Source organism: Bactrocera oleae, chromosome 5, assembly GCF_042242935.1.
Source record: "Bactrocera oleae isolate idBacOlea1 chromosome 5, idBacOlea1, whole genome shotgun sequence".
Classification (NCBI taxonomy): Eukaryota; Metazoa; Arthropoda; class Insecta; order Diptera; family Tephritidae; genus Bactrocera; species Bactrocera oleae.
This window is the reverse complement of record NC_091539.1, coordinates 44,537,476-44,589,858: the sequence shown is the minus strand read 5'-3', so window position 1 is coordinate 44,589,858 and position 52,383 is coordinate 44,537,476. Positions and strand designations below refer to the sequence as shown.

The 52,383-nt window shown below is 33.0% G+C and overlaps 1 protein-coding gene across 1 annotated transcript; it reads left to right on the top strand.

Annotated features, from left to right (window-relative positions):
• The first annotated feature begins 16,756 nt into the window (after positions 1-16,756).
• On the top strand, positions 16,757-42,739 carry LOC106619319 (uncharacterized). The gene is made up of 5 exons (XM_036366106.2): positions 16,757-16,861; positions 40,262-40,517; positions 41,950-42,060; positions 42,130-42,282; positions 42,349-42,739. Exons 2-5 carry the CDS (start codon positions 40,287-40,289, stop codon positions 42,463-42,465), a joined length of 612 nt encoding a protein of 203 aa, XP_036221999.2. The 5' UTR covers positions 16,757-16,861; positions 40,262-40,286; the 3' UTR covers positions 42,466-42,739.
• Positions 42,740-52,383: the final 9,644 nt, after the last annotated feature.

Sequence of the window (52,383 nt, the reverse complement as noted above, 5' to 3'; positions counted from 1 at the left end):
TAAATTTACAGTTTTGTAAATTGATATGTTTTCTGTGAATAATATGGGCGTTTTTAAATAATTCGCTGACAAAAACTAAGCTGAAATACTAATAAGACTAAATTTTGTCTTGTGAGAGAAGTAGTGTTCCCAAGAGAGTGCTTTAGCAAAATGCATTGCCACAAAAGTGTTTTACATAATGCAACAAAGATATAAACTACAATCTCTTGTATAGACATTCATATAAATATATGAGTATATGGTATACTAAGTTCTTTTTTGCGTTTCATCACAAGAGTTGAAGCATAGCTTTAAGTTAAGCGTTTGCCTTCTTTGCTGCCATTCTTAGCAAATCCTCCAGCTTCTTAATAAATTTGTAGTGATAAAATAACGAGTATATTGCGAAAATTCCATATGAAAGTGCACTTCTTTGTTAAAGTTGTACTTCTAGTGCTAGCTGCTGTTGTTGTTGTAGATGCTGCCGCCTAACATGCTTTGTAACAAAATGCCATAAAATTCTACGCTCATTTGCTTTCGTTAGGCCTTGGAGCAACTTGTAACACTATACGTTGATGATATGTCAGCGAAGGAACGCTGCAAAGCATAAACTCCAATACAGCCCACAACAACAAAAACACTCTGTGTGTTAAGACATATTTATATTATATTATAGGAGTATGTTTGTGTGTGCGCACGTAAGCGTTTTACGAGCAGCTTCCTTAAGTGGGCCGCCAGCAGGTTGCTTGCACTTGTATTATTTTGTCTTGAAGTCTCTAAACATTCAGCTACAAATGTCTGAGGAAGGGCGACCTCTGTTGTGGCTACGTTGGGAGTCAGTGTTGAGCGGTGGCAAATTGCATGACGCCACTGACATAACGAGTATCAAAGTGCGAGTCGTTATTAGGCGTGTAGCAGCATTATTGGCTCTGTGGGTAGGATAGGGTTTAGGGTTAGTAAAACGGAAGAACTCATAAAATAAAGCAACAAATTTCATTGTTTATTGCCTTGCTTCTTGCTGTTATTGTTTTCTTTTTTCTTTGCTGCGGGTTAGTCTTTTTATTTTGCCAGTCAAATGGGGGATTTCCGCAGTCGCCGCCACCTTCAGAGTAACCGTAACAGAGTTAGTGCCGTTTAGCATAATTTATAAGTGCAGAAAACAGTTTCATGTATACGTAAATATATATAAATATATATTACAATACAAATTTACTCACACATATAATCTAATAAATATGCGAATATGTATGTAAATTGCTTGCGCTTTATTTAGACTTATTGGATATTTTCGTTATTTGGTGGAATGCTCTGGCTGGAACGTTGGGAATTTTTCTAGTTCATCGCATTTTTAGCTGCCCGTTTAAACTTTCCTTTCTTTGGTTATTGTTCCATTATACTTGCGTGAAAGATAGTTTCACTTTCGATGAACTCATCCTATTATTTTTTATGGTTGCATACTTATGCATATTATATATAGGTACTATGTGTACATATTTATACTTAGAAGTATAGATATACGAGTATCTAGTATCTATGAGTGCAAAATTATTTATTTTTTATACTCCTTAAATTTATTCTTTATTTCAAGTGTATATATATTTTCAATTTAAGGATATTTACAACAAAATGTTGCGAGTATACTCTTTACAAAAAAATTTAAAAACAAGTTCTGGTTGATCTTCAACTTAATAAACGTGGCCTAAGTTGCTTTATCTTAAGTTTCTACTATTTCTCTTTTGATATTCGAGAATTATATTATTGTATTTTACTATTCATACACTTGACGCTGTTGTATCTATGTTAGCAAATACTTACAGTATATGAATTGTTAATGACACATGTGCTACAAAAATGCATTATTTTGTTGGAAAACTTCCTCGGTGGATGAGCAAGTCGCTTTTGATTTCAACAAAGAATTGCACTTTAGCCTTAAGAGGCATTCTAGTCTAGAAGCCCGAATTTCGAGCGTTTCCTGGCGATAGATAATAAACAAACAATTGATATTTTTACCAGCCATTTTTTATCATTTGTTTGCTCATATTTCAAAAAAACGCAAAATTAACTAAATATACGCAAAAACTGCACCGAAGCTATAATACTCTTCACAAATAAAAAAGACATGTCGCATAATCAGATTTTCATAAATGATTCCTCGACACGTTCGATTTATATCGTTCAAGTGTCAGCCATTTTGATTAACTTCATTCCTTTTTAACGTTTTCGTCCGTAGCAGCCGCGTTTGATCCCATTTGGTTCTTTTCATAACTAATTCATGCTTTCGTTTGAAACAATTTTTCATATATTTCATTGAACTCGTCTTTCAGAGTGCCAAATCTGGACCGTCCGGTTATTAATTCGATAAAAGGCATAAAGGATTTTGCTATTAACGCTTCTGTTGAGGATTAAGGCGTGTAAAAGGTTTCTTACTGTTTTTGTTATCTTAGATTTCATAATATAATTGGCAAATGGATTTTTCCATACCACACCACACCAATCGATTTCTAAACTAACTTTATCATTTCATTTTTTTTATTTGAACTTAGCATAATTTTGTGTACGCACTACTTCGTATAATTCTTTGGTACGAAATTTTTGCAAGATATTAAAAGTATTTAGTGCGGAACTAAGAGACGCCACACGCTAACTTACACTACTTGCGTTATTCCTTTGACATATGACATGACGAAATAAAAATTTCGGAAGTATGATATGCGTGTCGACGTACTTATGGAACTGAAGTGTGTCCCCTGAAACATACCCTTACCATATGTACACATGGATATACGGATATATTTATAACATATTATCTATGCGTGAGAATGTATTGTGTACTAATATTTACAAGCGCGTGTGAATCTGTACATACATATGTATCAACATATGTATCGCTCTCAAGCACGCCAGTCTTGGTAGTTAATTTTTTTTATTAATTCGGGAGAAAAAATATAAAAAACTAGTTGCAAGCAAAGTCTACTAAGCGTGAAATTAAATTTTACTTATATTAACTTCCAATATTTCTAGTTTATTGTTGTAGCGTTAGTACTTGTGCGTGCGCTTGTATGTGTTCCAGATGTTCGGTTAGGCGGTAATGGCGGGGTGTTACGAGTACAATGGTAGATAATATCAAGCATTCTTTTGTGTAGGCACGCAATAGTTTCTTTATGGCTTTAGTTTCGTTCTTTCCTTTTCAATTTTATCGCATTTCTTCCATTATTCTATCTATTTGCAAGTAGGTTTAGCCACAATGATGTGGGCGGGATTTATGATATAAGTTGATGTGCTACAATTTTTTGTACCTCACACATTTTTATGATTAGCTACTCAAATAACTTTGCTAATAAATAGAAATTTTTATATTCAGCACGTGCACATATGTATGTGCATATAAACGAAATTTTCTATAGATTTACTTCTACGAGTTTTTGAAACCTAGCCGATGGACTCACTTATGGCTTTTAAATTGAGTACTTTTTTTTTGATTTTCGTGTTTTCTTTAACATTTTTTGAATGAAAGTATATTATATATTATCTTGAATTTATATTTTTAAGCTATATATAAAATTGAAAGGGTACAAGTACCGTTATTCCTTAAATTTAACTATGAATCCTTCCTATAACATATAATATGGTAGATTTATCTACCTATCTATCATACATACATCACTTAATACACTTAAATTCAAAATAACTTCGGGTTGACATGATATTACTGCAGATTTACTAATATTCAATATAAAAGAAAGTTCATTTTTTCTTTTAATTTTTGTATAAGTGTAAGGAAAATATTATATACACATTGAATATAGCATTACTGACTAAGCTTTGGGAATTAAAACCTCCAGTTTGGATGATAAGATTTCATCTTTTAGTTAAAAGAGTTGACAAACCAATTTTTTACAAGCAGCCTATATAGAAATGATGTGAAAACAAGAAAAAAGTTGCATCGAAGCTGTAATACCCTTCACAAATACAAAAGATTCCCTACAAGCACTTGATTCCGATCGCTCAGTTTGTTGTGAAGAAATGGATGTGTGCACAATTTCAGATCGATATCTCAAGAACTTAGCGTGTATACAGAAAGATGGACATTGCTAAATCCACTCAGTCCATTCAAGCATATAATTCATGTGTTAATTTTTTTTTTGGTTTTGTAGTATAGGGAAGCATCGAAAGCCGAAGTGCGGAACTTTAATCCGCTAAACCTAACCTACTCCCAACCCAAATCTCTCCCACGGAACCACTGGACAACGTATTACTTCATGGGAGAGAAGAAGACATTTAAGTCTGCTCTACGGTACGGACTGACTGACTCCTAATTTGTTGTAAATGTCTCAATCTTGTCATTATCAGAGTTGAAGCTTCGCTTTCCATTTTATAGAGGACTCACACATAAGTGCTGTCAAATTTTCCACCGAGAAACTACCGCCAAGCGTGGTTTTCAGATTTCTTTTCATACTTGAGAACCGAGGGCAATGGTAAAAACATGTTCAGAATCTTCTATACACTCCGTACACGTCGGACAATACGGACTATAGTCATGACGAAATTTGTAAAGGTAGCTTCTAAAGCACCCATGTCCACTTAGTATTTGGGTCAGGTGGAAATCCAGGTCCCCATGCTGTCTATCTATCCACAGTCTGATGTCTGGTATCATATAATTCATATGTATATATTTTATAAGGTTTCCGGCGTTTTTAAACTTAATATAAATAACGACGCTTAAAAGGTTTCTGTGCAATTGCAGATCAATCGAAATCTATTAAACCCAAAATATATTTAAAAGTCGCTGTTAGATCCGGGGAAACGGTAATGCGTAACAATTCGAAGCACAAAGTTTTCGCATACCCAATATTTAATGAACGTTATGTGTTTTGATAATTTATGATTTCAGGTATTCTAATCAACTTCATTTTAAGCTTATCCAAGATAAGTAGTTATCAGAGTTTTATCATGAAACAATTTTATCTCATAGGCCTCTTACTTCCAACTTTTCTTTTGAATATAAGGCCTGTTATAACTTCTGGAAATTTTACTCCTATATATGTATGCTTATATTTATTTAATGTAAAAACAACAGATAATTTGTGAATTAAAATCTTTAAAGTATATAACATTTGCATCTTCTGCTTTTTACATAACGAAATTCTTTATCATATCAAATCAGAATCGGAATATATATATGTATATAATTTTTAAATGTATTTTATACCGTAATATCATGAGAACGCATAAATTACTATACTGAAATTCAAAAAGTAAAAACTCATATTAAATAAAATATTCCAAATTTCATAAGCATTGGCACATGTCGGTTCGAGAATACAGCGACTACTGAGTATGGATTCGCCGTTGCAAAGTTTAAATCTCGCATCCTTGTTTGGTCGGTACTACTCAATTTGTTAACGATTCTGCGCTGTGAGTATTGTGTGGTGAAATTTTCAAATCGAGAGGAGCGAATATTGGAAGCGATTATTTGTGCAACAGGTGGTTAACTGGAAAAGAACGAACTCACTGCCAGATACTGCTTAGCACGCACAAACGAAAATTCCACTTTGCTTTGCCTCGAGCTTTGTTTACTTTACGAATTGCATTGCTTTACACCTAGTCCTGGATGTACTAATACATACCTATTACACATGTGTATGTATGTATATATGCACTGCTGATTTACATTATGACTCAGTTTTTATACAAACATATAACTGTAAATGTATATTTATAGTATTCAAAACGGCGCGGGAAATATATTAGTTAACCACAAGAAGTTCCTTTCTGAATTCCAACTAGTCACGAAAACATTAGATTTATATAAAACTAGTAAAGTAAAATATAACTAGTAAATATAATGACTTATTTTATTTAACCAATGATTTTTAGTTTGGCACCATAATTTCGAACGTCTTCTATTTTTTGTGAAACTGGAATGAGACTGGTTACTTTTTTACCGAAATCTAACGATAGTCATATCACAAAAATTCTTATTTGTTTGTGTAGAGAAAGAAAGTTGGCTGACTTCTTGTTCTTGTGGGTCATAACATACTAGTTGTAAAGTAGCTTTTGACTAGTTGCTTTGGCTACAAGGTTGTAAAGTGTTGGCTAGTTGAAAATTGCATATTTTATGGGTGGTTATACAAAACTCATATCTAAAAACTTTCATTTGGAAAAAGTTGCAATGACCAGGAACACATCATATTTCCGGTATATTTTTTATACAAATTAAGTATGCAACAAATATCTGTTAGACTGGGTATGTTGGTAAGTTCGAGTGTTTTAGTTTTGATAAAACTGTTGCCACCCCACAACAATAGAGCAGCGGAAGTGGACAGATAAACAGGAAAAAGGTTACATATGTAATCATTTCGGTCCCATTGTGGCGGAAGTTTCTCAACTGAAAGTTAATTTGGTATCGATTTTTTCAGTAAACAGACTGCAGTTCTTAAATTAACAGTTTGTTATTAAATCACAATATTACACTTTTTAGTGATAGCGAGATTATTTGATCGATGTATAATCTATTAAACAATATGAAATGTAGAAAACGCCGGCTGCAAGTTCTACTATCTTTATCGGTAACAGAGCAAATGCTGCAACTAGTGGCTTGATTGAAAATATGTTTAGAAAGGTGAAGTGAATAAAATGTCTTTCATTGAGAGTTAAGAGGTTACAGGCACTCAGAGGCACGAAAAAATGAGAATTTTCCCAAATTTTTTTGCTATTTAAATACGTTATTTTACAACAGTGGTAATATGAAATTTTTATACAATGTTTTGACTTGAAGTCACGAAAATTTCAAAACAAAAATATTTTAATTTCTAAAGTTATAGCTGTCTGGGTTGACCCAGTTCCAAAAAAAGGTCCTTGCGGTGACAATCATAAGTCCTTGGCGATTCATCTAAAATCAATCGGATGAAAAAAATTAGTTTTATAAATAGATAATCCTGGGCCTGATCGAAACTTTTTTCGAAATTTTTGAAAAAAAAAACTTTTGATCAGGCCCGAGTTTATTGCGTATTCTAAAAGCTGTATAATTTTCATTAAAATCTACTGAGCGATTTTCGAGTTACAGTTGTCACCAGTTCGAAAAATATAACTTTGAGAAAAACGCATTTAAAGTATCTTGCAGCTGCCGATAGCTACCTGCTCGAGCGTTTTGAAGTGCGCGAGCGCTCTTTGTTATTTGTCCAATAACTCAAAAAGTAATTATGGGGTCAACTTGAAATTTTCAGAAAATATTTTCAAGATATTACACTTAACGAAAATGCAAAAACAAAAAACTTGATTTTTTGAAAATTCTGACTACAATATTTAAGAAAGCTAGGAAGTGACATAAAATGTATTTAGTTTATAAAGCAAGTAGATACCAATATAAAACGATAAATTAACTGCGATATGTGTGCAAAATAGAGATATTACTGTTATATCATTATAATTGGAATAAATCAAGATTGCGATAATTGTTTAATTGTATGTATGACGCATATATCAAACAAGAAAAATCCTGGCATTGAACTTCTTCTAGCCACTAAAGTTATTTACCGCTGGATTCAGCGGATCTCACATATATTATATTTTGCGGAATGATTCTGGATTGTGTCTGACTCGTACAAAGATTGAAACCAAATGGCCACCGATCCCGATTTTCACAAGAAAATTTTGTTCTGCGATGAAGCTCACTTTTGGTTGTATTGGTACGTTAATAAACAAAATTACCGGTTCTGGAGTGATGACAATCCACAAGCCATTGTTGAGAAGCCGGTTCATCCTTAAAAGGTTTCTGTTTGGTGTGCTTTATGCACAGAGAGAATCATTGGTCCTTATTTCTTCAAAAACGAATTTAAAGATGTTGACGTGGACGACCTTTGGTTCCAAAAATATGGTGCTACATGCCATACCATTCATTTATTGAAGGACATTTTTGGTGAGCGCATTATCTAGCGTCGTTGGCGTGTGGCGTGACCTTCAAGATTGTGCGATTTACTTGCCCGAAATAATTTTTTTAACATAACGGCAAACCCGTATCTTTATAATAAAGTTAAATATTTGGCAATGTCATGTAATTATATTCGTTTTACTTCTTCTTGAAAACCACATGTTCAAAAAACACTCTTTATATATACATGCATCTATCTTTATTGGTTTTATTTTTTAAAAATCCAAAAATAAATTGAATGCAACTTTCTAAGTATAAGAGGGTTTTACAAAAGATTTTCACATAATGATCATGCTTACTAATAGGAAAGCCATATAAAAATTAAACAAATTATTATTAATTGTGTTTTTTTCAAAGCATATCAATCAATGCTCTTTTTTGCATACACACGCATATTTTTTGCAAGCTTAATAAAACTTAGGTTAGCCTAATTGTCTTCAAATTTTTAATTAACTAATTCAAGTCAGTCATTATATACTTAAAACTTTATTACCTTAAAGTTTAACAATTTAAAATTGTAGAACTTTCTTTTTACCGAACGTAATCGTCAAATTACAATACATGTGGCTTAGTGTTGGGAAAGTTCCGTAATTTCGTACTACCTCCCGAAAAAAAAAATTACACAGAAACAGACATCCTCAAGTAACCTATGAGTGCATACTGGTGGTCTTACATTTTCTAATAGTTTTACTATTTTTTTATTTTGCTATGTACATGCAGCAGTTTATGTTTTGTTCTGTAGTTACAAGCTGAATAACTAACAAAAGTTGTTGGGTGAGAAAGTTTCCGAGTTGAGAACAACTCGTTCAAATGTTTTGACTTTAGATTTTTATCACATCAAAAACTTTATATTTTGCAAAAGCGTTACTAATTGGCCATGAAGAGCACACAAATAATAGACAGGTGAAGCAGGTGCAAATGAATTCGTGAGTAAAAGGAATTTCTCGTAAATATAAATAACATTTTGCTTGAGAACGGAAAGTTTACCTGATACATTCCTCTAGGGCAGATATAATTACTATCTAAAAGTGGTGGCTTATAAAAGTAGTCCGATGCTCTAAAATCTGTTGAATATTTTAGTATGTTACAAATTTTATTATTCAGGGTTTTAACACACATATACCATACGTATAAAATATGTAGTGAGCCTGAGATAATTATGTGCATGTCGATACCCTCAAATACCAAACTTCAAACTAAAATTAAGTAATTGAGATATCATTTAATGTGAATTTGAGGTTTCACTATTCTTCTCCGAGAAGACATCTCTTTTTTGTAAAAATCCACTTATCTGTAAAAATACATTTGGTAAAAGAATAGGCTAAGAAGAGACGACGGCGATCGACTCACTGATCATAAATGAACCTTTCTTAACTTGATTGCTTAATAATTATTAACAGCCTTTTTTTATAAAAAGTTTTAGATGTGATAAAAGTCTAAAGTCCAAACATTTGAGCGTGTTGTCTTCAACCTGTTAAAATATATTTCAGTTTTTTCTACTTTTCTCTAATTTGCATCGACTTGAAATACTAAGTGAAGTCAAGTTTCTCCATCGTTGTTTTCCCTTCAAATTGTACCACAAGATAGTTCCGAGTCCAAGTCTTTTAAAGCTAAAGTACCATGTTCAGTATTATTTGCTTTTTCTAATACTTAAAACTCATAACTCTTTTACAAAAATATTCCTCTGAACACCTTAGCAACCACCATAGCTATCATACTAAATATTTATATTTTTAGGAATTACCTATATTATTTCGAACATAACGAACCCACACACAATTTACTATTGTTTTTAGTCGATATAAGAAATTTTTAATTCTCTAGCTGTTCCAAAGCAGCACTTGTTGTGTTGCTTTGTATTCTTGGTTTACAGATGAGATATGGGAATTAGCCAGTAGGTGGTTTCACAATGGATAAAATTTTCAACAATTTCGATATTTTTATTTAATATATTTAATAATATTCTTTATCTAATGTCACAAACGCATATTAGTTTAGGAACTATTTTACATAGCCTCTATGCATTTCAATTGAACTTTTACTAAAGAAGTTATCACTTGTTGTATAGTTCAGAATTATACAGTATAATGTGATATTTGTCATCCTAAGCAAATTTAAACAGCTTATGAATATTTTTAGAAATTTGTTTTTATAAAATTGGTATATTCCTCAATGGAATATGTCAGTATTTACATATGTACCGAAATCCTTTAAGTTACCACCAATTATACTGAATCATCATTCATCAAGAAAATAATTCGTGGAACGTATCTTTTGGAAAACCAATTTGAAAATTATATTCATAAATACTCTTTCATACTTGTATACCCCATATTAAGTTTGCAGCACCCAGAAGTAAACGTTGGCGATCCTATAAAATATATATATAAATGAGGAGACCCCACAAAATAGTCTAGTCCTGCCGCTCATTTGTCGGAACCGCCGATGTCGGACCACTATAACATCTAGTTGTCCTACAATCTTATCCAAAAAAGTTCCTTTTATTGAAAATTATATTTATTTTTTTTTGACTATATAGCATCACGAAATTCGGCACAGATTATTCTCTAATGCAGCGCTATAATTCTAAAACATAGATATTAGTCAGATCGGACCACTATTGCATATAGCTGCCATACAAAATAACCGACCGAAATCAAGTAAGAGCTTTTATATTATTTTATGCAATGCACTTATGAAGGGTATGCAGCTTCTGTGCAGCTGATTTGCTTTAAAACATTAATTGGTTTTTAAAGCAAGCTATATTTTATATGCAATTCGTCAATTTCTCACATGTGTCATATGTACAGATATATCTTATTAAAACATCCTTTTGTATTAGTAATTATGTAGGTGTGTGTGAAAGTATCACAGTTTTAATGACAACACTTAACTCAGTTATTATCCTTCAAAGTGTTGCAACATTTTTTATTTCTTTCAGCTGTTAATAATCAGTTTCTGGTAGCACATGCCACTTTGTCACAGCCACCACAGAAAAATAAATCATTGACAATTTTGTTATTGTTGCTGTAGATATTGCACGTAAGCAACAAATATAAACACTTGCAAAGCTGCTTATGGCAAGCAGCACGTTCCACACACGAACATTCGGATAGATACGTATGTATGTGTGAGTAAATAGACTCCCCTCTCCCACTACTGTTTGGCTACTGCGGTTTGTATTCTGATGCGGTGTGGTGGAATGTGGTGGCGTTTTGCATGCGGGCCACAAACAAACAATGTCGGTATTTACGTAATAATCGCTTTAATTGAAACGTTTTGTCAAACGTGGTGTAAGAGGATATGTGCTCTTATTTTGTGTTTGTGTGTATATGCATATGTTGCAAGCGTTAAACACGCGACTTGCCACCAGTGATTCGAATTTATAAACACATTTCTACTCAAAAATACGTAACCATGTACATATATGTACTTGTACGTTAACCCGGCAGTCAAAGCAAATAGTCATAAACTAATTTAGAACTAGTCTGACTGATAAACCAGACTACTCAACTGACTGTATTTGTTCCTACGATCAGAAATATACCAAACTCACACCAGTTCAAAATATGAATAAAATTTTTATTCGATTATAGAGCAAAATAGCCGATACAATAATAGAACTCATTAGAAAATCGATCTTTAATTTCGGTTGTTGTCCGGAGTGAGCGAACTAATATTTCATGAAGGATATTACCCATAAGGCCTTTTAGATGACTACTGCCTTAGAAAACTCACGAATTTCGTTCAAAACAAAACTATTGAAATAATTCTAATACATCTGAGTTGACATATCGTAAACTAATACAGGTTTGTATATCTTATAAAAATTGTAGCAAATACTCTTACTTTATTGTACATTATTTAAGTCTCTAATACTTTATATACTGTTGGTTATATTATAACAATTATTTAAGTCTCTCTATCTGATATACTGCCGGTTATATTATAATAAACACGTGAAGCAGTAATTGCGATTGGTAAACATGATCGATGATAGTATACCACTGACCACTACTACATTACTAAGGAGCATATTGTGGAGTACTCTAATATTCCACAAATAAACCACGTGTTCAAATAGTATCTACAAATATATTCCTCAATTTGTGTTTTTGCCTTATGCGTGTTTCGCAATGTTAGAATTCTAAAATATGCGACGGATAATATACATATAATTTGTGGGTCTATTGAGTCCACTTCAGTTTTTGGGTGTATTAAATATAAAACTTGAAGAAAATTTAGTTTCAGCAAAACATATTGACATCTGCTGTAGCAGTAATTGGAGCACTTTATGGAAGATTTTTCGGAATTTGGTTAGCGGGCTTAGAAAATCAAACTCTTGTAAGAAATGAAGCCGAATGACCATCCAGCGCGTCGTACTTGCTGTGAATGGGCTTAAAACGAGATGGCTACAGATTCCGATTTTCAAAAGAAAATTGTGTTAGGCGATGAAGCTCACTTTTGTTTGTATTGGTACGTTAATAAAAATACTTGCCGCATTTGTAGTAATGATAAACCACAAGCTATTGTTGAGACGCCGTTACGTTATCTAAAAGTCACTGTTGTGTGCTTTATGGGCAAAGGGAATTGTCCATATTTCTTCAAAAATGAAGCCGGCCATATTGTTACAGTCAATAGGAAACACTATAGAGTCATGATTAATGACTTTTTCGTGACTGAATTGGAGGATTTGATGTGGACGACCTTTGGTTCCAACAAGACCGCCCTATTTTTTGTGGGCTTATGTCGTTTTTCTACCCAGATAAGCCCGAGACGATTGGTGCCTTAGAGAATATTCGGCGCGTTATTGCTGACATGCGGCCTCAATTGCGGAAATTTAGCTTAAAGTTAGTACTCGGCTGTGCGTTGACAGAGCTATTTTCTACCTACAGTAGCGTATGCTGCATGTTATAACAAAAAATTAAGCATTAAAAAGGTAAACAATAAAAATTATTATCAAGCACAACAAAAAGAACATAGATATACTACATACCTATGTACATGTAAATGTATAGCGCGATATGCCACATTGTTTATTGTGACAACATAATTTTTTAATGAGTAGTTAAAATATTATGTAATTAACAATAAATTACACGCTGCACATACTGCTCACACGCATAGCTTAACACACACGCACACACAGACCGCACGTGCAAAATATTTATTACAACGATTGTAACTTTTTGTTAACACCATCAATGAAAAGCAACGTACCGTTTCACTTTGTCGTCATCGAGCCAAATTGGTGCTGGTGTGGGAGGTTCTCAAACACAAAGCAAAGTCATTTGCCATTTGCCTGTTGCTAGCTGCCAACAGCCAACAGCTAAGTGCCAGCGGCTGCTGGCTGCCACTGCTGCTGACAGTCATTATATGCTGGCGAGATAAGCGCCGCTCAACGCAACATGACTCGAATGCGTATTAAATAATTTCCAACACTTTGCGGTCGTTGGCTTCGAAATATTTGAGGGTAGCGGGGACTTAAAAGTGCGGGTCAATTGTGGTTGTTGGGGCTTGGAAGGTTCGAGGGGGTGGGGCTAAGCGTTTAATGTCGTGTCACTTGTTCATATTTCACTTCCATTTCAATTTAATTGATATCGATCAGAGTGTCAATTGAATACTTCATGAATTAAAATGATTAACACAATTTAATTAAATCATTTATATATTTAATTTTGTTTCTTCATTAAGTATTAATTGCTACGAAGTTTCAATGGTAGTGCATTTATTTTAATTTTATGTCATCTGTATATCCATTTAAAGCTGAGATTATTTCAATATTAATGAGAATTTAAATGTTTCCAAGAAACATTTCTTTTATACCAGTTAAATAATGTCGAAACTTTCGCGTGTAGTGTATCAAATAATATGATTATTGCCATCTTTGTATAATGTCGAAGTGTTTCGGTTTCATTAACACATTAACGATTTGTAGCTAATGTAAGTTAAAGGATCGATTTGACGTGCAATGATTAAGTTAAAATTATTTAAGGAACCGTATACACTCGTAGTTAGCAATTTACCTGTGTCAAGTTTTTTCCGTGATGGCTCATGGTTTCGTCATAGGGTTGGTGCTGATCTTAATAGACATTGCTTCAAAAACGTATGATCCTTCTAGACTCACTGAGTTATTATGCGAAGTTTATCAAGTTAGCAGTATACATATATTATATTTTTGGAATTCGTCGATGATTAGCGACAGTTATTAAAAACGATTTTTGTTGTGTAATTTTCTTTAGATTTTTCATCTATCGCAAGTGGAAAATAACTAAATATATCAAAATATTGGAAAAAATAGCAAGTGACAAAGATGTCTGGAAGTCTCATAAGCAGGAAACCGATGCTTACAAAGAGCTCTATCGTCAAAAGAAGCTGATGTTTTTAGCTAGACTGAATTTTTTATGTTACTTAGATTTTAAAATTAGGTGCATATCTAAATTTCTAACAGTGTACATCACTCAGCTGAATATTTAACCAAACCAATTTTTTATGTCATAAGTAAAAAAGTAAAATTTACGTTTAACGAAGTTAACTTCCAAAATCGAATATTTGCCTTCGAAGTTCGAAATTGAGCTTATTAACATCAACATTAATTATATGATGTATGCTACGGAAAAAATAAAAATATGGGCTTTCCAATAGTGTATAATATTTTTCTGTGAGGCTTATATGACGGATGATAATGTGGTGGATGCGGAAGCAATTCGAGTCCCAGTTTAAGAAATACTGTCATCATTTTCATTGATTTGGCCACGGTGCATATGAGAGCTCAATAATAACTAAGAGTTGTCTTATTATTTATAAACTCTATTCTCTACCACCTTTCCCCACCCACTTTCTAGAAGCGCATTTAAGTACATAAAAATATATTTTGTAGAAATATAATCCTAAAAAAAGTACAAACAGTGTATGCAATTACTAGGGTAGAACTAGTTTTGACTGCAACCTAGCATAATTTAACCATAACTGTCTTTGATTCGCCATTTATCTGCTCGCTTCTACTCTCTTGCCAAAAATATTACATCTAAAAGCAACAACAAAGCTATCGAGTTGAATTCGTGCAAGAGAGTATGCGAATACCGATTTAAAGTGGTATAGCCGCTGTCTTCTATGCTTTTTTTGCCATAGTTTAGATCAGTTTTACTATAGTGAATGAAATGATGAATTAAAATTAAACTTATAGAAAACAAAAATATAGTGTTAAATAGTAAATAATCATAGCACTATTGTGCATGCGGCAGCAGACATGTTAACAAGTTGCACCACAAATGCTGCCCATTTGTTTGAGCATCTGGCATAGTTTGTTCGATTCACTACTCTCGAACGCTTGACAGCTAATATAGAAAGAATATTAAGAAAAAAAAATATTTACTTTAGATTCATTATCTATAATAGTTGATTTGGATATGTAATATTCCTGTTAAATATCGTATTAGGGATAAAAAGTTTCGCTTAGATATCTTTGCCAATGAACGGATTATTCGACCAGCAAAGTAATAAAATTCAAAAAAGGTTAATGGGATATACACACAATTATTTTCCTTCTTGTAATCCCTTGCGAGCAGCAAATAAATAATGTGTTCCAAATATTGAATAATATAGGATCAACAGATAACAATTCTTATGTGAACAACACCAAAAACAATTTCAGTGAGTCTATTCACATAAGTAACAACATATCATAAAAACAGTTGGTTCAAAGCTCAAGGTTAAACATCATTTAATGTTCACTAATATGGATATTTTATATGACAATACAGGTGAATGTATCGTACTGCAGCAAATGAGTGCTGAGCGTTAAACGCAAACTACGCATGCACACAAATCAAATTGAGCGTAGCCGGTATAATGATAAATGGGTAAAAACTTATAATTCGTAGAAAAGTAAACGCAAAGAGAGATAAAAACAACTGGTAATTGGTGGGTAATTTAAAAGTGGCGACGTCATCGCTGACGCCATTCAGTGCATACGAAAAGTACAAGTGAATCAACAGTCAAAGTGTTGGTTTTTATTATGCAACAGCTGTATCGGTTAGTCAACAACAGCGCTCAAGTTGCACGTTGCAATCGCAGTAAAAACCCACAATATAAACAACTGTCTGGTGGCATGCATTTTGAACCGGCTGACTAGTTGCTTGGCTGCTGCACCTACTGTCTCGCTGCTGACTGAGTGACCTACTCTGGTCGCTCGCATGATCTTTAAGATTGCATCGCGTGTATAAACAGCAGAGAGCGGCACTCTCCTTTGTACAAGCGATTGCATTGGAGAGTATTACCAAATCCATTCACTGTTTTGAACGGCCTTGTTGGAGCATTCACTGAAACTGATTCAACAAAATTTCGCTCTTTGCGCTCTTAGCCCTACTCAACTAAACCCAATTTAGTACTACATGCATTAACATATTTATTTATATGTGTGTGTGTGCGTAAGTACTACTCGTATTTACGTATTTTATGTCTTACTATTCGATTACCACATATTGCACCAAGCTCAAGCATTGCATACTATTTCTGTTTTTAAGACAGTTGTTACTAAAAGTGAGCACATTTTGGTTTGAAATTTGGCAAATTATTTGGTCAGTCTGTTTTTTTTCATGGTGGTGAACGCGCGCGCTTTTTAGCTTGTTTGCTTCTAAATAATTTAGTGCGAAAACATATAATAACTTTTCCTTATATAAAGGTATGACAAAATAAATTATCTGACAAAAGTGTTTCGATCCTATTTAAAAAACGTGTGTCCTATGATTGCGAATCCAAAAAATTTTTTAATGAGTGGTACAGACGAGAGTGCTTAGAAGTTCCAACATAAAAAAATTTACTATTATTAATTAATAAAATTTCGAAAGCAAAAATATAAAAAATATTCCTTTCATTGTGTTACTTTATTGTTAATATTTATCCTTACATACCCATATATATTTACAAGAGATTCAGTAAATTTACTTCGGCTCGGTAAGAACACCTACACATTTCTTAAGTAAATTGAAAATAGTTACATGAGCATACTTATAGGTATATAACCAAACTCGTGATAATTACCCTCTTGAAAAAAAAAATTGGCATACATTTATATAATATTTCTGTCAAAAGTAAACACCCACACCGCCAGGTGAAATCGGTACAAAAAAAGAATCGCTTTGGATATTAGTTATTATACCCCAAACGGAAACGTCGAAGACCCTGTAAATTTCATATATGTATATGTATGTTTATAAATGCGAGCTGAGTCGAGTTAGTCATGTCCGTCTGTATAAAATATAAATGATCGGAATCAAGTGTTTGAAAACTTTTTGTTTAACGAATTATTTTCAAAGACAACGGTACAATCCTCGGAGAAATTGTTCAGAACCGACTACTATACCATATAGCTGCCATACAAACTGGCAGAACAAAATCAAGATATGCAGCTTTTTTACCCTTTTGTGCACTAAAAAATGTAACTGTGAAGGGTAATATAGCTTCTTTTGCAGCCGATATTATTATTTTTTCTTGTTTTTATAATATTTCTTGATACAATTTCATAAAATTTTAATATTTCGTTTTCCATAATAAGCAAATATTTTTTTAATTAAATGTCGGTGTCTATGCATACCCAACTTTATCATCAATCAGTGGAACTTTGGCCATATAAAACTCCAACTAATTAATTTACATACATACAACCTTCACCAGTCAAAGTTCTACAAATCACTATCATTAGCACATTTGAAGGTAATCCAGTGCTGTGATTTTATTATCTAAACTGTGTCAAACTGATGCCCTGTAAGAAAAACATAAGTTAATGGAAATTTTAAATTGAGCACTTTAAATTTTAGTTGCAATATCAACGAATGTTTTAAGTCAAATGTATAAGTGTATGAAGATTATATGATCCTATATAGAAATAGCAAGCATGTGCATTCTGCATAATAATAATTGAGTCCTAAATTAATTTAGAAGTACTTAAAATCGTTTTGTTAAAAATAGACGCTTTGAAAAAAATGCTCGAGGATTTTCGCCGTGCACTTTGCCACTTTGCCAATAATGAACACGTCAATAGTCCGAGGAATGCAGATGCATAGCAGTTAGAATAGTCAAATATGTAGATAAATGTTGACACTAAATTTCACATATTTTTGTCACCAGACGTTCTGGGAATATCTTTTACAGAAACTGAACCGTCTTATAAAAATAACTAGCTGACAAAACGTTTACCGAAACAGTCATGCAGTTGACAGTAATAATCGACTATTTACAAGGTAAAGCGACAAAATTTCAACACACTGTTTCGGTGTTAAACTATTGTGGTTAAAATTACACTGGTTTCCAAAATGTGTCTAACCAAATAATCGGTTAGCACATGCCAAAGTTTTTCTTTACAATACATAATATTTACTTACCGAATAATGGCACACCTTGTATAGTCATATTTTATTAAGAAATACACTTAAGCTCACATGTCGTTAGCCGAGCTGCTGACATATAAGTGCGTAAACAAACTCTGTCAGGCATCTGTTGAAAATCATGCAGAGACTTTCGCAAAACCAAAGTGTGGAAAACACTAGAAAAATTACAGAAAATCGATTTTCTTAAAACTTATTTATAAGCCGGAAATTAAAGTTTGCATAATTACTAGACATAAAAATATAAGATTGATAAAAAATATGGAGAAATTATGTTAAATATTTATAATTTCGGTTTTTAAAATTTTTGTTTGGCTGTATGTCTTTTTTTCGTACTACTAACATTCAAATATACTGGTGAATATATCGTTACCAAAAATGTACAATGATTGTTTGAAAATTACCTCAAAATCCACTAGGTGTCAATAACTTTTTCTATGCCATTTCGTTACTTCCATACACATTTTTATACATTATCGTTTTTATTTTTTGGCTTTTTTATGATTGTTTTTGAAGGTCATGCAGCTGTGACGCAAGTATTCGCTAAAAGCGGGTTCAAAAACCGCCTAAGTGCAGATTCAACTCCAAATGCGAGCTGCCTTAGTAATACTTTGTGAAAACAAACATACAAGCCACACGTTCAATTATGTGTACATATGTATGTATGTATCTACTTGTTTGTTTTTCACACACGAAATTCCAAACAAACCTTGCGGTCGCATAAAATACTATAATAAAATGCAAATTTTGCGTCTACACATATTTCTGACCGTATTTCATATTCATATTTTCTCGAGGTAAATCGGCTTTTTCGGCTTTATTTGTTTCTTTTTAACAACATTGGGCTTACTTTACAAAAAGTTGAAATGTTATAAATAAATTTAGTGGTAAATTTTTAATGCCGCAAAAAATGAAATGTGCATATTTGTATAGCATTTCCACGTTAAAGAAAAAAATATCCAATGCACATAAAAAAATAAATAAAAAACAAACAAAAAATAGGTAAAATTTTTGAGTGCATATGTGCACTATTTTCCGTATATGTTTTTTTTTTTTTTTGATTTTCAAATGCAATTTTTAATATATTTTTCGCTTTATTTTGCATTTGGGGCACGATAGCACTGCGAACTTCGCATTGTTAGTTTTTTGCGCAATTCATTGTGCGGTCTGATTCTTTTTATGCCCATTGCTTCGGTTTTCGCAATTTGTTGTATGGTTTTTATAAAATAATTTATGCATTCGCAGTTTCTTTTGCAATTTTGTGCAACATTCGGCTCGTTTGTGTAGTCAACTAATTGAGCTTTAAACAAAGCGGCCGATCAGTTCGGTCATTTTTCACTTTAATACTCGTATAGCTTTTGCACTCAACGGTAGTAGACGAGCATGTTAATGCATCGGTCCGGCAAATCTTACTCCTTAGTTTGGATGCAGGTGGTGTATATTTGTGAAATGCTGCATTTCAATAGCAAATTTTTTGTTGGACAAAATGTAAATGCGATGTGTGTTATGATTAATTTTTTGCAGGAAAAACTGACTGCGGTGAAAAAACGCAATTCTCATAAATAATGAAAAACAAAAGCAAAGTGAGACGTTATCTCAACAATATAAAGTTTCAATAAAAAATTTAACTGAAAGAGAAAACTAATTATACATAATATTTATTTATAATTTTTCTGTATCCATTGGATATTAATTAAATACTTTCAGAGATGTCGTCTTTGTATTCTCATCACCGACAATAACAGATTATTCATGATCGCATCTTATTTGCTAGAAATCATGCCGAATTTGAACTAATTAATATACTTTAGTAATCCATAGTTCGTAATTAACACTACACATAAATTTAGGCTTATTCGTTTTATTCTTGGTGTTTGGAAAATATTTGTATACTGTACTGATCCTGATTAGATGTTTTAAGTTTGAAACGTTATTAAAGCTCAGAATATTGGTTTTATGTAGTTTCATGCATCGTCATGCTCTTTCTTTTCATATAACATACAAACCAAACGACAGGAATAAAGTTCTTGTATGGAAAACGTTTTTATATCGCAAGACATTATACTTTTTAATTTCACAAGACATTTTCACGAAATGTCATACTGAATATTGTCCAAAAGAATGCTATAATACCCGAAAACACTTTCTAGATCAGACGACTATAGCATATAGCTGCCATATAAATTGAACGTTCAAAATAAGTATCTTGTCTAAAAAGCTGTTTTGTTTGACAAGATATTTTCACGAAATTGGCAATTTCAACGGTACAATATTTGAATAAAGTTTTCAGTTCGGACTATTATAGCATATAAAAAACAAGATCAAGTTTTTTAATGAAAACTTGTTTTTATTTTTGAATCGTATTCTAGCTTTAGTGTAAGCGATGTTAACGTTATTTCTTTGTTTTTAATTTTATATCAGCCTTTTTTAGTGATATAGAATTACAGATATAAGACTCAGTTAATAGTTACTCTAATTTAAATATTGTTTTCATTCTGTTTAAATTTTCGAAATTAACGATTAATTCTCAGTTTCTTACATTAAGTATTTCCCAAAAATGCACTTATGTAATATTTAAGTACATAGTATATTGTATGTATTTGTATGTATAAAATACTGAAATTTCACAAAATTCCCATTACTCATACGCTGCGTGGTTCCGCAGCGGATTTTCAATAGTAGTCAATAAGCTTAAACAAACTTCGTTATAATACTAACTTAAAGCGAAACGTACTTTCCATATCAATGACCCCGAGATATCAAATAACGCTAAATCGTAAACAAAAGTTTTCAAGCAGCCATATAAACACAATCGGTATGTAGAAATATATGTAACACTCAAATATAAAAGTCTGCATTACTTTAGTTTTTTGCACGATGACTAGGGTCTGAGCGGTTAAGCATTACATTATTTCTTTACACTGTTTTACTATTTTTTAGAAAATTTTATTATTAACTTGTGTTATACATATTTATTTTTTTGAGTAGTGATTGAAATTAATTTTATATTACAATCATTTGTTTATAAGCCAACATTCCCGAATATTATTGTATATTTTAACAAAAACTACTAACGAATTAGCTTGTTTTGTGAAATTAATATTATTGAATTTATAATTGCTTAAAAAAAAGGTCGTTTGGATGATATTTCGTATCTGTGCAGGAACAATGAAATATAGACCACGTGGTTTTTTGTAGTAAAAAAAAAATGTTTGGATACAATAATTACCTAAACTCCTTTACCTTTTTTCTGAGAATAAATTCGTAAATTGACAATTTCAGTTTTAAAGTGGTAGTATGCAGCCGGCAGTAATATCTAGTGTACCATAAATATGAACATTTTCAGTTTATAAGCTAAAGTTACTACAGGAATTTATTGTTTGCCACCTGTTATGAAGCTTTGTTCTCCAATAAGGCTTATTTTTAGATTTTTTATAAAAACAACGTCAAAGTATAGTTATTTTTTTTTTAAATTCAAACAAATTTTTTGGGACATTTGAATTTATGTAAGTATTGGCCAAAAATACTGAGAGCAATAAAAACAAACGTAGCCTAAATCTTTCCTAAATTCTAACAGATATAAATCTTTCAAATCGATTCGCACTAATGTACACAAATGGTCACAAAAATATTTCGAAATATTTATTGGAACTGTCTCTTTAAAATAGTTTAGCTTTTATGGTATCTCACTGTCAGTGTCACTGTTGGATCACTTAATTATCATGCCGCCATCCATAGATTTCACAACCGCTACATACCGTGAAGTGTTTGTAAACAAAGCGGCGAAAACTTTTTGGCACCAATACGCACAGATGCATACAATGTATGTATGTACTATTTATGTACCTACTGTCTATCATACTAATCGTTTATTGACATTTACATTGAATCAGAGCTGAGCGTGCGATTGTTGACAGGCGTCACGTCAAATGCATTGACTTCAATATTATTATTTTTATTGTTTGTATAATTACTATTACAATATGCGTCACAGCACTCTTTTGGCGAACGGTTTCTAAAAAGGCACGGCACACGTTTTAGAGCGATTCGCTACCTTTGCTTTACCGAGCGATTATAGCTGTTGGCCAGTTTTTCGTTTCTTTTTTTCGCTGGGTACTGTTTTTATGATGCGTTGCAGTTGAAGGTACTCCGCTCTGCCGGCACCTTGTAGATGTTGCTATACGAATAAGTACATGCGTATGTGAGCATTTAAGCGTGCTGGTATTTTTCAAACGTACGTTCAATTTGTTTGACTTTGAAATGTTATGCAAATTCTCTTGAGCTCTCCCACCATTTGATTTCCATCATACAACAACAACTTTGAGCCAGTCAGTGCACGAAACGCATTGAACGTAGGATGGAGCGTACGTAAAAGTTAGCTTGAACTTCAAACAATGCAGACGCTACATGTTTGCGCTATATACACATACATTAGTATGATATATGTATATATATATTTATGCCCTCTTGGCTCGTTTGGCACATACATAGTATGTGCATACGTATAGTCTGTGAAGACAGCAAGCCAGTGTCAAAAAGAAGCATAAATATTCAAAATCGTAGAAAAATTTAACTTATACAACAACAAGTAGTTTGAGCTTAAAAGTAAAAATGTTACAAAACTTAAGAAAGTCAAGGGCGCCAACTTTACCGTTCAAGTTTATGGATGTATGGCCACGAAGCATATTCGAAGTAATAGGTAAATTTTATTTATTTATATGTTTCATTTATAGAAATTCAAATAAATATATATATTTTTAAACTAATTTGAATTAAATCAATGTCAACAAAGTCATAGAAAACATAATTTTTTTAAATGCTAACTCAATTTTCAAGGTGTCAAGCAGCACTGATTTTAAAGAAGTATTCACAGTTAAAAAATTTTTATATTCTAATAACAGTCGTGAATTAATTTTTAGAATATATTAAGTATTTTCCAAAACCATGAAATTGGATCAACATTATACGAATCTGTTGATCTAAAATATATAAACCCATGTAAACCAACCATTTTCATTAGAGCAATAAAAAGCACAATTACGCTACTGATACCAAAATAACTAGTTGTGTTTTAAGGTAACTGAATATATTTAAAAAAATTTAAAATGCTCAGTTTGCCCTAATACTTCTTCTCTTTGACTGACGCTATAACTTTGTGGACTTGTATGGCGCATTAAATATCGCAGCATTCGACGTTATGATTTGCCTTGTTTTCTCAACCGGTAAACTAACTGATCTTTCCAACGGAGAGCAGGCCATATCCTTTTGCTGCTAAATCCAGTTTCTAAAGTAATAAAAATCTATCTAGGAATAACTATTCCGCGGCATAACATTTTGTGAGTTCAATTTTATTGTAGAGTCGGCTGCATAAATTAAATTTCTCATTACACATAAGTCACACATATATACATGATAAGCCAGTAATCGATAACCTGCTGCTAATTATTGTTTTGGAACTCGTGGTTTTCAAATACGTATAACGGGTTTAAATATAAAAAGTCTATTTCTTCTTACTTCATTATTGATGTTGTATGATTTCATACAACATTTCATACCATTGATTTTTATACCCAGAGCACGATATATTAATTTTGCCATTTCAATTGCTTCAGTTTTTAAGATATTGATCTGAAAATTCACTCACGTTCTTTTCTCCACCAACAGCTGCTCATTTGTCAAACCGCCGATATCGAACCACTATACCAAATAGCTGCCGTAAAAACTGAAATATCGAATTAAAGTGCTTGTATGGAACATTTTTTATTTGAAGAGATATCTTCGAGAAATTTGGCATTGATTATCAATGTTTCAGGACAAATCGCTATAGTATATAGCTGTCATATAAACTGACCGATCAAAATCAAGTTCTTGGAAGGAATAATTAGTATTTGTGAAGGGTTTTATAGCTTCGGTGGAACGACTTTTCTTGTTTCGTCTATAAATATCCACAAAAAATAGTGCACTTTCACCTGTAAACATTTTAACTTTGGTATAGAAGAGGTATATGAAAAGCATGGTCTATGTCTTGAAGCTATGAGCGCTTGTAACCGTCTTTTAATCATCGAGTTGTGCTTAATACTTTATGAGCTATTGGTAACTCTCCTAACATGTATGGTTTGAATAAGGCTTTACATTGGTGTTTTTATGTTCGTGTTGATATTGTTGTTGATATGGCAGTCACCTGCGAACATCATAACTCAAAAGTACGCGACAAGAAAAGCAATTTTCCGTGCGTGCAACTCCACGAATTGTAAATATCTATGTGAGTACATGGAGCAGAATGTTAAAGATTTTGGCTCAGCTTCTTGTATATTTGTATTCAAGTACATAGGTATATTGCAACACCACATATTAATTATTTATCCGTCTGGTCAGAGATCATATGTAAGTACATATCCTATATGCAGCCAAAGAGCAGCAAAAGCGCTGGTCTCAAATAGCCAAAGCATATATTTTATATATATTTGTATACATATTACTCTTACTGCCAACAGGAGCATGTGAATTTTTTTGTTTACTTTACGGGTGCGACAGTTATGAATGGCAATCCATGCGCTTAATGGAAGCCAGTGTTGTTTAACATTTAACAAATCTTGCACTAAACAAACACATGAGGGTGTATAGGTCATCTGTCGGCAAGGAAAGAGTCCACTTTATTTGTATACGAAGCACGGGTATGTTTGCATATTTTTTATTAACACGACCTTACCTACAAATTACAAGTATATATTATGCACGCATGTAGCAAGGCACGCGCCAAATGCATGTATCTCCGTCATGTTGCATAGCTGCTCATAAAGCTTATTAACATTTATTATTCAGCACTCCCTTCTTGTTGCAGACATTAGAAACATACGCATTCGCCGCCACACAAGCGCGTGTAAGCAGCCAGGCAACTAAGTGTGTATGTACTCGTGTAATCATAATTTTCCCTTACCTTCGGCTCTGTATTGACTTTTACGCAATTTACCTCTACCTTTGGCCATTAATTTTCGCTTTGCTCCTTTTTCCAAATGCCCGCGTTTTATTTAAAAGTCTAACCGTGACTAATATGCGCGTACCAGTACGCAACGAGCGCACTTGTCTATACTAATACACGTGACTATGTATGTGTAGCATACAATCGCCAGAACGCCCACTCACTTGATCATTCCGCTGACAATTATACTCCTGCACTCCGGTTTGCGGCTTTACGTTGGTATGTCAATTTTCCACAACTAATGAGCTCCATGTATGACATAAACAATTTTCCAGCCATCTCACCATCGCTTTGCCAATGCATTAGGTCTGGTCTTATGAGCTTACGTGAGTATAAGTGTGCTTGTTCATTCCGTTCTAATACAGCTGGAATGTTCAATACATACCCATCCATACAAGAAACAACGGTATGTTGCTAATTTAAAATGCAGTACACCCATCTATTTTCCAACGAACAGGTTGGAACAGAAATTCTAGCTCTGGTTGCGGTTGAAATTAGGTATTATTTAGTATTGAACATTTTAAAGAAAGCACTTGTAGTTTTTACGGAAATTCTGACGTTATTCGTTAGTGTTCGGAAGAATATCTGGCTGTATTATCTCTATATTCCTCACTTTTCGTCCAAGCGACCCGTTATTTTCGTCATTCTTTGAACACCTTGTCTAAATTTTAAATAGATCTATTTAATAACACTTTTTTAATTTACTATAAAGTATGATGGCAGATTGAAATGATGTTAGATAAGAATAAATCATGACCCTTTACTGAGTGATCTCGGTCAAGTATCCAATATAAGGAATCGCAAATTATCATTCTCAATAGTATAAATAAGAGGAAATATTAACCTCAGCTATACTGAAGCTATAGTACCCACCACAAATACAAAAGATTTCAGACAAGAACATAATTTTTATCGGTCAGTTTGTATGATTGCAATAGGGTGATCCATTTTGAGGTCGAGCATTTTGACTGGTTACTGGCGAATGACACGCGTGATGTTTTGCTCCAAGACCTGAATCGAAGAGAGATTGTCCGCATAGACTTCAGACTTTACATATCCTCACAGGAAAAAGTCTAACGGTGTGATATCACCAATCGACCGGCCCAAAACGGGAAATTATCTCTCAATAAACCCATTGATTGATGCGATGTGTGGGAAGTGGCGCCGTCTTGTTGAAACCAAATGTCGCCGAGATCACAAGCTTCAATTTCAGGCAATCAAATAGTCGTTTATCATGGCGCGATAGTATTCACCATTGATGGTGACGTTCTCACCGGCATCATTTTTAAAGAAATATGGACCCATAATTCCACCGGCCCATAAACCACACCAAACTGTTTTTTTTTTCTGGTTGAAATGACATCTCTTAAATCTCTTCAGGTTGCTCTTCGTCCCAAATGCGACAATTTTTTTTTTTGTATACCCATTGAGCCTGAAGTGGTCCTCATCGCTGCACAAAATTTGGTTCAAAAACGTCGGATCTTCTTGGAACTTTTCAAGAGCCCATAGAGCGAAGGGATTTTTCTTGGGAAGCTCGAGTGGCTTCATTTCTTGCACAAGCTGTATTTTGTACGCTTTCAATTTTAGATCTCGACGTAAAATGCACCATTCCATACGTCAGTCCGAGTTGCTGCGAACGGCGCCGAATAGACTGTTCAGGGTCTTTATGTACACTGAGTCTCAAGATGAGTGATGGTGTTGCGAATAGTATGCTCAGTAGGCCGATTATGTTGAACATAAGTTGAGCGAAGCGCGCGAAACACATTCTTTACAGAACGTGAATTTTGAACGATTTGTAAACGTTGTTCAGACGTAAGTCTTTTCATGGTAAAATGCCAAACAATACTGAACAAAATGACAGCTTAACACAACTCATGCATAATCTGTAAAAAAAGGCTATTAGAAAAAGTATCTCTACTTGGATCACCCGTTATATGCTATAGTCGTCCAATGAGCAGCTTCTTTTGAAAAAATGTGTGCAAAATTTCAGATCAATATTTAAAAACCACAGGAAATAGTTCGGGTATATATATGTAGACGGACATGGCTTAATCGGCTCCACCCGTCATGGGAGGCACAGGCGGTAGCACCTAAGCCATCATCAGGCCCATTGTGCTTTAATGGTTAATAAACACCTTTTTTATATTTTGCAAGAACAACTATGTGTATAGTCTTTTAAAAGCATTTGATGCAAAATTTTATAGAACTCTGTTGTTTTATATTAATTAGATCATTTCTTTAAAATTAAATTTTATATGTATTACACGAAATGTAACTAAACTTTAACAGCTATCATCTTACATACACATTTATCATACGCTGGTGTACCACAGTAGATGGGGGTTTTTTTCCTTATATTTACAACTATCGATAAAGCAGATCTTTCGAAGTGTATTTCACGATGACAGTATCTTCAGTTCTGCATTAAAGACAGTCACAATATCATTTTATTATCCCAAAATTAAAAGTGTTTATCTTTCTTCTAAGTTAAGTAATTATTTTGGAATCTGCGTAAATTTCCATCTTAACGTGATATGAGCCAACGGGAAAATCTGCAGATAAAAATTCATCAAATGATTCATAATATCAAACTATCAGCAAATATATAATTAAAACACATAATTCATAATAATTTCTTTTTTTTACTTAGAACTAGAGATGTTATTGAATTAAATATAAAACATTTCGAACATGCGACAATTTTTAGCCAAAATGGCCACAAATTGTGCAATAAAAATCTAAATTTATAATAGCAATAACATTCATATGTAAAAGCAGTTTTCAGTAACCACAAATCAAATCGATTTTCGCCAATGAGACACAATTGAATTAATTTAAATTGAATTGCAACGAACCAGTGTAATAGACTAATGGAATGAAGAGGATTTAGCTGAGATATGTTTGCCGGAATATTGCATGCTAAATGGCAATTGCCGAACTTGCATATATTCTGGTATTTTATATAAATATATATGTGTGCATATGTATTTACATTTATTAATAACTGTCAGTAAATCACGTGACAAAAACGAAATATAAGCACATTTGTACAAATGTTTCAGTCAGGGGCGAGTGTATGATATGTGAGCTCGGCTAATAGAGTTGTATTCATTCAAGTGGTGCGTGCTTTGCGCAATTTAATATCCGAAATATTTACGCACACATTTACTGAGTATGTAGGCATGACATCCAAAAATATTGGCAAGCGATAATTTGCTTATCGATGCATATTATTTATGACACATTAACCTACTGTCAGCTAAAGGAGATATGGATTGCTTGTCGCCGTCACATGCATTGAATAATCGAAAGGATATTTCCAGGAATGTCTTTAATTAGCTTAGGGCATGCAAAATATAAAGGAAAAGGAAAAGCAAAAGCAGAGCAAACCGTGCGATAAATGCGAATATCGTAGATATTTAATTAGTAGTTTTACATATATAAATCAAATAAATTACATATAAACAAATGTTTGTGCAGATGTATGAGTACATTATGGCGGAAAATATGTGTGGGCGAATTTTTTTAAGTTACAAGTAATATCAAATTTTCGAGTTACCATATTTTACGATGAGTCATAGTACAAATATTATAAAGCACAAACGTCTATCATCTACACAATCATTTCATATTATCAACCTTTGGGCTATGTCACTATCGATCGCTCAACGGCGAGTATGGCAGAGTGTTTCCTTGATAACAAATAAAATATGGTGAATTCAGGGGCTTAGCAATTTCTCCAAAAAAACTTTGACTAATATTTCTTACAACAACTTGAAGTAATCAAGATTTGAGACTTAAATCTATAAATTTGTTTGGGAAAGGGAATGAGAAATAGTTCTGACGATCAAAAAATATGATCTTACTCCTTAACACAGTAAGACATATAGTAAATATTATTTTTATATTCAAAAAAGAAAAAGCGATATAATAATTAATTGAAAGCTTACTTTGCTTATACGGATCACAAAGGCAACAAATGATATAAGTTCAAACGTTTTCTTCTCTGTCAAATGACGATTATTTATCATCTAAGTTGAAATCAATTTCACCTGGACATTGAACTCCTCTTATTATTTTCAATTTTACATGAAACACACAAGTAAAAACCACAAACAGCAGGGAAATGCTATTACCACGGAGAGCTATATTGCACAAAAAATGTATTACATTAATCCATTGACGTTACGTACTGCAGGAAAATACTCAAAAGTCCAATTTATTATACTAATTGCTGACTTTGTTTAGTGTGGAAGGTACAAACGCATAAATAAAAAAAAAACAATTAACGGAAGTGCTGAAACAACTTTAAACAGATTAATCTGTAAGAATAATTTTTCTACTTTGTTACTAAGAACTACCAGAATCTAAAGATTCGACTTCTGGCATAAAAAAGGATTTATATTAAGAAAGTGATACTAGTAAAAGAAAAAAATCGCAGAATATTCTTAAAATTTTTAGTTTCGAAAACCTGCAAACTCAAATGGTTCATAAAATGGGTGGCAAATTGTTAATGACGAATGGAAAGGTTAAAAAAGTAAAGGCATAACTGGGTAGCGTCTAGGCGGAGGTAATAAAACACGCAAAACTCTACGAAATGGAAAAAGTTACCAACACAAACGAAAAGCTGCACTTTCTTAAAAGCCCAGCAAAATAAAGATCAAATGAAGTTGAAATGAGAAACTAATCAAAAGTGAGAACTTAATAAGAAAAAAATAATAATAAAAGCAAGTACCAAAGAATACGAAAAAACGAGGTCACACAAGTAAGCAAGTATAACAGGAAATAGACGAAAGAGAAATTGCTTAACGTAATCGCGGGACACTAATGAAGGACAATGAATGCTACTTACTTCACCGGAAGTGCAGTGGAATGCACCACTATCGGTATTCCTCTTCAAACTCTTTTTTAACTACTTTCTCAAGAAAGATAGTACGATAGGTAAAGCAAGTACTTGCATTATATACCATTAGGGTATAATTAAAATTCTCAAGGAGCCAAAGTTTGCAGGCGCGCAGTGGCAATTTCTCGGTAGTTGGAAGAGCGCGTAAATGAAGAAAAATGGCGATAAAAGGAAATCACGGCGGAATGTAAACAAGAAAAGTTTATATATTTAAGTCAAATAGGTGGCAAGTCAAACGGTCGAATGGAGCAAGCTAAGTCGTTATAACTAGTTACATCGAGAACATTGCAAATATATGTAGATACGAACATATTTGAACTAAAATATATGTATATTTGCTCAAAATTAAGAATACGTCAAAAAAGTGGATATTATATCAATTCATTAATTTATATTATATATTGGGAAATTTTCACCTTGATTATGTTTTATGTGTGCCAGAAACTGGTACCGAACTCAATCCTTGTGCAGTGATAATATGCACTGCTAGCCACTCAACCACGGTGCCACCAGTCCGAAATGTATCAATACGACAGTACAGGACAGTAATTATAATTTCAAAGATATCTGGATCAAGATCGTTAAAGAGTCAGCCTATATTTACCGAATTTTTTAATTTTTTTTGGTGGTTGTTTCTAAACCTTTTTCTCTAAGAAAATCTTATTTTAATTTTTTAAATAAAAATATGAATAATAGAAAATAACAGCAGAAAGCTTTTTATTGCTTTACGCCTATTTTTAGTATGGTACTTATAAAGTATACAAAACATAAAGTTGTGTTTTAGTTATTTTCAACTTAAGCGAAAAATCTCTGCTATTCTCTGGCTGCTGGCGGCAGTGATTCTCATGTATAAATGTAATAGTTATGTAAGCATACTCGTAAATACGCTGTTATGTTCATATATTGCATATTAGTTGTTGCATAAATTTTCAATTCTCAATTGATTTATCATTATAAAACTAATTATGGAATATACGCAAAATATTTGCGTACAATCGCACACATGTGTTCTAATTATGCCAGCCATTGTATGTTGTAATTACCAAAGTCGATTCCCAAAACGGTTCAAACCAGAAGCTGGATGTCAAAGTTAACTGTGCATAAATGAAAATTATAACAACAAAGAACGCGAAAGTAGCGATAAATAAATAATTATTTAGTGCATAAATGCTGGTTTAACCACAGTCAACAAACACCTGCTGTTGAAGTTGCAAATACGAACAGAATGGAAAGTAAGCACAGTGAAAGCCCACTCGACCTACTCTATCCCGCTTTTAAAGGAAATCCTCCTATATGGCTTGTTTTTAGGAGCTCATAATTTTTGGAGTATTTTATTGAAGAAGGCTTACACCAAACTTCCGAACAAACTCTCTGAAGTTTGTAACATTGCAATATATTCTCACCTTAATTCGCATAATATATAATAACGCACCATAACTTCCCATAAGCTTACAGAAGAAGAAAAAACAATATGAAATAGAAATTACTCACACTAAAACACATTTTTAAATATATTTGAAATTTGGTTATAACTTGGTTATATCCGATAACAGAAACTTAAAATTTTGTATATATACATATATAATAAATAAACCAGAAAAAACGTTAACTTCGGTTGCACTGAATACTATATGTTACAAGTATAACACCCTTCAAATATAAAAAAGATTCCAAACAAGAACTTGATTTTGATCGGTCAGTTTGTATGGCAGCTATATACTATAGTAGTCCGACTAAACAAATTTTTCGGAGATGGTATCATTGCCTTAGAAAATAATCCATGTCAAATTGCGTGAAGATATATCGTCACATAAAAAAATTTTCCATTGAAGGACATGATTTGATAAATCAGCTGCTTGTTTGGGAGAAAGGAAGTATGTGAAATTTCTGAGAGACTAGTTCGTGCATATACAGACGGATATGGTTAAATCGACTCAGTTCGTTATGCTGATCATTTATATAAATATTTTATAGGGCTTGTGACGTCTCATTCTGGGTGTAACAAACTTCGAGGCATTCATGCAGTTTACTTTTTCCATATATTCTGTATGGGGTTTCCTGATCTTTTGCAATATATTTTTAATCTGCAACTTTGAAAACTGAAATTCTAATAAAAAAATTCCGCTCAAAAAAAAGCTCTGAGTAAGTTTTTGATATAACAGTTTTTTAACACTAAAACTACGAAGATTTACCATATCAATATCGATATTTTCAAATAGGTCTCTCTCTCTCTCTGATAATTAGAAGCGTAAGAACAAAATAAGCTATAATATTATTCTATATACAAATTTATTAAAAATGATGACATCGTTAAATAATAGATAGGAATAAAGAGGATTTGGTATAAATAAATGATGCAACCGCTCATTTTGACCGGTTCGTAGTTCTAGTGTTAAAAGTCATACGCAGTTAAATTTATGTATCAAGTGCCACTGTATTCATATAGTACACCATGTCGTATGAGCAACAGGGAATTTATAAGGCACTTGCATGAATGCGCAGATCATTTGATGTTTGATGTTTTGTAAAGTAAAAAATGTATATTACAATATAAATTGTTTAAAGTTGTAGATTTACTTGGTTAATACGAGACATAGAAAAACCATTTGTTGTATATGGCAAATGGTAAAATAAATATATTACAGTTTAAACTGAAAATAAAGAGAGAAAAATTATTTTTAGGGTAAAAACTGCAACCTGAGGAAGCGTCTGCGAAAGAACAATCAATTTCGGAAATAATGGATGCCCTAATGTATACGAGGTGTGTTCAAAGCAAGAGGTGAATTTTGATTTTTCGCGGGCTGTGTACATTCGATTATCGATATTTTGTTTTTATTATAATCGGACACATATGTTTATGATATGCTTGCATTTTTCGATTTTTGACTTTTGAAAGAAATGGATCAAAAAATATGTATTAAATTTTGTGTTCAAAATTTAATGAAGAGCTCCAAGACACTTGAAATGTTGACTGCGGCATTCGGTGAGTCCACTTTGTCTCCAAAAAATATTTATAAGTGTTGCAAGCGCTTTACAAAAGGCCGAAAAGAAAAAAGGCTCATCGATACTAGAGATGCGACCGCATCAACAAGCTAAGAAACCATCGAAACAATGAAAGAACTGTTCTTGAAAATCGTCGAAACACTGTTAGGGAAGTTGAAGAGGATGTTTGCATATCAATCGGCTCATGCCATTAAATTTTCTCGAAGGTTTTGGGCATAAAACGTGTGGCAGCAAAGTTTGTTTTGCATCACGATAATGCACCAGCTCACACATCAATGCTTATTAGTGATTTTTTGGCCAAAAACAAAACCGTAATCATGCCTCAACCACCTTAATCACCAGATTTAGCTCCCTGCGCCTTTTTCCGATTCTCAAAACTGAAGAAACCAGTGAAAAGAAAGTGTTTTACCACAATTGATGAGATCATGTCAGAATCGAAGAAAGAGCTGATGGCCATACCTAAAATCGCATTTCAGCAGTGCTTTGAGGATTGGAAAAAGCGTTAACACAAGTATATTATATTCGAAGTGGATTACTTTAAAGGGGATTAAATAGATATTGATGAATAAATACTTGTAAGTACTTTTCAAAAAAATTCAAAATTCACCTTTTCCTTTGAACACACCTCGTATATACACCAGTATGGAAAATTCGCAACTCTACTACTAATTTGCACTGGATATGAACCAGAGCTGGCTGCAACTTCATTTTAGAATTTTTTTGAAAAAACATAAAATATAAACACGTTGAAATTAGTACACAATGTGTGCAACACATGTTTGTATTTGTGGTAACATATTTTCATGACCACTGACATTTCGCAATTCATACCCATGCGGGAGTGTAGATATGTACGAGTGCGCAATTGCAATTTAATTAAATGTATAAATTTCACAGTTATTGCAACAATAAAATGTTTTTGTGCCACTATTTACGCGAATATTGTTGCATATCTGCGGGCGCAAGCCATAAGCGTAAAATCCCCATATGTGTACTCTTACCTTACCCAACAAACAAATACGATCCAAACTTTGATTTTTGTTTAAATTTGCGGATTTCGTTTATAACACATTGGATTCTGTTCTTTAATTAAACATTTTTAAGATTGTCGTTTCCTATATTTCCGTTATGACCATGTGTTCTTTTAATTCCGACATTACTGTTTTTTAACACTACTATAATAAAAATTAAATTGTTATGCTAAATTTACTCCTTGTAAACTAGGGCTCTGAAAAAATATAATCGTAAAGTTTTTCTATTAAATAACTACAAAATTAGGTGTATGTAATATGCCAGTCCTTAAAGAACTAAACTTATTTAATGGCCGATTCAGAAGCTGATTGTTGCTTACTTTGGATCGCTTGATGTAATAGATATACTATATATACATATTAATATTAGCGCCAACTTTTGTGAATGGGGTTATCTCATCTATATGCAAATACAACAAAAATATATTTGGGAATCCATTGCAGCACATTGGCTATTACGTATTTTCACTTTTTTCCATTTCGTCGTTTAGTACATGAAAATACATTTAGAAATTTGCTGGTTTATTAATTATATTTGAATGTGTGCACAAATAGAAAATGGCTAGCTGTTTGATAATTCGTTTAATGTTGCCTTTCATTCATTAATTTTAATAAATTGTTTCGAAATTCAAAATAAAATGGTGTAATTTTAAATTATAAATAAGTGTGTAAATATGTGCTTGCACCTTTATTTTAGTTGCTGCTGGTGACCATTCACTGGTTTATTAAATGGAGCTACATTAAATGCCGATGTGTTTCGGTGACTTCCTAATTTTATACACTTTTTAATTGAGCCTATTTGCAAATGCTTTTTCTCATTTATTATATTTGCGTTAGTTTTGTTTTAGCAGCTAATTCACTACTTTGGTTAGTTTATTTCATTTATCAGTTAATACATTTATTTGTTAGAATTTGCTTAGTCGGCTGTATTTAATGAGTAAGTAAATATTTGCGGTACTAAAAGTGCTGTGAGTTTCCTGTGGGGAATTTTTACATTTTCGCGCCAAGCAAAACTAGTTAATAAATAAATATATTTTTTTTGTCCTGTTTGTTTGAAAGAAGTTTGCATAAAACGTAGTTTACCGTAAGCTGCATTTGATAAAATAGTTTGACCTACTTTATGAGGAATATGTGACAACTTTTCACTTTTTTATACCCTGAACAGGGTATATTAAGTTTGCCACGAAGTTTGTAACCTCCACAAGAAAACGTCGGAAATGGACTGTATGGATTATTTCATCCAAAATGTACATTAAAGTTTTTTTTTTCGTAAAAAACATTTACTTTGTGTTTGATGCAAAATATTGGACACCTTTTTTCGACGCAATATGAAAAATTTTGGATGGAATGAGCCATATACCATATGTAGATAAATCATCGGCGTGACGACATAAGTTTAGCCATATCCGCCTGTCTGTCTGTATATACCCGAATTAGTCTCTCAGTTCTTGAAATATCGTTCTGAAATTTTGCGACGTTGGTCATTTGTCGGTACCGCCGATATAGGTCCACTATAGCTTATAGAGTCTATCAACAAGAACCACGTGATTTAAAATAAAATAAGACACTTCAATTTGGTAAAAATGGTTTTTTTTGTTGTTATGCAGATAATTTTATGTCATTTATGATTTAAACAAAACGGCGGCGAAATGAACATTACTAATTTTCAATGACTCTGTGCAGCATTTTGACTACAATTTCGGCTATAGAGCGCTGAATGTTGTCTTCGAGCTCCTCGAGCGTTGCTGGTTGATTGGTGTAAAAATCTTGGATAATTCGAAACGTAATATGACGAAATTACAAACCTTACTGAACACACTGACCGCCACGAGAGGTCAAATCACGTCATCGCATCGTCATCAACAATGAGTTTATTTGTAAAGGGTATTTGAGATTAACCGCAACCATTTAACGTGTTTTCATGTTTCAAAAAGACATTGAGAACTGCATAGAAACAAGAATTAGCGATATCTATGGTTTGTCCTTTAGCGAAAGAATCATCGAAACTAGCTTAGGCGAGTCGTCCATCCAGATCTGTTAATGACGATAACATTGAAAAAGTTAAAAAAAAACCTTGTCGTGTTTGCATCAGAGAAATAGCAGAGGATCACAACATCGCTTATGGATCAATTAAACACATTTCTCTTGCAAAAACGACGACGAGTAGATGTCTCAAAAGACGTGGGTTTATGAATATGATGACAAAACTGTACAACAATCTAGCGAAGCGATCCAAAATACGGCATAGGCATTGCAGGCCATCCCAACCAAGGCTTATAAAAGTGTATGGAGAATTTGATTAACTGTTGACATGCTTGTATTGGCTCAAAAGGAGTCTATTTTAAATGCGATAAAAAATATTTGTATGAAAATACGTAAACACATTATTTTATTATAAAGAATTCGTTGTCATTTCAGGACATATTAACTACTTTTAAGTGTTACCTATATTGATTTATTCTACAAGTTTCAAAATAGTGCCGAATAATATATTAATGACTACTATTATTTGTCACTAAAACTGCCTTTACGGTAATTAAAATAAAATGTGTGAATTTTGTTTCAGTGTCAGGTTTCCATTTATTAAACGGTTTTATTCAATAATAACCGCTTAATAAAGTTTGAGAATGAAAATATGCAAATACATAGTACACATTCACAATTATCCACCTCAGCTCTGGCATACTGTATGTAGCTCAATTAAATTGAAATTTATTCTAGGAATAAGAAAAATTAATAAAAAATGGCTTGCCAGTGGCTATAAAAGAAGCCATGCGAGTAGTTATGTTTGTATGTGCATATAAACAGAGAGTGGAAAATTAAATAACACAAAAGTTTGTACAAATTGTCAAAACTACAAAAGCGTTTGTAAAGCTTTTTATTAAATGAAGTTGGAGGCGATTTGCGAAAATTAATTTAAAAAATGCCTCTAGACTAATATTGCAAAAACATACATTTATTCATAATAATGAGGCTGGCGAGTGAGGTGGGAGGAGAGGCAGATGTAGCAACTTATAAGCGATTGTATGCAAATGAGACAGGCATCCAGTCTAGCTAGCAGCTATGCATAATAAAAGGAGTGAGAAGTAAATATTAAAATAGTTTGTAAAAAGACATAAAACGTGCGGGTGTAAAGCTAAAAACGGGATATTTGATGGCGACTAGGGATAGCAGTAACAGCTGTAGCTGTGATGCAACAGATTGAATTTAGTGCGGTGACAAAATAGTGGTAGAGTGCTGTCGGTGGTCGTACTTTTGAGTTCGGTTTTCTTTGTTAGTGTGTGTTATTACTTTTCAAAATTCTTTTTCGGGTTTTCATCTGCCAAGCAAAGAAATTATATAAGTTAACATGCACTGCTATGTTTAACTTAAAGCCAGCTACTGTATAATCACCATGAAGATATGAAAGTAACACATAACTTGAGGCGTGATGTTATTTGGTCTATAACTATATTCATGCTAAGTAATGACGTAACTTGATTGTTAATCCATTGTTCCAATATTTCGGACTTGCGTTGGAAAGTTACTGTCCTTATTCGTCTTTTTCAGTATGTGTCATTCGTTTGAAAAGTATACAACAGTAATTTTTTTTCACTCAAATACGTCGACTTTGTGACTGAAAAAGTGTCTTTTGGAGTTCTTCTTCATTACTTTAGTATGAAGAAAACCTCAGCCGAAGTCATTATGTTTGGGTGGCCGTTTATGGGTAATATGCTTTAGCGGAGTAAACGTGCTAAAAGTTTGCACGACTCAAAAGTGGCGATTTTAGCTTGGAAGACGAAGAACGTCCTAAGCGGACGAAACTTTTTGAAGATGACTAACTGCGAGGACTCTTCCATGAATATTGTTGCCAAACAGAAGATGAGTTCACAGAATCTCGTACACATTCAAAATCCAAGAAATTGTTGTCATATAATTTCAAGGCAAGCGACGTTAACAGACGATTTTATATGTCAGAAATGCTGCTTGAACCCTATAAAAAGAAGTCGTTTTTGTATCGGATTGTGAATAGTGATGAAAAATGGATCCATTACGACGACGATAAACGCAAAACTCATATGTGAAATCTGGCCAACCTAGATTTGGCTAATCAACGGCAAAGCCGAATATACATGACGCTAAGGTAATACTTTGCTTTTGTTGGGATTAGCATAGCGTGCTGTATTATGAGCTCTAAAACGCGGAGTAACCATCAATGGGGAACGCTACCGACAACAATTCACCAAATTGAACTGAGCGATTTGCGAAAAACGCCAAGAGTTTGCGACTACAAGAGATAATAATTGGCATAATTTTTTTATAATTCACACCTCCGCCTATCTCCCAAGTATATCACATTCAATACAAAGTTTCTATAGCTAAGTATAGATAAATTATTTGAAACCATAGATCATCAGACTGGTAATGTTTTTTTTTATGCTTCGAAATTTATCAATTGTCTTACCAGTGATCATTCGCTCAAGATTCGAGAACAGGTTGCTTAGACCAGTTCCAATAACGTTCCATAAGTCAATACATACAATACAATAAATAGATAAAGACTTAAACATGGGCAGAAAGATGTAACTTGGATTGTAACTATTTGCTTAGAAATATAAATACAAATTTTGAGAGGCGTTGCACCCTCTTTAAAAATTTTTGTTCAAATATTTTATATACATTGATACTATAAATATTTCGAACAAGAATGGCAATTTTTTTGCTTTTTAATGCTTAAAAGACATTACACACACATTCACACGTTTTGTACTGACACGTGACTTCTTAAGTTTTCATGTATTTAATACGTAACTTTCAATTCAAATAAAAATTACAAAATTAATTTAATTTTAATTAAAATACATTTCATTTTATTAATAGAATAATAATAATTGAGCTCTTACGCATACATTTAAAAACAATAGTTTGTGGTTGTAGCGCTTAATTACTCTTAATTACATTTGGTACATCAAAATTCATGCTCACTCCTCAAATTCATTTATGATTTGTAATTCATTTTTAATTCAATTAGCACAATAAGAGATGCGTATTTCAATTAGTTTTGTAATTGGTAAAATAGGAGTACGTGATTGTTTGCCTGTTTAACATACATGTATGGGTAATGATTAATTATGCATTCAGTTTGCTATGATGTTCAATAGTTTTCGAACTCAGTCAATGCCAAAATTATACCAAACAGAGCAGTTAGCTGCTAATTTAACAGAACTAGCCATCCATAAATACATACATGCACACACACACACACATTCAGAACAACAACGTGTCCAAAACGATTTTCGCCGATTCACTGGCGAATTGCTGCAACTATGAAAGGCGAAAACTTAATTCCTCTGTCTAGCGATTGTTGTTGTCTGGCAGAATGACTCTCTGCCGCATTTTCTTGCTTTTCACCCGATCGAATAAACGAATACATATGTTAGTGTGTACGTGAATTGGATGAAAACATTGCACATTTTTTGTATCTGTTTTCGGTAGTAGCTGGTTACCGCTTGCTGGTCATTGCATGTTGCATGGTTTATTCCGCTTATTATTGTTACATGATAAAGGGGAATAATGCCAACAGCAAAGTCATCCGATGATAGTCAATTACATGAATATAAATCTGCTGTTGCTTCTGTTAGCTTGCGTGTCCTTCGCACGAACATAATGTACATATGTATGTAGTATGTACGTGTCACTTATGTATGCATGTCAAATGCCAAAATAATGAGCTGCTCATGAAGGCACATAACGCTCGCAAATAGCTTAGATTATTGGAAGAACGTGAAGCAACGCTGCACCAAACACAAACTGACTTTTACACACTGCTACGCCGCCATAATGTGAAACGCACCATGAACTCACAACGCTTTGACTGCTTAGCATTTTGTTGTTGGTCCAATCTTTGTGTTTCCATAATGGTGTTTCATATCGAATTATGAAAATTACTTTACGATTTGATTGAATAAATTATTATTTTATTATCACCTACTTAGGTTGTTATTTATTTATATTTGAGCTAAACTTAATTAAATTAAATAAATAGTTTAAATATGTGTTATTGACTCATTGCAGTTTTTAGTGTAATCACTCAGAAGCTATGGCATCTCATAAATTATTTTTGATGTGCTTACTTTTGGCCGCAGTGGTGATTATCACAGGTTATACACAGTTGCCGAAGGAAATGGATACAGAAGCAGATACCTACGGAGTACCAATTGATGCAGTTAAAACGATAGCGCCAGAAGATATTCCAAAATCGCGAACAAAACGCGGGATATTTTGGGACTTTTTACAGAAAATGGTTACAACGAAAAATTTACTTGTTGATGTAAGTATTTGAAATTATGCCTATTTAATTCTTTAAGAAAAAAACCTTTGCATATAAAAATTATTCATTTATATTTTGGCCACACATGTAGAAGTTACTGTAAAAAATTCAAATCGAATTAATATCAAATTAAAGTATACATTGCATTATACCTAAAAAATGCTTATAGAATTTTCCGGTGATCAAACATCTCATATAGATTTATAAAATATTTCGTCTGTTTGCTTTGGCGCTTTTATGCCCTTACAAGAGTAAACTAATATTTTTCACCTAACAATTATTTCTAATATTGATGTTATCTAGATATATCCAAATTTTTGAAATAACGAGGAGTTGTTTTAGGGATATCGGCTAGTCCGCCCGTTCGTATGTATGTACAAACATAACATGCTATCTTGATGAAAATTGACACACAGTTAAAACTGGAAATGAAAGTCTGTTTTCGAAAATGTATGGAATCGAACCATAAAACCATAAGCCACGTCCACATCCCGCAAACTGTTAGAGCTATATTTTCAAAGCTTGATGAAATAATTGGAAATCATTACTTTTGCCACAGTAAATAAGAAAAAATCGGTTAGTAACCGTCTACAAAAAAATTAATGACTATCTGAGAAATAATGATATAAACAGAAAACCAGGTATACAGAAACACCTGTTAGTTCTTCGATCCCAAAACAATGATTTTCATACCGCATATTTCAGCCAATAGGTATGTTTATAGGAACTTTATACGAATTATTAGGATATTAAAAGAAATCCACTATTTTTCCAAAAGATGGCTTTAGTAAGATAAGATTTCGTACTAAATAAAACTTGTCAGAAGTTTGATTACTTTGATAATTACTTACATAAGCTTATGTAGATCGATTGTCCCAGAGTTCCAGCTGTAAGATTATGCCTAGTTTCTAATCTACATTATAGCGCAAGTTTTATTTCCTGGTATTATATATGTATTTATAAGTATCAACTGTTCCACTTTTCTTCCAATTTGTACTAGTTTTAAAAGCATTACGAAGTTCTCAATTCCTTAATAACGATTCCTCTAACTGTTTCTCTATTTACTATAGTAGATACAAGACAAGTTTGTACCATAGTAATAGTTAGTAGCTAAGAGTGAGCCGTCATTGTATATATATTTGATTCCAGAATATTTTTCATAATTTTGTTTGCACTAGCTCTATATGGATCAATAAAGTTTCATGTCCCTAAATTACATAAATTTTGACATATACATATCGCGAAATATTTAATACTCTTAAGAAGCACGTAAGATACAAGAAAATCAAGAAATCGATTCTGTCGAACATAGCCTTTCCTTATTCGATTTTATTTATTGAATTAATATTACAATGTAATAACGAATATTATATTTTTGATATGTTCTTTTCGGAATATCGTCATTTAACTGACATTATTTCTCCAATTATAGCAATATGTTGACACAAGAGACACACTCAGCGATGTTTATAATTTACTGAATGAAGGATTCAGCGATCCCGCTCCTCCAAAACCAACAATAAGGCCACATACGAGTACAACGGTAATTAAAATTAAATTATATAATCACCGCAAACTTAAATTATTATATTATAAATAATTTCCATGTTAGAAAACAAGTGATGAGGATCAGTCAGGCAGTGGGGAAATGTCCACTACAACCGAAGCTTACCGAGTGTCACGCTATGAATTGGGACGCATTTTGGGGCGAAACTTCCGCGGTTTGCAGCGTTTGACCAAAATCGAATTCCAGGATGCATTTAATGTAATAAAAAAAATACTTCTTTATTGACTTAAATATTTATAATTTTTGGTATTTTTTTATACATAGCAATCGCACTACAACATACAGGAATATAAAGATGAAGCACGCAAAGAATTCGCAAATAGCGTAGGTGTGGAGAAGGTTAATAAGATTAAAGGATTAAAAGCGGCAATAACTGGCTGAAATAAAGTTGACAATGCGCATTTGTACATACCTTATGCCGATGAAGAACCTGTAAATAATTATGCTTTTAAGTCTCAGAAGCTGCGTAATCTTTAAATACATATGTACTGTATGTATTTATTAATTTTTAGAATATTGTGTTAAATTTTAGAGAATATCATAAGTTTTTATCGATAGTAGGCATTTTTTGATCATATTTATGCAGTAGATAAGAATTTTGTATATATATATGTTAGTCGGCAATTATTTATTCTGTGATAGAAATTTTTTACGTAAAAAGTTAAACTATATAAAAATAATAAATTTCACTATTTTAATACATAATACAAAATATGTTTATAAAACCTGGTCGAACTTTAGTTTTCATTATCAGCTAGAAACTAGATATATACATATAGTTGTTGTGAATAAAAATTAATTACAAACGATAAAATTGGAAATTATGGGAATTGTGATGATTATAAAAATTCTAAATCTAGTATGGTAAATAACACAGGTCAACAAAAAAACATTTTCTTTGCACATGGGGTTAACTTAATATGTATATTATGGTCATATAAATAAATGTTAACGTGAAAGGATGATTACAAATTGAAAAAAATTGATTTCTAGTTTATTCGAAAGAACAACGAGAACGCTTTCATCAATTGAGAGACGTTAATAAGGCCAATATACTGAAAGCATAATGATGGACAATATATGGGGATTAATAAGAAGAAACTTGTACGGAACATAACAGGAAAAGTAAGTAATTAATTTTTAAACATTTTAAGTCTATTAAAAATATCTATTGTAAGAATAAGTCCTAAATAGATGATCAATATATTTTAATAAATTATTTATTTGTAACATTTTGTGTATTTTTATTGAGTTGAATATATCTATTTTTTATACATAAAAGCAAATGCAGAACTTTTTTTAAATTCTTATTCCTATTTTGAGGTATAAAAGCAACAGAAATAAATCATATGTAACACGTGCGTAAAAATGCTGTAGACCAGTGTAATAATACTGCTGTTGGCTGAAAAACTATTAAATAGCGACCGCCAAGCAATAAAGTTTTTTGGTTATGTCAAAACTCACATCATGGGCTTTTTATATAGGAAACAACTGTCCTTTTTCCTTGCCGTATTCCCATAACAGCATCAGTGATAACTGTCAATATCCAAAGCAACCATCCAACTTTTTATTGTATATTTTGACTGCAAGCACTAAATGTTGTCACCTCTTGAATGAGGTTGAAATAAACTTTAAAAATGTGTTATAAAGTACATACATTTATACATTTGTAGTTGCATGAGTAAACTAGCGTATTCCCAGTGTCAACACATTAATACCCAGATGCATAAACGTTTTCTTTACAAAACTTAAGCAAGTACGCATACACTTACACACGCATATAGTGGCTTACTTTTAGCAGCAACACATCTACCAGATAATAACACATCAAATTAAAAAGTTTATGTCAGAATTTTATTGATAAACTTTTGGTGGCAATAGTCGTCGTCATTCGAAATATTGTTGTCGTTGCCACTTGTCGCACGCTTTGTTGGAGACATCATCGTCGCATGCTAGCAACTTTGGGTTCGGTTACCCCGTCTGGGATGTGCCAGCAGTCAAACAGTCAGCCAAGAAAAATTAAAACTTTAAAAACATAAAATCATACAACGAAAGCGTAATGCCCAGCTACAACTACAACAGACATAAACGCTGCCAGTAATACTAGTTGTCGAAGCAACAACACACGCAAATCAAATCACTAGTGTTTGTACTACTGGAGTAAAGTAAGAGTTTTGCGATTTTTTAAAAACCACTAAAAGTGTCATAATTCGATACACACGAGACAACTGCCTTGCTGCTTTTTTTTGTCTAGCGACACCGTACACGTCTAAGTTCTCTAAGCGCACAGTGGTCTTAAGTCACACCAGAATTACACCTTCTAGAGTTATAAAATTATAAACAAGGAAAATCGTTAACTTCGGTTTCACCGAAGCTAGAATACCCTTTACAAAAATAAAAAGTTTCCATACAAGACGTTGAATCCAATCGTTCAGTTTGTATGACAGCTATATGCTGTAGTGATCCGATCCAAACCATTTCTTTAAATATTGCATTATTACTTTAGAAAATATCCCATGCCAAGTTTCGTGAAGATACCTCGTCAAATGAAAAAGTTTTCCATGCTAGCACTTGATTCCAATCGTTCAGTTTGTAAAGGCAGCTATATGCTGTAGTGTTCGTCTTATTCGAGAACATGTGGATCAATGATGTTTTTGGGGGGAACCACTCTCCCAGTAACCCTTTGTTCATATAAGGGTGGTTTCAGAATCTCGAATGGACTTTTTGTTCGCCAAGTACAGAAATTACTTCGCTAATTATTATGGCACTGTGAAACGGTAAGTACTTTGAGCTAAGGGGTTATACCCATATACATATTTAATGTACTTACATTTGGGAATATTTTCCGAAAATTTTAAGTAGATCAGGTTAAGAGCAGTTTGCGTATTTGTAAGAATTTTTTAACGTAGTGAAATCGGCTTACAAACCATCAATCGCATTTTTCTCGAAACGCTGCTTTCAGAGACGTTGAACACAATTTTCCCAAAATGGCTGGAGCTGATCGGCTTGATTTTTTCACATGACTTTCATAGATATTAATAATATTTGTAAAATACTCACCAAAACTTATACACTGTAGCCAGAACTTCAATGCGTTGTTAGTCCGTCCGACAGAAAACTTTTCACCGCAAAATAAAAGAACACCGTAAGAGTGAAATGTTTGTCAAGCTTCGAACAAAAGCACAAATGGACCAAACTTAAGCGAATGGCACACGGATCACTGCAATTGCAACTCCAACTCAGAGTCGTAGTCGAAGTAAAACTGCAGCTGCGGCTATAACTGCAACTGTGCGAATTGACGGTTGACTCGAGGTACCGATATATGCAAGTACTGCGCTAGCGACCGAAGCAAGAGCCCCGCAGTAGCACTAGCGGGAAGCAGATCCGTATTGTATATGTGTATATGTATACATACATAGGTATGTAATATGTATATACAATTTTACATGTCAGTAGGTGTGTGCAACAAAAAAGTTGTGCATTAACAATTCGAAAAATAAAAGCAAGCGAAGCGCTCTGACGCGAGAACAACTGAACATTGCCTTGGTGGTAAGCTTATGGTACACCAGGCGAAGCCACTTTGCTCCGCGTTGCGGTATATTGACATTGTAAGCTGATTGTGTGGCGGCAGTGTCAGTTGTGTTGGAAGTTCGAAAGTTCTCAAGTGACATGCAGCAGCGTTACGACTTCTCGCCGCTCACACTGATATATATAAGACGCATTGTGGGTTTGAAAGCTTAATATCAACAAAAATACATGTATGCTATAAAAAATGTATTAGGAAATCCTCAACTTCCATCGAAGAAATTTCTGATCAAATTACGGCGTTTCAAAAGAAAACTAATTTACCTCAGTCAAATTTATTGTGCTCCTAGAAGATTTTTATATAAATCTAAGTTTGTAGATACATATATGTGGCGGTCAACTATAAATGTTTCTCATTAAGAATTCGGTGATATATATTCCTAGAGAGCGTAGGATTTATGCATAAAACCTGTGGATAGATAGATACACTAGGTGGAAAAAGTCTCCGCTCACTGGGTACAAAATCTTTTGAACTAAAATAAAAGTTTGACCAATTGACCAATTAAGAACTTTTATTTTGTGTTATTAAATCATATCTTTTCGCTTTTTTTTCAAATTATTCACTAAACAAAAGCCGCAGCGTTCGTTTTCATTTTAAAAACACTTAACTTAAACAGAAAAAGTCTCCGCTCATCAACCAAAACACAATAATATCAAGTAATTCTAAAAAGTTTAATAGCTAGTGGGGTAGCCTCGAAATTTTAGAGCTTCTGCTAGACATTTAGGCATGGAATGTACTAATTTTCTCGTATCTTGGGCTGAAATTTTACTCCATTCGTCCAATATAACGGTCTTGAGGTCGGCAATTAAATGCTCAATTGGATTGAGGTCAGGTGATTGTGGAGGGTAATGTATCTGCTTTATAGCATTGTAAAGAAGCCAAAGGCGAACAAGTTCCGCTGTATGCTTAGGGTCATTGTTCGGTTGGAAACAAAACACGTTTGGCAATCCTAATTTGTCAGCACTTTGCTTCATTTGTCTTTTTAAAATATTTAGATAAATTCTCTCAATTGAATTCCACCCCCACCATGCTTTACGGTTGAAGTAAGATTTTGCGCTTCAAAGGCCGTACCAGTCGCTACACCATCTGTCTTCCTTTTTTCTAAATATACTATATTTGGTCTTATCCGACCATAAAACTGATCCCCAAAAAGATATGGGTTTGGTTATATGTTCGGTTTTTAAGGAAATGAATGGCTTTTTGCGTGCCACTCGCCCATGATATCCAACTCTTTTTAATATTTTTCTTGCTGTGTCGCTGCATATTGTTTTTTAAATCGTATTTTTACATCTTCTGCTATTTGGGAAGCGGTTAAACGCGGATTAACCTTTACAAGAGATACAACTTTGCGTGTTTCCCGATAATTCGGATGTCCAGATCGAGGCTTTGAAGTAATAATTCCCGTTTTTTTGAAAGTCTAGATGACGTATCGCACTGATGACTCCGTTCTGTTGTAATTTTAATATTATTTTCCGCTCATCAACACTTATTTCTTTGCCTTTTGCACTCATTATCTAAATTTGTATCATTGACAACGCACAAAAAATTATCAGATTTTAAACGGGTAGAAACTACAACAAACTAATTTAATAAGCAGTGAGCGGATACTTTTTCTGCTTATTCTCCATTAGTAGAATTCAAAAAATGTCGTTAACTTTGCAAACGCACATAGGAATTCCATGAAATTTGGCGACTGTAATAATAGCAAGCGCATCTGATATTCTGAAAAGAACTTCAAAAACGCATATATTTTATTAATATTTTTATTAAAACCCATTCCACGGATTGGTGAGCGGATACTTTTTCTACCTAGTGTATGTGCGGGACGACAAAATATATATTGTTCCCTCTGTTTCATTCACATTATTTCATTCAATCGTAAAGTTCTAAGAAAAACTAGCATGCCTAAAGGAATAATTGATTTAATGTGACTTAGATGCGTCAATCTTCTTCTAAGAACAGCATTGCATTCCAACAACATGTGCACCTGGGGTCTCTGCGCATATGTTTTCGTTGTCTGCAATGTCCTCTAAGAAATCCTGTTAGTATTTTTAAGTTATTTATACTAAATAAAATAAATTATTTAAATCTTCTGTTGTCATATCTTCGGGGCTTTAAAAAAAATACACATATAAATAATATTGTCACTCAATAAATCCAACATGTTTTAATTCTAATTGATTTTCAATGAAATCTAATTAAATTTTTTCCCAGTGTGTTTACTCTTTATATTCAGACACATACATGTGTATGCCTTTTTGACTTTCTCTTCTGCCTGAAAGTATGTAATACCTTAGCAACTTGCCCGCTGTCTCTCTAACCTTTATAAAGTTATAAACAACAAAAATTTATTTTATTTAACCAAAGTATTATATAATGTTTTCTTATAAATAATTGTTACATATAGAATTTTATTTTCTGTTCATCATGTATTGCATATACTGAAAGTAATTAACTTCCTTTAAGGCAAAAATTGGTAAGACTTTTTTATTGATCACGACAGTTCCACTAAAGCTCCGCACACGTGTGACGTTACACCCGGATATATTTATTGTATTTTAAAATTAGCAGATGCATTTCTGATGAGATATTTTTGTACAGTAAAAATAAATAAATGTTTATTAATTCTATAAGTAAATTAAGCAATTATGTTATTTAGTATTACGCATCCATATATAAATATGAAGGTAACATTCATATCAACCTACAGAAAACGCGCTCTCCGAAAAGTTTAGGTCGTCAACATCGTTGAAACATCAATGCAAATGTTTATTCCTCGAAATAAAAGAAAACTGCCAGCAACTATCAAGTATGGTTATAGTTTCTAGATATACCTTCTGCTCAACGCAAAACGAGACTTTATCCATAACTCGAGAAGGACATGACATATGGCCATACTTTTTAACTTCCCGCTAAGAAAATTGAAAATTTTCTAAAAATCGGGAAGATATTGGTTTCACCCCATTTTGCAAAAATCGAGTTCTCAACAGATCTCGACGTTTTGAGAGTCGAGGAAGCTTCCCCGAACATTTCTACGATGATGTCCGTATGTCTGTATGTATGTGTGTGTGTGTGGATGTATGTGACCCTCTTATAACTTTTAAACGGCTCAACCGATTTGAATAAACTAAACGGCATTCCAAAGGGTTTCATTGCACTTGAATTTCGTGTGATTTTGGACCCAATCGGACCAGTAGATTTTGAGAAATCTCAAATATAAAAATTTTGAAAAATCGTTTTTTCGAATTTTTTCCAAACGACTTGACCGATCGACACCAAAAACTAATCAGTTCTAAACCTTGAAGAAACACATCGTTTGCCGCAAACCGGGTCGAAATCGGTTGATTTACTTGCTAGATATCGAAAACGAAAAATTTCGAAGAGCTCAAAAGCAGTGAAAAAAGCGGTATTTGAACGTTAGCGTATGAAATTAGAGGAAGAAGTTGCAGGGATGGCCCTTGAGGCCAACCGTTTTCCACATTTTTTTTGCTTAGGTTGGCAGGACTGTTATATGTTTACATGTCAAATTTGAGCGCGATCTGTCACATAGTTTTTTTTTAAGGCACTATAAACAAGTCAACCTCGAGTGTGTTTTTCGAATTTTACTATGGAAATTAACGTTGAGCAAAAAGTGTTTGCTTGAAATTTTGTTATTCCAATGGAAGAAGTGCGACGGACGCAATGAAAATGTTGCAGAAGGCATATGGGGAGTCTTGCCTATCACGTGCACGTATTTTTGATTGGTATAAGTCGTTCAAGGACGGCCGTACATCGCTGGAGAACTTGCCCCATGATCGTCGTGCAGCAACGTCAATAAACGAAGAAAACGTCGAAAAAGTAAAGAAAATTGTGTTGGAACCGTATTCACCCGACATGGCACCGTGTGACTTTTTCTTTTCCCTAAACTCAAATTGCCTCTTCGTGGAAAGCATTTTCAGTCGATTGAAGTCATAAAAGAGAATTCGAAGAAGGAACTGAAAGCCATACCTAAAGCGGCCTACCAGAAGTGTTAGGAAGATTGGAAAAAAAGGTGGCATATGTGTATCGCCTCTAATGGTGACTATTTTGAAGGGGATAAAATAAATATTGAAGAATAATTAACCGTTTTTGTTGTTTGAGCCAGTCTCGTTTATATTTGAGCAGAAGGTACATACAAAAAATGGCGTATATTAATTGCATTCATGAAGGGTATAAAATCTATGCAGTGCTTTGATCTCTGATTTCTCTTCTAGAACGTTGGAGATCGGTTTTTGAAACTCAATGCACTGCGTTCATAAAGTTTTCACAACCTAACTCGCGTTTTTAATAAAATCCTTCATTTCTAACTGCGCATTGTGTGCTTAACATCCGGTTTTCAACATTGAATGGGAATTCTATAGTTTGCTGCTGTGAAGTAAAGTAGCGAAGAGGCCCGAATGTGTCCATCCACCCTCGCGTGCAAAAATTGGAGCTGTGCCCATCCACTTTATGTAAGATTTTGCGGAAGCAACTTGCATGTTTACAAAACCCAACACGTGCAAGAATTGAAGCCGAACGACCATCATGTGCGTCGCACCTTCAATGAGTGGTTCCAAAACGAGATGGGCACCAATTCCGATTTTTACAAATAAATATTGTTCAGTGATGAAGTTCACATTTGGTTGAAGGGGTACATTAATAAACAAAATTGTTGCATTCAGAGTGATGATAATCCAAAAGCCACTTTTGAGACACCGTTACATCCTCAAAAGGTCTAAAAAATATTTGGTGTGCTTTATGGGCAGAGGGAATCATTGGTCCATAATTCTTCAAATATGAAACTGACCATATTGTAACAGTTAATAGGGAACGCTATATAGCCATTATTAAATTGTGGCCGACTCTTAGTTCCAACGAGATGGCGATGCATGCCACAGAGCCAACGAAACAATCAATTTATGGAAGGAAATTTTTGGTGAGTGCATTATCTCGCTACGTTGGCCTGTCGCGTGGCCTCCAAGATCGGGTGATTTAACACCGCTGCACTATTTTTATTTATTTTTTTTTCTTTTTCTTTGTTTGTGTTTTCCTTTGATAGGCATTGATGTCTGACGATGAATATCTCGGAAACGCTTAACTTTGTAGAGCAGAAAATTTCTTACAAGACTATGAGCTTTACAATTTAAAATGATTTTCTTTCATTGAGTTATAAAATTCAAAAGAAAAAACAAATTTGCCTTAAAATAGTTAAACTTCAACCGTTAATATCTTTTTAACGGTTAGGCTTACGAAAAAACCGTGAGACACCATTTTGTAGAGCATTCGATTTCCTGCAAAATCTATGAAACGAGATATTTTTAAAGTAGTTGGAGGCGAGACATGAATTTTTCTATCTGATAATAAGAAACCAATAGAAAACCGTTAGGCGAGGAACTTCCTGTTTATCAATCAATTTTTCAGAGTACGGACCAAAAAAAAAAACAATTAATCTCTTTTTACCCATCCTAGTAAAGTTGGTACCTTGGTGTTTACCATTTACATGAGACATCTTAATAAAATCAGTAGATCATGCTTGAATTAGCCTATAGATTTTGTAGTAAAAATCGGTTGAGATTTTCCCATAGCCTAGCTACCTTAGATCTTCTAATTACGAAGTTTTACTTTAGCTATTATTACATTTTGATTGATTCTAACCTAGTGATCAAAATTAAAAATTTATAGCTCACGATAGCTGTGTCAAATATACAGATCGTCAAAGTTTTTTAAACATATTACTTATATCACCAAGTGATTGTTTATGTGTGTCTATTTATGTGTGCACATATATACATACATACTTGTATATAGATATATAATATACATATGTGTGTATATATGTACATGCCAAAGCAAATAACTCTATCAATTTATTGTAGCAGATAGGGGATAATTCGAATGTAAACAAAATTATTTAGATTTATACATTTAAATAAATCAAACTACTTTCTATTACTGGCTGATAGAAAATTAGAGGTTTATACATACACACATAGATATGTATGTACGTCTAAGCATTGCTCAATTCTTTTGTGTTTGGCGATAACCTTTTCGTGTCGCTGACAGTAAATGAGAACAAGTGTCGAGATGTTGCAGTAAATATAATCTTATATAAAACGTCCAATATGCACAGCTTTATATAGTATGTATGTATGTATGCATGCATGTGTATATATACATATGTATATTTTCTAAAGCTTGTTTTAATATTTTACAGTTTCTCTTAAACATACGTTTTAGTACGAATAATATAAAATAATCGATTTACACGCAAAACACTTAAGAAATAATACACTTTTATGTTAACAGGAGTTTGATATTGGCAAAAAATTTAATTTCAATCCAATTAAATAATCTTAGAATTACGCTAGATTGCGTAAATTAATTGGGAGTTATAGCACAGCAGTGTAAAACTGATAATGACAGTAACTGTAAATTTTTTATACCCGGGGTGCACTTATTCTCTTGAGTATTATAGTATATATAATACATATAATATATCTTGTATATACATATATATATACGCATAAAATTTTGGTTTATTGTATTACTTTATTTTTCAATTCAGTTAAAAGTAAAGTTTATTTGTATTTCAATATTCATACAAGTTGTTTGCTTCAGCAGTTTTCACATATTTCGGAGAACTGTAGTTTTAGATATATATTTTCTCGGTTGAGAAATCATTATGATACCAAAGCCGTCTACAATTTGCTTATTCT

Excerpts from the sequence above, each read along its gene's own strand:
- LOC106619319 (XM_036366106.2), top strand. The coding sequence starts at position 40,287 with ATGGCATCTCATAAATTATTTTTGATGTGCTTACTTTTGGCCGCAGTG. Across the intron at positions 40,518-41,949 it reads CGAAAAATTTACTTGTTGAT|CAATATGTTGACACAAGAGA; the intron begins GTAAGTATTTGA and ends CTCCAATTATAG. Across the intron at positions 42,061-42,129 it reads GGCCACATACGAGTACAACG|AAAACAAGTGATGAGGATCA; the intron begins GTAATTAAAATT and ends TTTCCATGTTAG.